The following is a 72,089-nucleotide window of genomic DNA, read 5'->3' on the forward strand; positions in this document are numbered from 1 at the left end:
TGCTATCCCAAATCAAGAAGCCAGGACAATTGTGGATGTGTTCAGCAGAAATTGGATTTGTCGCTATGGTGTTCCATCTGAGGTTCATTCCGATCAAGGGAGGAATTTTGAATCAGCGATCTTCAAGGAAATGTGTGACTCCTACGGAATCAAGAAAACCAGAACGACGCCCCTACATCCACAATTAGATGGCATGGTGGAAAGATTCAATCGCACCCTGGAAGAACATCTGCGGAAAGTGGTGAACAGTGGCCAACGAGACTGGGATGAGCATATTCCCAAGTTTTTACTGGCTTATAGATCGGCCATTCATGATTCCACATCCCGGACCCCAGCCAAAGTTCTGTTCGGAAATGAATTAAAGCTACCTGGCGATTTGATATTCGGTGCTACCCCAAACGACGATGTGAACCAAGATGAAGACAGTCAAAACTCTTTTAGTAAAGTCCACGATGCAGTCCGACATCGAATAAAAATGGTTAGCAACCGCATGAAGGCAAGGTACGATCGAGCGGCAAACACCGATGGGTTTCAGGAAGGGCAACTGGTACTATTGTTCAACCCACAACGAAAGAAAGGACTATGCCCCAAATTACAAACGCACTGGGAAGGACCCTACAGGATTGTCACGAAAATAAATGACGTCGTTTATCGCATCCAGAGGAGCGACAGTCCCAGGTCGAAGATGAAAGTTGTACATTTGGAGCGGCTGACCCCCTACGGAACGGGAACTGTGCCTATTCGGGACGAACAGGCTTAAGCGGGGGGCAATGTTACGAATATAACTTTAGATTTAAGTTAATTTAGATGAATTCCGTTAATTTAAGAATTTGAATTGTAACGTAAATTTCTACTACGCAGTTTATTTGAATAACTTCACAACAACAACTACTGTATAGATTTTTCTACATCCTTCCATTTCCTCTTTCATTTTCTATTTTGTTGCTGACGTACAATTCTTGTTAAACGTCATCATTGATGATCGCTTAATTCCTCTTTCTTTGTTACCCCCTCGCCTGTGTATGTGTTGTTGTTATTGTTCACTCAATGTAAGTTTGTATGTGTTGTTGTTATTGTTCACTCAATGTAAGTTTGTATGTGTTCGTTGCATTGGTAGATTGTTCGTAATCTAGGCGTTACCAGATCGTCTAGAAACTTCTGTAGCGACAGGCGAGGCTCATATAAATAGGGGAAATGGAAAGGCAGTTAGTCAGTTGTGAATCAGATCGCGAATTGAAACCGTCGAGTAAAGTAAAGTGCAAAGTAAAGTTGTGTGAATAAAATAATTGTAATAATCGTAATCCGAAAGAACCCGCGTTTTATTTGGTACGAGCTGTATTGGGAAATAAAACAACGTCTACACGGGATTAAGTAAAATCCAAGAACGTAACAATATATTTAATGAAAATAACAATAAGGTTTCATATCTTATATACCAATATTTTTATAGGGAGGTTGTCAATACAATCACCCCATATTTTTTCATCCTTTAATTATTAATTATTGTTTTTTTATGATATAGATGTGTGTTATTTTGTGGGCTTGTGGATACAGTTATATCCGTGAATTGATTGAGTAGGTAGTTAAGATTAGTTTAGATACAGATATATCTAAGTGAATCGCGGACTACAGAAATAGTCTTACGGATATAATGTTGCTTTGTTTAGATACAGTTATATCTAATCATCCCGCGGACTACAGTAATAGTCTTATCGATTTCTTCACTAATCTTCCCGCGGACTACAGTAATAGTCTTTTCGATTTCTTCACAGAAGCAGCTTTCAATTTAGCCGAATAGTAGGAGTTGGCGGGCCAAGTTATTTGGGTGCTCGGATAGTTTGTTTAAGTACTTGCGGCAAAGCTTCTTTATTTCTTCTTCAACAGTAAGTATATTTAGGTCCTTGTGGATGTTTGCGTTCCTTATGTACCATGGTGCACCTGTAATAGATCGAAGAATATTCGACTGTCTTCTTTGTAATTTACTTACGTTAGAGGCACTAGCTGTGCCCCAGAGCTGTATGCCATACGTCCAAATTGGCTTTATTATAGTCTTATATAATAGGACTTTATACTCTAATTTAATAGAAGAATGTATACCAATTAACCATTCAAGATTGGCCTTTTTTAGTTTAATTTGTGTGATTTTTGCATCGATGTGTTGCTTCCATGTAAGTCTTCGGTCCAGGTGCATTCCGAGATATTTTACGGTATCTTTCTGTGGAACTTGAGTATTAAAGATTTTTATCGTGGGGCAAAGTTCACGTCTTAGAGCAAAAGTAACATGTATGCACTTGCTTGCATTTACCGATATTCTCCATTTTGTCAGCCAATTTTCGAGAAAATATACATGGTATTGTAGTTTTTCCGACGCAATCAGAGGATCCTTGTGTATGCTAATGAAGGCAGTATCATCAGCAAACGTTGAGGTTAGAGTTTCATTGGTCGGCAGTAAATAACACGTACAGAATTGGTCCTAAGATACTACCCTGTGGGAAGCCAACCAATATTTTTCTCGAATTTGAAAGAATGTCTTTCGATTTAACAACAAACGTACGATTTGACAAATAACTACAAAAAAGTTTATGAGTGTTTTTAGGTAGAGTTTCACAAATTTTGTATAGAATTCCAAGATGCCAGACTCTGTCAAACGCTTGGGAAATGTCTATAAATAGCGCCGAGCAGTATTCCTTCCTTTCGAATGCCATTCTAATGTTTGTGACTATGCGGTGCACTTGCTCAATAGTACTGTGGTTCTTACGGAAGCCGAATTGGTGGTCGGCGATAATATTGCTATTTGTAATATGGGGAGTTAACTTCCTTAGTAATGTTGTTTCGAACAGCTTTGAGAGTATAGATAGAAGACTGATGGGTCTATACGATTTTACCTGCGTTGGATCTTTTCCAGGTTTCGGAATCATTACTATTTCAGATTCTTTCCATACAAACGGGAAGTACCCTACTCGAAGAATGCTGTTAAATATAAATAACAATAGTTTAACGGCCGGTGTTGGTAATTTCTTGAGCATATTTGGAGTAATTCTATCTTTACCCGGGGATTTTTTTAGTTTTATCGAGGCTATAGAACTTTCGATTTCTTTTAGAGAAAATCGTATTGGATTCGGAACAATGTCGTCAATTAAAGGTTGAACAACTGTCGATGGTCCGGGATTAGGGGTAAATACAGATTCAAGGTGTTCGGCAAATGCGTTTACTTTTTCTTCTGTAGATCTTGCCCAAGTCCCATTTTCTAGGCGAATTAGAGATTTGTGGGCGATAGGTCTTTTCAAGTTTTTTGTGGCTTTCCATAAGCTGTAGTCAGTTCTCTCTGTGGGATCCAGGTTATTTTGGAATATTTTTAGGTTTCGCTCTTCATTTAATCTGAGTGCTTGTTGTAAGAGTTTTTCACATTCTTTTAGTTTTTCCCTAAACCTAGGTGATCGGTGCTTCTGCCATTCTCTTCTGGCCTTCCTTTTATCAGACACGAGTTTTCGAATGGTCGATGGATTATAGGAATTATTTTCTAGTTTTGAAAATTTAGTGGGAGTGGCAACATTGACAGCGGTGTTGACAATCGAAGTAAATATTTTAACTGCATTGTCAATTTCTTCTCCGGACTTTAGAGGAATGTTAGAATTCACATGTGTACTGACATATTTTTGTACTTCATCCAGTTTGTATATTTATTTGGTAGATAATCCGGGGAAGTTGCGAGTTGAACATCATTTAATGTTATTATAGTTGGGGAATGGTCTGACGACAAGTCAAACGAGGGTACCACGGACATTTGTTCCCTCTTAATATTCTTTGTTACCGCAAAGTCAATTAAGTCAGGGCGTTTTTGCAGGTCTGAAGGCCAGTAAGTAGGCTGGCCAGTAGATAACACGTCCAGTTTAGCGGACGAAATGGAGTTTAAAAGCTGTCTACCTCTGGGTGTAATAAGTCTAGATCCCCAGAAGGTGTGTTTGGCATTATAATCTCCAGCTGCAATGAATCTACTACCAAGAGATGAGAAAAAGTGTGCGAATTCATCTTTGCTTATACTATGTCTCGGAGGACAATATATAGCAGATATAGCTGTATTCGTTGAAGATAGTGCAACTGTTGTAGCTTGTAGGTGGTCAAACTTATATTCTGGCATGGGGTAATGCTGAATTTTATTAGAAATTATCACCGCGGTGCCACCGCAAGCTCTCCCACTAGGGTGTTTAGTGTCGTATGTACTGTAACCGTTTATTCTAAAAAGTTTCTAGAAGTGAAATGAGTTTCAGATACCAGTAAAATGTGTATGTTGAGTGGGTGAATAAAGTTTTCGACCTCGTGTTTATGTTGGCTTAAGCCGTTTGCGTTCCAAAACATATTCGAATTTTATCTATTTTTGTTTTAAAACTATTTGCATAATCATAGATTGATTTCTCACAATATCTTGCATCATGCTTTGCATACTTGTCATAAAAGAATTCATGGTGACGATTAGTTTTTCGATAGATGATTCTATATTTGAATTTTTATTGTTGGGTGAGTCATTTCTCAAAGTATCAGAATATAAGTATTGCATATTCCTCTTGTTTAGCTCAGGGAACTCAGCTGTTTTGATACTAAATTGTGGATTTTCCCGTACCCGGTAGCTTGTAGGCTTTTTTGTGGCTAAGCTAGATTTTGTTAAGTGGATAAATACAGCACATCCTCTGTAGTTTGCAATATGATTTCCACCGCAATTGCTGCACTTTTTGACGCTTGGGTCAGTTTTGGGATGTGGACATTCCGATGATTTGTGGAGGTCACCACAAGTAACACAAACCGATAGCAATTTACAATACGTTTTGGTATGCCCATACTCTTGGCAGTTTGTACATTGAGGTTGGCCTTTTCTTTTTTGAGGTTCTTCAATTTTCACACCGCGATTACAAAGAAGCCTAAGGCTATAAATTGGATGAAATTGTCCCTTTTTCTTTAGTTGCGAAGATTCGTATGTTAGTTCTACTTTAAACATAGGTTGCGGAACTTTATCTTTATTGAAAATGTTGATGATAGACTTCGAATCCTTCTGCTGCGAGAGCATCTTTTATGTCCTCTATGGTTGCAGAACTATGAAGCCCTTTAATGACGATGACTAGTCCTTTTGAGCTCTTGATCTGATAGGTGTAATAATTCTTCTTATCAGAATCCAGAGCTCGAACTAGGTCCTTATAATGCGACTCAGTATAAGTTTGTATTTTCGTCTCTTGGAGATTTCCTCTCTTAAGAGATACCACGTGAAAATTAGGTTTACCCAATATTTGGGAGAGTTTGTTCACAAGATTGTTTGTAGTTTCTTCGCGAAGATATAGTGGGGGAGGTTTTTGGGATCTAACCGGTTGTATCATTTCATCCGTCTCGTTATTCGAGCCGAGAATTGAGAATCTGTTGTTGCGGTCATTGATCATAGACTTTTGGGTTTTAGCTTTTGGTTCCTTGGTTGGAGTTCTAGAACTAGCCTTATGCTTTGTTACTAAGACATATCGGTCCATGCCTGGAGGAACTATGTTTTGCTTCTTGTTTTTTTCAAGAGACGCATGCTTACTTGAAGCGATAGTTTCTTGATGTACAATCGCATCGTGTGATAGCACCTTTATTGAATTTATTTTGGGCGTGTTTACATTGTTTTGTTTATATGACATTTCTGTTGTTTCGTTGGGAGTAGTCTCATCTGGCAAGTTTTCGTCATGAAAAACTCTCGGCGATGCCGATTTAGAACGGCTTTGGGGTTTAGCTGTAAGATACCAGCTTTCGTGGCGTTTTGGCGCGGTTGAGCTGAAATCTGTCGACGTCAACTTAAGGTATACGTTTTGCCCGTTCTCACTTACATTTCTCTCTTCCGTATGAGAGAGTGACATACACTTGTTATTGTTAACACTATAACAAACCGATTTATGTGCTTGAGGAAAAAGAGGATAAAGTAGAAAAAAAACTATTTTGCAAAAATTCTTAATAAAAAGGATTTTTAGCAGGTTTTTTTAGATTATATTTCCTGAGTTTATTTAGTAGCATACTGTTTGCTTTTATATTATTTATTTTGCTTTGCTTGTGAAAAAAAAAACACCTTTCATTAGCAACGAAAAATAAAACGCGTCCGTACTTAACGCCGGCGAACATTCATAACATGAATGACCAATAAAAGGGGATGTTGAATAGTATGTTATACAAAAATGTTCTACCAAAAAAATAACAACAACAATGAAACATTTGCAAATGAAAAAGACACATACGTAACGAAGGCAAAGCGCATTCGCTACCTGTTTTCCCGATGTATGAAAAAATACATTTTTTGTAATAAAGAATTTCTTTGGAAACATTTGCAAATGAAAAAGACACATACGTAACGAAGGCAAAGCGCAATCGCTACCTGTTTTTTTCCGATGTATGAAAAAAATACACTTTTTGTAATAAAGAATTTCTTTGGAATGCTAACATATTTCTGGTATTTCTAACGGTCCACCCAAAATTTTCACATATCGTGGTTATTGACGAAACAGTCCAAATTGTCAGTCCTTATTTAAAAAAACCTTACAAATTTTCCTAACAAAAACACGGGTTTTGCCTCCAGTAATGAGGTGTAAATGAAAATGAGTGCTACTTTAATTCACGTAAACAACACTATATACTTACATTGTTGTATTGTGTGAATATTCTGTTATTGAATGAGATTCATATCTCTGCCCACATACTGTAATTTTAAAAGAACACTATATGTAGGTAGAAAATAGGCAAACAATATTTTCCTTTTATTTATGACCAAACATTTATGATAGACGCCAATAAATTGGGATTGTCCAGTATATTTTCTATTTTGATGTCTATGGATATTTTGTTATTGAATGAGAGTCACATCTTACCTCATCTAATAATGATAAGAATATTTTTTAATTATTGATTTGGTATTAAATTTTATATTTACGTGGTGTTTGTTACTTTAAAATTACAGCACACACTAAAACATATACTCACCGTCGAAAGTAACACACACACACTCTCTCAGTTTAAGCACACGTACACAAGTGACACACAATTTGACGATGACACGGCTCGATGTCATCGTCGACACCCTGCATTTATGGAGAACACCATGCAAATATTCGAGTCAGGCATGACACGATCGAACCTTAGACAATGGCACACATGAATTAAAATGGGGGATGTTGTTGGTTGCCATTGCCTATCAAATACATAGCGCATGATTGAGTAGACAAAGTCAGTGTGTCGAAAAAAGCATAATTCATACAATTCGTCTTGTGCAGGCCTTTAGAACAAACACGCCATAAATATAAAATGCAGTACCAAACTAATAATTAAAAATTATTCTTTAAAATGACGTAGTATAATGCCCTTTTAAAATTTTAGATGAGGACAGATATGATTCTCATTCAATAACAAAATATGCATAGATATCAACAGAAATATGTCACATTTGCAGCCCTTTAGTTGATAATACCCCCAACCGAGGTCATCAATAATTATACCATAAATGCCGTCCACGTTCTCTTACCATTTCCATTGAGTTTCTATGAGCATTTAATGATGGAACTTTGACAGACCTTGACCGGTGCCTTCTTTAATCTTGGAACCTGTATATATGCACATACCGTCCAAAGGAGGTTCACTAGCAGATCAACCAGCCCAGTCTCCATCCGGTATCGTCACCTTGAGCTAAAATATTCCGACACGTTTATTGTTAAATTTAAAGTTTAACCCACAAGTCCAATGATCAATGAGCTGGTGTGGTACGGATCATGGTGACTACGCGATCGCGATTCGAACATCAACCAATATACATGTGTGGATGTGTACAATCTCTTTTCTTTACTTGCACACATATTTGTTTACGAAGGAACGTAACAAAGACACATACTATTCAAGTTCATACATGTTGAATTGAATTAGACACATCGACACAAATAATGTTTTGTAGCAATTTTTGTCAATTAAATTTGTTAAAATTTTATCACAAAAAAATGATTTTTTGCATCAGTGTGCAATTAATATTCTGGCCCACAACTATATTTGAGTAAGTTCCTTTCGCTATAAAGTCGCTGAAAAATATTTTCTGGCTTTCATATTAATTAAAAACAAATTAACATTGCATGAATATTATTTCAAACTCATTTAATTACTCCAATTTAAAACTATGTCTACAGTTCGTCATGATCATTTCCATTGTCTTCAGATATTTCCTCTTTATCATCGTCATCTTCTGAATCTGAGGACTTTTGTTCATTCTCATCCTTTTTTCTTTGTTCTTCATCCAGTTTTTCCTTCATTTTCCGTTCCCCAGCTTGAGTATTCTTTACATTTGCAGCAATCTCCGTTGCCATTTCAATATCATCGGTAATAAGTATATTATCGAATATGGTACCTGACTTAACTTGCCATAAATCGAACCCGATAGTACAAATTTCCTTTCGAAGGTACAAATTTGAATCTGGGCTATACTCGGGATTGTCTATTTCAGGGTGCTGCCAAGGTCCCTTGTAGTTCGGGTTATCGAGTTGTTTTGGTTGCCATTCTCCTTTATATTCAGGATTGTCCACCATAGGGGGCTCCCACTCACCATCCATTTCATCATCCCAATCTTCCGGTTTAGTAGCATCAGGATCAGGAATATGCTGCGGTTTATCCCAATCTTCTGGTTTTGTATCGTCTGGATCAGGAATTGTTGCCTGAAATGAGGAAACATATTATCTTCACTATCTATATATATATATATATATATATATATATATATATATATATATGTATATTATATATATATATATAATATATATATATAATATATATTATATATAATATATATATATGTATATTATTATATTATCTTCTTGGGGACCTCTCAACACTGGCTCGTACGGCAGCGATATTCTCGGCCGATCGCCTTGGTCGACTTTTATATAGCCTCTTCGGATTAGAAAGAGCCTTACCAGTCGAAATTTTTTCGTATAAACGCTTAATGGTGTTCTTAGAAGGCACACTTCTCACATTTTTTAATGTTTTAAAAGCACGTTGAGTTTTCACAATTGACTTCTTGTAAATTTCAACTATTTCAGAGCGTATTGTATTGGTTCATGGTAAAAATTTGCTTGGGCTGACGCTTCAAACGCGGTATGTCATTAAGCGATGTGACATCTCTGTCAAAAGTTATGGCGTTGCCAGATGGGTCCGTCGAATATGGGCAACCCTGTATTTCTTCTTTTTCATATTTTCAATTAAGGGGATTTTGATATTTTAAGTACAACATGAGGACTCCCTAAGAAGGGAGTTGAATGATTTGATTGAATTTGTCATATTCTTCTAAGATCTACTTTTTTGACGTATGTAAATTGAAACTAAAATATCAATTATATTTTTTTCTTCATTTTGATTGTTAAAATACTATTTTTTTTTTTTGTATATTCTATTAAAACAGTTTTCTAGCCCATAGGGCCATGGACGGTTCCAAAAAATTTTATACATGACTACTCTAATTTACCGTATGAGGACTATTCGAAAAATTTGCGTCAATCCCACTACATTTTGCACCCATGTTTAGCATTTGATTTGACAGTAAAGGTCAAAAGTCGGGTGTATGCTATGCATATTTAGTAGAGCTTCCTGACTATAGAGCTGTTAAAATTTGGAATCAGAGAAAACTAATTTATGGGAGGCATTACATCTAATACTGAATCTTATGCATTGCTAATGCTCTTGATTTCCTACGCTTTAAATGTCTTATACTGTCTGGCAAATCTATGCCTTTATATTGCTGTTAACGTTGGTTTATAAACATATACTCGATGTTCTATACGCTGGGCTTATAAAAATAAGCGTAAATCTTTTGAAATTATTTCGAAGTTGATTTTTTGCAAATTGATGAATATTGTGTTGCTGTTGTTGCATTCATCTGTAATTGCCGTTGCTTTTGATAACTATTTACTTACTGAAGTTGTTGCATACTAACAAAATATCAAATTTAAAAGTTGTGAGGAATTCATTACGAAGACACAAGGCAGCATTTTGTTGATGGCAAATATTTTGATGTTCTGATATCGGTTTAGCCTTTTGATTATATTTGTGCCTCGTGTGAACCCATCCTCAATAAAAAATTGTATTTATTTGTAAAATTGTATTCCTACTTATGTTTACTGATGGCAGGTATGTTACCTATAATGTTGTTTAATGTGAAACCATACTTGCTGATAAAAGCAGAGAGCAGAATAAATTTCCTGTCATGTTCACGTATTTTATTTGTATGTTGTCCTCAAGATATTTAGTGCCCAGAATATACAATTGTACTTTTGAAAGATCTTTTGTAATACGAATTGCACATTTATGAAATTATTTGCCTATTGAACTGAGAATATTTACACCGAATAATAATGCTTTCCGCTTAAAACTTATGAGCCACCTTCGTAGTTCCCGTCATCATATAATTATTTTGCTTAATTTCTGTTTTTAGTACTTTTTACAGTTTTTATCTTTTTTGATATATATGAGTTATGAATATGAATAGAATAAAATATGCCATGATCCTCGATGAGTCGAATAACTAGCTCCTCTAAATAAACAGTGAGCGATGTTTGTCTATAGAAAGCGTTTCTCGGTTTGCAGTCAGGGTACCGACTGTATCCGAATATTTTTGGAGAACTCAAAAATTGTTGTAAACAACACAAAAATCCCAACGACCATGCTACTTCTGCCGATGCAACGACATCGAACCAGTCAAAGAACACGAAATTATGGAGGGGACGACACGATTCTAACGTCCAGAGACGTTATCTCCGAACGCATTTATCAGCAGAGTGGACAGTTATCCGCTCTTCTGAAACTCACTCACATTAACAGGAGGGATCTCTGTCGGCCGATACCGATGCCTTAGTCCTTCAGCAATGCGCCATCGACGTAGGAGAGGGAGACAATACAGTTTGAGATGAATCTCAAGATAGTTAGAAATGTTTGAAAAGAATCGTCCACAACAGGCGAGCTGTTCTCTTAATCAGGTAGCTCTCACACTCCTACCCACTGTTATCAACGAAAAGTTAGATCTACCGATTAGGACTCAGTTAGACCTACCGCTTAGGACTCACATCGGTGGTGGCGGATGCTGACCCCGCGGAGTCCAATCCTCCTGGCAAAGAAGCGCAGGAGACGTAAGGCTAAGAAGACAGAGCTTGTGACGGCTGGAGCCTCGGCGGCTCCAACGGAAACCGAAACCTCTTCATGTTTAGCGTTGAAGAGAGGTCGGTCTATAGAGGAACCACATCCCGATGCCAAGAAGCCACATGCGGCTCAAGCCTCCCAGCCAAATCATACCATTCCTTTTCCGTCGGTCATCAGCCAACTGTGACTAGTCTGGTTCCGGTAGCCCCACATAATCTAAGCCTGGAAAGGGCCACAAGGAAGCAGTCAAATCACAAGTGGCAAGACAAACCGTACGGAAAAGGAAACGCTGCCAAACGATCTACCAGGACAACCAGTAGCGGTCATCGACAAGGCTGAACTAGAATGTAAAATCAGGAAAAGTCGATGGCTACTATTCGAAAATCGTCTGAGAGAGTTGGTCCTTCTAGGTAAAGGGGGCCCTAAAAGGTTACAGTTTGGCAGCGCCACCCTTTACAAACACGTAAAAGTCATCTGCTGTGAAAACGAGGAGCCTAAAGCATTCCTGGTCACCACAGTAGCTGGCCTTTGGCAGGGGTGCTACTTTGCGTCTGTATCCATACTACTTTCCGACAAGGGTGCCACCACCTTCGGTGGACCTGGCACGCGTTCTGACAATACTCGGCAAACGGAACCCCAAACTCAGTACAGACACAGCTTCTTAGCATCATGCAGCTTAATCTGCATAACTGCAAAGCGACTGCTGTCGAACTCTTCCTATCCCTCATGAAAGCTGAAGTAGAAATAGCCCAGTGACTGGGCTAGGGAGTGAGCAGTACCAATAAGCATGAATCTCTCCTTTTCGGATCACCGGACCGGTGAACGGCATAGGCCGCCAACACTTGGCATCGGCGTTGATCTTTCTTGGCGGTGTAGTGTAGTCTTGACATTCAGCTGTATGATTTTAATTTAATTTTTTTGGAGTTTAACAAAGAGTGAAATGTAAACAAATTGATGAACTTATTTTGCATTTTATTTACGAATAGAAGAAGGTTGTTTCATTGGCGACGAGGATAAGATCGGTAATTATGAAATAAACATTAAAGTGTGAAAAGAAAAATGTTTGGTTATTGTTAAGATATATGCAAATTTGATGGTTGAAATGTAAAGTTATTTTTTTTAACTTGAAATATTTAATTGCATTTAAATTGTGCTTAATTAGATGCTGAGACAGGGACTGTTTATCAGTCTTATGTTATTATCTTGCGAAGCAAGCGGCAGTTTGGCCAGAAAGGACATTTTAAGTATCTTGTTCTTTATGACCAGGCAAGAGCATTTTGCGATGTAAAATAGTAATCTAGCAAAGGCTAGAGACAGTTGACCATATTATAAACTAGCTTGAAAATGCTAGATGTAGTTTGCCATATAAAAATTTAGCTAGCAAATGCTAGAGGCGGGTTGCAATGAGTAACATCTAAGTAAAACCAGGGCCGGATGGCGTACATATGAAATTAAAAATGAGAATGGAAAAACTTGATGTAGAAAACGATAAATAAGTTTATTAAAATGTTGAGTTGACTTGCTAGTTGTAAATTGTTTTAATTTATTAGAGAACTGATAAAATATGGCTGAAAACTTGAAACCGTTTCTTCGTTCAGCAATTGAAAAACCACTCAATCTGCCTAATCTAGCATGGGTCCCAGGAGAAAATATTGTAGATTATGTACCAGTATCTTCTATAGAACTTTCTACTGAGATGTCATCTTTTTGAGCAATGTTTTTATCAAATAAATTCTATCTATAATGCAAAAGGTAAATTATTAGATTTAATTTTTTCTTCATCCTTAACTTCTTCTGTGTGCAGAATCCCTCCTTTCTCAGAGCCAGAGGATATGTATCATCCTACTCTTATGGTAGCCATTGAACTTAGTAACATTCAAAAAAAACATAATTCATCTCAAAAAAGTCGCGTAAGTTAAACTTTGGCAAGACTAACGTTGATCTGTTGCGTTCTACATTGTCCAATATAAATTGGTGTTTTGAAGGTAATTTGGACTTTCGTATTTCAAGCTTTTATAAAATAATTAACAGTGAATGAACTTAATCATTTTCCTCATATTATTCTCACATCAGATGAAGTGTTGAAAGGTCTACTGTTATTGAAATGTTCCAACTCACCGGGTCCAGATGGTGTACCGTCTTTCATTTTAAAGGCATGTGCACATGAACTATATCTTCCTCTAACAAGTATTTTTAATACTTCGTTAACCCTAGGGTATTTTCCTCTTATTTGGCGTTCGAGCTTTATTATTCCATTGCATAAAGCTGACAGTATATGTGTTATTGAAAATTATAGGGGCATTTCAAAACTAAGTGCAATTCCCAAACTTTTTGAGCGTTTGGTTACACAACGAATAACTCATTTCGTTACATCTATAGTATCACCGCACCAGCATGGTTTTGTTAAAGGAAGATCAACTTTGACAAATTTATTAGATTCTCAAAAAATCTCCAAACTGATATTATATATACTGATTTTAGTAAAGCTTTCGATTTGGTGCATAATTTGTTAATATATAAACTTGACTTAATGGGTTTCTCTACAATTCTCCTAAAATGGATATCGTCTTATTTGCATGACCGTACCCAAAAGGTATCTTTTAATAATACTCTCTCTAAAAGTATTACAGTATTTTCTGGTGTTCCTCAGGGTAGCCATTTAGGTCCACTACTTTTTGTACTTTATTTAAATGACCTTCCATCTATTATTCGCAACTCAAAAATATTAATGTTTGCTGACGATCTTAAACTTTTCTGCACTCTTGATTCCCACAACGAATCGCTTAATCTGCAACAGGACTTGTATTCTCTTGCTCATTGGTGTAGTGTCAATGGAATGTCATTAAATTTAAAAAATTGTCTTATATAGATCTCAGCATATGAACTACAACTATTTCATTGGTTCTTACAAACTGGATAATGTTGACTCGTTTCTTGATCTTGGTGTCATATTAGATAATAAATTACGTTTTAATTTACATATTGAAAAAACAAACTAACATTTCTCGGGCATATTCTTTCTAGTGAAGGCGTCGTGGGTAAGTTTATACCCGATCTGGCAAATCATACAGACCCATTGAGAAGACTTGTGAAAACTGAAATGAAATTTAACTGGACTTCGGATATGAAAATTAATGAAAATTGATTATTTGAAAAAATTGCTGTCCAAAATACCAAAGCTTGTGTTAATAAAGCAAAATCTTTACTAGGATTTATAAAACGTTGGTCAAAGGAATTCGACGATCCTTATGTAACCAAACGCTTATTTATCAGCCTTGTTCGTCCTTGTCCTTTTTATAAAATATATTCAAAAAAGATAGAGTCTGTACAGGTTCAATTTCTTTTGTTTGCTCTGAGAGGTTTAGGATGGAATTCAAATGAACTTCTCCCACCTTATGAGAATCGGCTTAAACTTATCGATCTTCCTACACTAGAGAAAAGGAGATTAATGCTTAGATGTATTTTTATCATAAAACTTTTGCGTGGTCAAATTGATTCTGAGTTTTTAACTGGTGAAATTAAATTCAATGTCCCCTCGCGAAATACGCGTTATTACATACCACCATACCATTAGCAAAATCGAACTATGAAATAAATAATCCTCTCCGAAGTTTATGTGCTGATTATAATAAATTATACAACACGATTTCTTTGTGTGAACCCTTGCATGTCATAAAAAACTCTATCCTACGTTCTTAGTTTATAAAATAGTTGCCAGACTTCGTTTCTGTGATTTAGTATTTGTATTGTTTAGTTTTACTGTAGTTTAGTTTAGATACTTTAATTATTTTAATAGTTAAACCGGCTGATGTTCTAATGTAGCCGGTTTCCCAAGTCTACTAACCCCCTATAATCCGGACTATGGGGTGTACGTGCTCCCTACGTTATGGGGAGGTGGCCCTCTCGGTCGGCAGGGGCGGGAAAGTGAGGCGTTGGGAACGATCGAAAAAAAAAAAAGATCCGTATGGGAAAAATGGTTCAGATCTTTCCAAATATACATAGATTCTGAGCAAATAACCTCGAGTCTAAAGAAGAGAAATAAATTATTACACATTGGTGGACCTCAATTACAAGAAGTAGCCTATTCAATATCTGGTGCAATCGAAAATCTGATGAAAAAAAGAATGACGTTTTTAAAATTTTAGTTGAAAGTTGAACAACCAAATCCAGAAACGAAAATGAGACACAAAAGACAGCCATAGCATTGCAGGAGAAATAACCACACACCAAACTTTGAGAATATTAAAATACTACAAACGGAGAATAACTACAACAGGAGATTGACTTTAGAAATGTTACATATTCATAACCTATCAACAACAAAGAGAATAAACTATAAGAGCGACACCGACAACGCAGCTTATTGCTACCACCGTCTCACACAGAAAAATAGATCGTGCAATATGTAAAACAACTCAGTGCAATATTTACCACAGACGATGATAGTGAATTCTATCGTAGGTTTAAGTAAAACTTGACACTTTTATAGATATTTTACATGTAAGCAATATATTTATTTTCTGTATATTTTTCTGTTTGTCTTTTATTGTTTTGTTAAATAATTTAATGCTGTGATAACATGAAATATAAAAATCAAAATGTATTTTTGTAGATCTCCCTGAAGATGCAATGTAACCCATTGCGAAATATCGGATTTTAATAAAGAAAAAAACCCAGACCTAAAGCTCAAAGAAACATTTATTTATTGAACAACCACTTTACACCGAAACGAAATTCTATATTTGAAAGGCGCATATTTCGCAACATAAATGTCACTGAAGGAGAAACATTTAACCAATTTTTTTAAGATTGCGCCAACAAATGGCTAAATGTATGTTTGTGTCGACAAAGTGTGAAATTGAGAATATTTGCATGATCGATAAGATAATTGATGAATGGGGTCCGTTAGATTTAAAACGAAAGTTACTTGAAAAGGAGTACGACTTGGATGAAATCATACAATTGTGTCAGGTCGATGAACAGATTAAGAAGCAGTCACAATCTATGCAACCAAGTGGCAATTAGGATTCAGTTAATAAAATGATGCTCGAAAATGTAGGACAAATTTTAAACGTTATTATCCATCGAATAAATTATGGGACGTAAAGCGAAAAAGAACTGATGTTCGCAATGTTGACAACTCAAGTAACTGTACGGATAAAGCGGAAGACAAATGTTTTAAAATTTCAAGTTATCACGAAATGGATGAAACTATTTTATGTCACATTGCAGGCCAAACTTTTCCTATGAACATTGATTCTGTATCTAAATTCAATTTACTAAGCACTGAAGATTGGGTAAGTCTAATAATAATTTTCGTGCATATGCATCTGATAAATTGCTAAGGGTACTCTGTGTCTTTGAAGCCCCCATTTATATTGGCCACATACCTGAAAAGATTGCTACATTTTATGTAATTGAAAGTGGAAGACAGTCATTATTGGGAAAGGAAAGGCTATAAAACTGAACTGAATAAAGAGCTAACACCGTTTCCAAAATGGAAAAATGTTGTTGCTAAGTTAGCTATTGATACGAACGTTACTCCTGTACAACAACCAGTTCGCCGTATACCAGTTGTTTTAGAGGAAAAGGTTATTTTGAATTTGGAAGATGGTGTTAAGGCTGATATCATTAAACCTGTAGCTGGTCCAAGTCGTTGGATACCTCCTATTGTTTTGGCTTTTAAGGAAAACGACGATATCCGGATGTGTACTGACATGCGGAGGGCGAATAGAGCTATTTTAAGGCAAAATTATCCCCTTCCAACGTTTGAAACTTTTATGACGAAACTCAAAGAAGCAAAGTATTTTACTCGATTAGCCTTAAAGAATGCCTATCATCAAATTGAACTCCATGAATATAGCAGAGAAATCACAACATTCATTACACCTCATGGATTATTTAGATATAAATGTCCTTTATTTGGAGTAAACCCAGCACCTGAAATTTTCCAGAGACTTTTGGAGGAAATTCAGTCAATATGAACCAACGCCATGAATTACATTAATGATGTTATAATTTTTGCACAATCTGAGAAGCAACGTGACATAGTGGTCAAAGAAGTTCTGAACATTTTTCGCGAAAACAACGTGCTGTTAAATAACGACAAATATATTTGGAAAACAAACAAACTAACATTTCTCGGGCATATTCTTTCTAGTGAAGGCGTCGTGGGTAAGTGGGTAAGTTTATACCCGATCTGGCAAATCATACAGACCCATTGAGAAGACTTGTGAAAACTGAAATGAAATTTAACTGGACTTCGGATATGAAAATTAATGAAAATTGATTATTTGAAAAAATTGCTGTCCAAAATACCAAAGCTTTCTTATTTTGATCCAAACAAACGTACACGGTTAATCGCTGATGCGAGTCCTGTGGCATTGGGTGCTGTACTTCTACAATTTGATTAAATAATCCTCAAATAATTTCATTTGCCAGTAAGTCTCTTTCGGATGTCGAAAAGCGCTACTCAGAACTGAAAAAGAGAGTCTAGCTCTTTGGCTGGCCTTGAATTGGAATTGGTTACTGACCACAAGCCTTTGGAAGCTATTTATAAGCCAACGTCAAAGCCTCCAGCACGAATTGAACGATGGTTACTTCGTCTTCAAGCATTTAAATTTAAGGTTGTTTACAAAGCTGGGAAGGAAAATATAGCGGAATCATAATCAAGATTATGCCGCCTGAATAATCCTAGTTCATTTGACTGGAAAGGTGACGAGAATATTCTACATGTGGTATCGATGAGCACTCCTTCTGCGTTATCAATTACGGGAATTTCTGATAAAATCTGTATGGATGAAGACAGTGTGAACGCAGTAATGTGCCTTAATAAAAATACAATGTCTAATGCCACAACAAACTGTTTCATTCCTTTTCGAAATATATATTGGAAATATATATTGGACTGGAAATATAATTCCCAGGATCATAATTCGATGCATCATAATATAAAGCATTTCTCGAGAACAACACTACTAAGAACTGGAGGATTTTCTGATATCGAAACCGAGCTAAGTCCATGATTAGAAAAAAGGGGTACATTCTGTTCAAAGGCCTTTCCTTGAATAAAATTGCTTATGCACTGCAAAGCTCTTGACGCTTTAAATGTCTTATACTGTCTGGCAAACCTATGCCTTTATATTGCTGTTAACGTTGGTTTATAAACATATACTCGGTGTTCTATACGCTGGACTTATAAAAATAAGCGTAAATCTTTTGAAATTACTTCGAAGTTGAATTTTTTTGCCAGATTGATGAATATTGTGTTGCTGTTGTTGGATTCATCTGTAATTGCCGTTGCTTTTGATAACTATTTACTTGCTGAAGTTGTTGCCTGCTAACAAAATATCAAATTTAAAAGTTGTGAGGAATCCATTACGAAGACACAAGGCAGCATTTTATGCAAAGCCTATAAATCTTGGATTCATGACGTTGATGGCAAATATTTTGATGTTCTGATATCGGTTTAGCCTTTTGATTATATCTGTGCCTCGTGTGAACCCATCCTCAATAAAAATTGTATTTATTTGTAAAATTGTATTCCTACTAAAATGATGCGGATCATGTGTACGCGATTCCTTCGAAATGGAATAATAATGCTTTCCGCTTAAAACTTATGAGCCACCTTCGTAGTTCCCGTCATGATATAATTATTTTGCTTAATTTCTGTTTTTAGTACTTTTTACAGTTCTTATCTTTTTTGATATATATGAGTTATGAATATGAATAGAATAAAATATGCCATGATCCTCGATGAGTCGAATAACTAGCTCCTCTAAATAAACAGTGAGCGATGTTTGTCTACAGAAAGCGTTTCTCGGTTTGCAGTCAGGGTACCGACTGTATCCGAATATTTTTTGGAGAACTCAAAAATTGTTGTAAACAACACAAAAATCCCAACGACCATGCTACTTCTGCCGATGCAACGACGTCGAACCAGTCAAATAACACGAAATTATGGAGGGGACGACACGATTCTAACGTCCAGAGACGTTATCTCCGAACGCATTTATCAGCAGAATGGACAGTTATCGGCTCTTCTGAAAAAAAAGAACATTAAGACTCAGTCAGGATAGTATTCCCTCAGGTTGTGGGAATGACTCATCTTGACATCATTATCATCCCATCGTTGGAGAGAGGTGAGACACCCCAAAAAAACACGTGTTGATGCTTCCTTGGCGGTGTAGTGTAGTCTTGACATTCAGCTGTATGATTTTAATTTAATTTTTTTGGAGTTTAACAAAGAGTGAAATGTAAACAAATTGATGAACTTATTTTGCATTTTATTTACGAATAGAAGAAGGTTGTTTCATTGGCGACGAGGATAAGATCGGTAATTATGAAATAAACATTAAAGTGTGAAAAGAAAAATGTTTGGTTATTGTTAAAATATATGCAAATTTGATGGTTGAAATGTGAAGTTATTTTTTTTAACTTGAAATATTAATTGCATTTAAATTGTGCTTAATTAGATGCTGAGACAGGGACTGTTTATCAGTCTTATGTTATTATCTTGCGAAGCAAGCGGCAGTTTGGCCAGAAAGGACATTTTAAGTATCTTGTTATTTATGACCAGGCAAGAGCATTTTGCGATGTAAAATAGTAATCTAGCAAAGGCTAGAGACAGTTGACCGTATTATAAACTAGCTTGAAAATGCTAGATGTAGTTTGCCATATAAAAATTTAGCTAGCAAATGCTAGAGGCGGGTTGCAATGAGTAACATCTAAGTAAAACCAGGGCCGGATGGCGTACATATGAAATTAAAAATGAGAACGGAAAAACTTGATGTAGAAAGCGATAAATAAGTTTATTAAAATGTTGAGTTGACTTGCTAGTTGTAAATTGTTTTAATTTACCTTTTCCTATGAACATTGATTCTGTATCTAAATTCAATTTACTAAGCACTGAAGATTGGGTAAGTCTTATAATAATTTTCGTGCATATGCATCTGATAAATTGCTAAGGGTACTCTGTGTCTTTGAAGCCCCCATTTATATTGGCCACATACCTGAAAAGATTGCTACATTTCATGTAATTGAAAGTGGAAGACAGTCATTATTGGGAAAGGAAAGGCTATAAAACTGAACTGAATGAAGAGCTAACACCGTTCCCAAAATGGAAAAATGTTGTTGTAAAGTTAGCTATTGATACGAACGTTACTCCTGTACAACAACCAGTTCGCCGTATACCAGTTGTTTTAGAGGAAAAGGTTATTTTGAATTTGGAAGATGGTGTTAAGGCTGATATCATTGAACCTGTAGCTGGTCCAAGTCGTTGGATACCTCCTATTGTTTTGGCTTTTAAGGAAAACGACGATATCCGGATGTGTATTGATATGCGGAGGGCGAATAGAGTATTTTAAGGCAAAATTATCCCCTTCCAACGTTTGAAACTTTCATGACGAAACTCAAAGAAGCAAAGTATTTTACTCGATTAGACTTAAAGAATGCCTATCATCAAATTGAACTCCATGAATATAGCAGAGAAATCACAACATTCATTTCACCTCATGGATTATTTAGATATAAATGGCCTTTATTTGGAGTAAACTCAGCACCTGAAATTTTCCAGAGACTTTTGGAGGAAATTCTGTCACTATGAACCAACGCCATGAATTACATTGATGATGTTATAATTTTTGCACAATCTGAGAAGCAACGTGACATAGTGGTCAAAGAAGTTCTGAACATTTTTCGCGAAAACAACGTGCTGTTAAATAACGACAAATATATTTGGAAAACAAACAAACTAACATTTCTCGGGCATATTCTTTCTAGTGAAGGCGTCGTGGGTAAGTGGGTAAGTTTATACCCGATCTGGCAAATCATACAGACCCATTGAGAAGACTTTTGAAAACTGATATGAAATTTAACTGGACTTCGGATATGAAAATTAATGAAAATTGATTATTTGAAAAAATTGTTGTCCAAAATACCAAAGCTTTCTTATTTTGATCCAAACAAACGTACACGGTTAATCGCTGATGCGAGTCCTTGGGTGCTGTACTTCTACAATTTGATGAAATAATCCTCAAATAATTTCATTTGCCAGTAAGTCTCTTTCGGATGTCGAAATGCGCTACTCTCAAACTGAAAAAGCGAGTCTGGCTCTTTGGCTGGCCTTGAATTTGAATTGGTTACTGACCACAAGCCATTGGAAGCTATTTATAAGCCGACGTCAAAGCCTCCAGCACGAATTGAACGATGGTTACTTCGTCCTCAAGCATTTAAATTTAAGGTTGTTTACAAAGCTGGGAAGGAAAATATAGCGGAATCATAATCAAGATTATGCCGCCTGAATAATCCTAGTTCATTTGACTGGAAAGGTGACCAGAATATTCTACATGTGGTATCGATGAGCACTCCTTCTGCGTTATCAATTACGGGAATTTCTGATAAAATCTGTATGGATGAAGACAGTGTGAACGCAGTAATGTGCCTTAATAAAAATACATGGTCTAATGCCCCAACAAACTGTTTCATTCCTTTTCGATATGAATTATCATATTTTGGCAACATTTTATTAAGAGGCAGAAAAATTGTTATTCCAATCGCTTTGCGAAGTAAGGTCATAAAACTATCTCATGAAGGACACCCAGGTGAGTCGGTGATGAAACGTTGGTTAAGATTAAAAGTGTGGTGGCCTCCCATCGATAGAGAAGCTGAGAAGTATGTAAAATCTTGCAAGGATTGCCTTTTGGTATCACAACCAACTCCCCCAACTCCAATGGATAGACATCCGTTTTCAGAAGGCGTGGCATACATTCGAAGGGGTGGCTTACATTAGCAAGTGACTTATTGGGTCCTTTGCCAAATGGACAATATGTTTTGGTCTTTATAGATTATTTTTCACGTTATATGGAATTTAAGCTTATTCGAACTATAATTTATTCGATGAAGAAAATGTTTTGTAGACTCGGTTATCCAAAAAGTATAAGAACTGATAATGGACGGCAGTATATAAGTTCGGAATTCGATCAATATTGCAAGGAAAATGTTATTCAACAGATATTAACCCTAGCTTACTGGCCTCAAGCTAATGGTGAGGTGGAAAATATGAACAAATCTATTGTTAAACGATTGAAAATGGCTCATATGAATAGACTCAACCTGTTGGAAGAACTTCAAAAAATTTTCCATATGTATAACGTGACACCACATAGCATAACTGGTGAGGCCCCAACTAAGCTCATGTTTAATCGGATAATAAGGGATAAAACACCGAGTATCGATGATTTAAAAGATATCCCAGTGGAGTCTGCTGCAAAGGATCAAGAAACCTTTTTTAAGTATAAAGGAAAAATGCGGTCTGACAAAAGAAGAGGGGCGAAGTAGTCTAATATAGATGTGGGTGATAGAGTCGTTTTGAAGAACGTAGTTTTTCCCACATAAGTTGACAACTAATTTCGATACAACTGAGTATAAAGTAACAGCTAGAAATGGAAACATAGTTGAAATAATGAACAATGGGAAAGTCATTCGAAGAAATGTAAGCTACTTGAAGAAAGTTCTATCCGTTTCCGAAAACGAGCCATCTTCTTCAAACTTAAATGTTTTGCCGCATCAATCTACCAACACATCAGCAACACAGGAAAGCAATGGAAGTTCCGGCTCCTAGACCTTGAAGCTTCATCTGAAAAACATTGGAGGGATGTGGCGACCGGCAAAGTCCGCCAACACTTGGCATCGGCGTTGATGCTTCCTTGGCGGTGTAGTGTAGTCTTGACAATCAGCTGTATGAATTTAATTTAATTTTTTTGGAGTTTAACAAAGAGTGAAATGTAAATAAATTGATGAACTTATTTTGATAGAAATAGAGTGCATTTAATTTACGGCTAGAAGCGGGTTGTTACAGCGGACATAAATAAAAGATTTTCGGTTTCAAATACAAGCTAAAATAGTTGAACTATTTTAAACGAATACAGTTATATCTGCAATATATGATCCTCCAAGACATTATATAAGTAAAGATAAATTCACAAAATTTTCCGCATCTCCGCAGCGGTTATCCGATTTTTTGAACCCAAAGTTCGGTAAAAAATCGAAACGTAACCGGGTTTTTTGGAACCGATATGGGTTAAATGAAAGCTTAAGGAAGCACGGGGATTTAAGACTTTCCCCCATGGAAAGGTATAAATTCCGGCTACGCGGCCGAACTGTTACTTAAAACTAATAGTATTCCTTTATATATTACTATTCGTTGATTATTTTTGTTATTTATTTAGTTTTTTTTTTTAGATTAACATAGTTATAGGCTGTTTTTATACTGTTGTATGTTAATAAGATTTTGGCCATGTTGGCTTATTTATATTGAATTGTATGAAATAAATGAAATGAACGCCCTTCGGCCGGGATTTAGGACTTTCTTCTATGGACAGGTGAACATTTCGGGAACACGGACAAAATATTCTTTAACATTTTTAAGTTTTATAGTAATAAAGCGAATATAAATGTCAAATATATGGTAAAAACCCTGATTTTGCCCTAATAAGTACACGCCCTTAAACTAAACATATATGGGAACTGCGCCTTAATATGAATAACTGTTCACTAAGTTTCTATTTATATGCTCTAGTTGAAATGAGGGTGGTTTGACTGGTCCGAACACTACATTAATTATTTTTACTCACCTTATCGTCCCAGTCTTCAGGTTTCTTTGCGCTGGGATCCTTAATTTTTTTGGGTGGCAGAAAATCCCAGTCATCTTCCAAGTTTCCAGATTGAACACTCTCATTGTCGATTAATACTTCATACGTGTTGTCGGGTTTCACAATCAGTGTGTAAAAGTGAGTGTATATATCGTCCTTACAGCGTATATCCTTGTTAATCAAATGATTTTTTCCTTTATAACTAAATATCACATGAACTTTCTTAGTTCCGGGGCCGCATATGTCAGGGCCAAACATAATTTCATAAGGTGATTCTCCATGCATGTCGGTTTGATCGAGAGAACAGTCGAAAAGTTTTACGTATCCTCCACCACAATCAATATTTTGTTCGTGCTTGACCGAAAATTGAACTACTAATGGTTTGTTTTCATTAGAAAACGGAGAAAACTTTCGTGAAATTGCGTAAAATTTGGCATCCTGTGAGGTCTGTATACCTGTAAATAATACGGTTTAGTGAATATAATAATAAATAAAAACGAAAAATTACCTCTGTCAACATCTTGATCGTTGTAAAAACTCCCCGCGCTTAGCACAAATTTCCCAAATTCTTTGCCTGGATGTTTACTATATACCCATGAATTTTTCCACGCGTCTAAAATAATTTTACGTTAATAATAATCTAAAATAATTTTAGACTTTCCTGTTTGTATTACCATCAACAAATTTTTCTTCTAAGAACACCGTACAAATCGCGCATTTTATTAGAATGACAATTAATACCGGCAATAGACCTTTTTTGGCCATCTTTTCCAACGTTTTAAATTTAAGTTATAATTATAAAAATTAAATTGTGTGCAAACGAATTTGTCTTCGTAGAGAATACGATTATCGTGTTTTGACTCTGAAAGTTGGGGTTGAAGTGAGAAAGACACAAAATATGTACAAAAAAATCAACATTGAGCTTCTTACTTAAATCCCAACAACAAAAATCAAAAATCTCTCTTAAGTCCCAACAAGAAAAAAAAAACCTCCTAAAAATTCTCGCAGGTTCGAAGAGGTTTTCTGGACATTATCTTCTTTATGAAACCATAAATTTACAATATTAGCATTGTAAAATATTTATTAGAGTCCAAAGCAGCATTTTGAATTACAACATTTAGCAATTCTGTGAGGAAAATTGATAATTATTTAAAAATAAAAATGCCTTACAAACTCTCAGTACATGTACTCTCAATTAAATCCCAACAACAAAAATAAAAACTCTCACTTAAATTCCAACAACAACATGTACTCTCAACATGTCATTCTATTATTGGTTGAACCGAGTTGGCCAATAAACGTACGACGAGTTAGATAGAAATTCCGAACCATTCCTTTTCCAAACCTTTCCTGAAACTATAATTTCTTTTAAGGGTTGCCAACTACTATATTTATTTTATCCAGCATTTCCTATTACAGTGATACTTAAAATTCGACGTAGTGTACAAAAATATTTCACTTCCTATGGTAAAATGTTTTGTACCATGGGAAAATAATACAGGTAGCCACATCAAAAATTTTGGAATTCCAATGAAAAAGTAATTGCGAATGAAATAGTATTTAACTTAATATATTTATTTTTGAAGTAATTCTTTAATATTGTTGACATATTAATGTTCACAACTGCTGATGCACCTACCTATATGCTTCTACCATGATACGCCCGTATTATATAATTAAATAAAGGAAGTAGGTATAAAGTATAATTTATGTCCGAAATTTAACTTTGTTCTTTTACGAAGAAGCCAGCAGATGACTTATACTATTCAAAAAGTCCTTTATGTACTTGCACCTGAAGATTACTTTGTTTTTGTTTTTTTTTTTTTTTTTTAAAGATACCTAGCAATAATTTGTGCAACTAGCTCGCCAAAAAGAAAAAGAATTTCTTAAATATTTGCAAATACCACATATTAAATAAAATTAAACAAATAATTGCGATTTCGATTTGGGAATTTTGGTTTGGGGAATTTTGTTTTCTAAACGTAAACGAATTGTCATATTTTGATACTCTACCCGATAATACTATACCCTTTTTTTGGTTTTGAACATAGTACAATGAAAAGGTAAGTAGAGCTACCAGATGATTACAATTTTTTTCTAAGTGTCCCGACTTCTGCCAATTTTGTGTATGTATTTATTGTTTTGAAAAATGAAAACTAAATAGTTTCAAAATCAATGATTGGAAGAAACTGAAATTGCGGGGCACGCATTAATGATATTAACCAGATTAGCCACGGAATTGAAATATTGAACATTAAGGATCATACTTTTGAGAGAACATCCGGGCATTTCATTCACCTTTCGCGGTATTTGTCTCATTTTAAACATGAAAAAAATATTAAATGAATGTTTTTCTGTAGTTTTTTGCTTATTGTGCCAATCAAAAAAAAAACCTTTGATGTGCTTATATGTGCAAGTACATAAAAGGGTTTTAACTGGCATAAATCAGCTGGGTTCTTCTTGTTGCGCACTAACCCAACCGTATCGTGGTTATACGAACCAGGCCTCAAACGCCACCTCAAATTACAAAAGGTAATTTTGTTGTTTAATAGATAAGATAAATACACCAATAGAGGATGGATTTACTTCGAATTTATGACAAATAATTCCCTGTGTTTCATTACTTTACTATTTAATTTCACCATCACCACACACGCGAATCACTCTTAGCTCTCACCATCATATAATTGGGAGTTATTGTTCTTGTCGTTGTTGAAGCTTTTCTTTGCCGACGTTGTGTTTTTATACCCTCCACCATACTATGGAGGGTATATTAACTTTGTCATTCCGTTTGTAACTTCTCGAAATACTCATGTCAGACCCAACAAAGTATATATATTACTAATGAGCGTAAAATTCTAAGTCGATTTAGCGATGTCCGTCTGTCTATTGTTATCGCGCTATCTTTCGAACGAATTGAGATATAAGGCTAACATTTTGCACACGTGTTTATTTTGCCAGTAGGCAGGTTAAGTTCGTAAATTGGCCATGTAGGTCCACATTTTCATATAGCCCCCACATAACGGTACCTCATGATATTTGGTATTTTGATGATTTTAGCGACATTATTCTCCGGAATTGTTTCAAATTTGGAATTTGAAGTTCAAAATGGATGCTACAGCCTATGTCAGAAAATTGTCTGTGCAGGTCCACGTCTTCATATAGCCCTCATATAACGGTACCTCCCAATATTCGGTATTTTGATGATTTTAGCGTCATTATTCAACGTAGTTTAAAATTACGTATTTACGTAATTTAGTTTCAAATTACGTATTTAGAGTTCGTAATGGGAAATACAGTCTGTGACAAAAAATTGTGTATGCAAGTCCAGGTCTTCGTATAGGCTCCATATATCAGTACCTCCCTATGATTGGTATTTTGACGATTTTAGGTACAATACTCACCGAAATTGTTTGAGATGTCGTATTTGAATTTCGTAATGGAGCTGCAGCCTGTGAAAAAAAAATTGTCTATGAAGGTCCAGGTCTTCGTATAGCTCCGATATAACGGTACCTCCCTATATACGGTATTTTGATAATTTTAGATACATTCTTCACCGTTTATTTCGAGTTTGGAATTTGAATATGGCGATGGCTTATTACAAACAAAGCCTATGTAGGTTCAGGTCGTAGAGACCCCAATATAACGGCTATATTCGGTATTTTTAAGTTTTTAACGGTGGAGGGTCGAACTTACTGCTTTTAACTTGTTTTATATACATATATCATTAATAATTTTGTCACAAATGGATAAAAGTTGTTCATACATGCTTTGTAATATACATCTTTTTACAACTAAATTTGAATATTTGGCAAACAATTTTAATATAATTGAAAAGAATACGCATACAAACACAACATCGCACTGCCCTACCTTGATGTTATTGTACCATGATTTATATGAGCATGCATACATATACGCGTATATACAAACATACAAAATCATTCTGTGAAGGCACTTATTCCTCATTAGCTGGTGTTTCGTTTCCTTCTCCAACATAAATTATACTCGAAACTGCATTTTCTTTATTTCTCTCTTTCACTCTGCCCCTCTCTGTCAACAAAATCTGTCAAATATTTGACTGACATGTTGTTGACAATTCAACTCTGTATGAATTTTACATGTGTTCAGTCAAATATGGGAAAACAAGTTTGGATCAAATATTTGTCCAGTGCAACCGTCCTTTATAGTCGCAAATTGGTTGCGCGTTTAAATCTTACCTCATGAGATCTGAGACTACACAGACGGATAATTTGATGTCATTGAGGATGAATACAAAAATTCGTTTATCGCATATAATCAGTGTTTAGCCACTATTATTCGGCATCTTGACCACCTTAAATCACCTGGAAATTTCCATACTGTTATAAATCCTCAACTGACACCACAATCTAATACTATTCCGCAATTCCGTCCACCTATTTGCTGTGCAGTCTGCTATTCCAACCGTCTGCTAATTTTCCCAAAGCAAAACAAAAAATGTCAGTTGAGAATGAAACAACAGAAATTTAAAATTTCAACACCCAGTGTTCTTTCAGGTATGGACCGATATGTGTTTGTAAAGAAGCGCAAATACAGATCTAGGACTCCAACCAAGGAACAAATGCTATAACCCAAAAGTTAACAAATAATGAATATGATGGGAGGAAATAGAACAACCGGTAGAATCCCAAAAACCTCCGCCACTATATGGGTAAATCAAATGTTCATGTGGTCTCTAATAAGAGAGGAAATCTATACTGAGCCGCAGTATATGGATTCGGAGGGATTCGGAACAAATTCCATCATCAACATTTTTAAAAAAGAAAAACGTCCACAACCTACGTTTAAAGGAAAACTAACTATTTGCGATGATTCAATTTATAACCTCGGGTTTGTTTGTAATTGAGGAGTTATAGAAGAACCTCAAAAAAGGAAAGACCAACAGCACTGTACAGACTGCCATAATGACGATCATACCAAAACTTACTGCAAACTACAATCGGTATGTGTTAGTTGCGGAAATCTCCACAGACCATCGGAATTTTCAAATCCCAAAACTTCCCAAAACATAGTATAAGAAAATGTGAATTTAAACATTTCTTTTTATCTCTTGGGAGTGGATTCATTACAGCTGGCGATGACTATGTCAAACACACTTGATGGGTTCTAGACTTACTGCACCAAAAGGTAGATAACTTCTATATTCACTAAACTGGGTTATATATACCTGGCTGCCCACTTACTGGTCTTCAGACTTGCAAAAACGTCTGATTTAAGTGATTGAGTTTACGGTAACAAAGAATATTAAGAGAGAACAAATGTCCGTGTTATCCTAATTTGACTTGTCGTCAGCCATAATAACATTAAACATATTCAACATGGTACAATAAACTATTCCTGTTAAAATTATAAAATTATATTATAAATGTTTTCATTTTTTTGATATTTTTCTCATTTTTAAAATGAGCTAAATTGGATTTTCTTTCAAAAACATGCTCCAATCTGTTCAGTCTTTCAATTACATGACAAAACTCGCTAATAACTTGAATGCGCTCTTCAATGTAGGTTTCTTCTAATCCATAGATGCCCAGTAGTGGCTGATTTCAGCAATTTCAACTCACACGTATTCTAACGCTCTTTTGTTTGATCGCCAATCAACCAATAGGAAAGCAGAAATATGAGTGGGAGAGACAAGCTACACAGGCAGAAGTTCTGTGTAATATTAACATTTAATCGTAACCGAGAATGCTGTTAGTGAACACATAAACTGAAAATTATTGCGATATGTCAATGATGTCATTTGAAAAGTATTTTATGATACAAAATGCTTTTAATGATATGCAATGTTTTATATGTTATAAGATATTAAAAAAATAAGAAATATAATTTAAAAAAACATTTTGAAACTACTTAAATAAATGCATTTATCAAGAGTATTACTAAAACATGTATATTCATTAATTTTACATTTCATAGAAAAAGAAAAAAAATGACGACACCCGCCACACATATGCTTTCGTCGCTATCTCGTTGACGACTAAATAAAATTAATAGAAAAATCTTTTCTTCCAGTGTTATTTTGTCGCTCTCACCAACACTATTACATTGGGCATCTATGTTCTAATCATTGATACATATACATATTGGCAGCTGATTTACAAAAAATACGTCAGTACACATGTAAGTCTTAACATTTCCTTAGAGTCCAAAGAAGAAATTGACAATGCAGATTTCACTCCACTGATAAATCGAAAGACGTACTTTAAAATAAAAAGGGTAATGACTGGAGTCCCACAGGTCTTAATGTCCTATTCTGTACGTGATATTTACTGCCAATATGCCCATAAGAAATGAAACTATCGTCGGAAAATCTACAAACCCATGTAGATCTTCTTAAAAATTGGTAGACAAGATACTAAAAAATAACTCGGGATGCACCTGGACAGAAGATGTACATGGAAGCATCACATTGACGCAAAAATCACGCAAATAAAACTAATAAAGACCAATCAAATTGGCGTACGTCTATTAAATTAAAATGAGAAGTCTCATTTTATAAAGTTGAGAATATAGTTGTGTTCCAGAACCTGCAAATTAGTACTAATTAGCACTAATTCTGCTACAACGCATTCCCGTACTCCAAAAACTAGCAAAACTTGCAGCTCTCTCGAGAAAAAAATGGCGCTGAGTGGTGCACATTTCTGCTTGTTTTAGCTACATGAATTTGGCCGAGCAGAAATGTGCACATTGTAAATTTGACATTTAATTGGCAGGGCTAACAAGGTTGAAAAATGTATTGATACATTTCAATAAAGAAAATGATCAACTTGAAAACTAAAGGAAAAACTAATATTTGTCGTGCAAAAAACAAAAAGAGAAAATATGGAGCAACTGATGTATTCACTTTTGGATGATTCCAGCAGTGAAGAGGACTGGCTGAATGAAGAATCAGATTATTAATTATTATTATAAATTATTAATTTTAACCTATCGTCTTCAATACTCATTTTTTAAATGTTGGCGCTCTTTTCAGTAAGGTTTCACCAGTCGGATTTAGGCTGTTTACTTTTGGAATTTTGAATTTTGACAGTTTATCGCATTTCTGCTAATTTTCCGTTCCCTTATTTTTTGAGCAAACCTAAATGAGAATGACATTTCGAACTGTTCTCTCTTCTGCTAGTTTTACTACCAAAAAAGTACTGGAACACAACTTATATAAAACTTTTTTTTACTGGTTTGAACTGAAGTCTCCTTATGTCAACATGCAAGATGCGTTTATTTAACATTTTTTCACAAAATTATTATATTGGGAAAAACTCACAAAACATGAATTGAATCCAAGATTGAGGGACTATGTAATTTATCTCAAAATTTTACATTTTGTTATCCGATAACCGTCCGTTTTTTTGTCTCTAAATTTGAAATAATTTCAAATTATTTTCTTTTTCATTCAAAACAAAATACGCATACAAATAAACTGTGTATATGTTTTGAAAGAATAGGGCACCGAAAGAAAGAAAAAGTTTTGTTCTACCTTCTGTAAGCTTGTTCTATGCGTTCTCACATTAAGTAAAAAATGGAAACAAACACGATTTGATATTTTTCGATTTTACAATATACATCAAGATGAGCTTTTTGTTAACCAGATAGTGTGTAGGTTCCACTCGTAACACTTTCGGTGACACTATCACAATTTTAGTACATTTCTAATAATCTTGATTGAAAGAAAAAAATAACAGCTGTAATTGCTCACTTCAATTCACGTGTTCTATCCATTCCTGTTGCTCACAACAAACGTTCATATCTGTTTACGAGTGAAGTTAACTGATTGTTTGACCCGATGAGAAAACGACGTTTTCTGAATGATCGAACCAAACGAGAACATCACTAAAAATCATGTAAGAGCCCTCTGATAATCATTATCTTCACAGAATTTAATACCATAGTTCTATCAGACAACCAATTGAAATACAAAGAACATTTTTAATAATTATGCAATTTTATCAAATATACCTCAATCTCAAATCTCAGGCTTAATCAATTATTTTGTGCAATTACACATATCGTGTGCAATTTTTTGTTGCATGTGTGGCCCGTGTGTAATTAGTGGCATGTCCAATTCATGTGTAATTCCCAAATGCTGCTGTAGGAAGAATATTTAGCTTATAATTTTTGACAAAGACAAGAGGCGAACATAGTTCTCATTTACTGGAGAATGTTCGACATTTAAAGTGCCTGTTTTTCACCAAAGTCGTAACATCAATAGGCTAAAAAGCCAAGTGACTATTCTCTTCGCCGGGATGAATTCATGATATTGGTTGCGATCAGCAAATGTTGCAAAGCTGTCAGTTTCGTTTTGAAAAACACTACTCTCTGTAATAGAGAATTCTATGAAGATAATAAGCTAATAGGGGAATACCCTAGACTTAAGCAATCGAATATTTTGCACTTCAAATAATTGCAAAATAGATTTAAGAAACACACATAAAAATATTTTTATACCCTAAGCACTTGAGCATTTGTTTGTAACATATAGAAGGCAACGGGTTAGATCCATATTTCCTTTTGATAATCTGCATAGAATCACATTCTGAGTAGATTTATGCATTTCCGTGCTTCCGTCCGTCCGTCTGTGCATGTATTTGTGTAAACAAATTACAGGTCGCATTTATTGCCCGATCAAGATGAAAATTTGCACAAACCATTTTTTTATTCTAAGGACGAACCCTATTTAAATTGGAGATAATTGGTCAAAATTTAGATACAGCCCCCATATATCTCTGCGCCCGATTTGCCTTTTATTGTGCACCAATGTGTAATATTAGTCCAAATAAGATGGAATTTAGCACATTCGACTAAATTGAGCTTAGAACAAGTATGCCAAATTCGGTGGAAATCGATTCAGATATAGTCATAGCTATATCGGTACAAAAAACGTGCGTAATTAAAAGTTTGTGGGTTTGTTTGGAGTTCAAAACGATTGAAAAAAAGTTTGAGTTGGTGCATATGCTTCGTGTGAGCGATCCGTTTTTCTTCGTTCGCTGCCTGGAATAGATTTTTGAGTTAATACATAGACAAATGAAAGTATAGACATAGACAAATAAAAATATAAACAACGAAAAGCTAGTTTTGTCTTTTTAGCCAGGTGACTATCATCATGTTTTGCATAGTCAACATTCTGATTTACGTGTGCACCCCACTCGACTTCGAAAACACATTTTATCGTTTTTAAAGGATTTCACTTGATTATTACGGAATTTTTTGATGTCATGACGTACTTTTCACTTACGTACTTTGTGTCTATGGTACCTACAAGAGTCTACTAGTTTTCAGTGTTGCCACCAAAGAAATTGCACACTGCACACGGAGGGTGACAATATAACACATTTGGGAAAAAATTAAACATGTATCAAAAATTTTTTGATAAAAGTTACTTTTTAACAAAAGTAACTATATAGCCCAAAATAAACGTAAATTAATTTTATATCAAATTTCAGTTAAACCAGTAATGAAAGGCCAAAGTCAGGCTGTGCCGATATAGCTATGGCTATATCTGAATCGATTTCCACCGAATTTGACATACTCGTTCTAAGCTCAATTTAGTCGAATGTGTTAAATTCCATCCTATTTGGGCTAATATTACACATTGGTGCACAATAAAAGGCAAATCGGGCAAAGGTATATATGGGACCTGTATCTAAATTTAGACCAATTATCTCCAATTTCAATAGGGTTCGTTCTTGGAGTAAAAAAATGGTTTGTGCAAAATTTCATCTTGATCGGGCAATTAATGCGACCTGTACTTTGTTTACACAAATACATGCACAGACGGACGGACGGAAGCACGGAAATGCATAAATCTACTCAGAATGTGATTCTATGCAGATCATCAAAAGGAAATATGGGTCTAACCCGCTTCCTATATGTTACAAACTAATGCTCAAAGACATTGTACCTTGATCACCGCTTAGAGTTTAAAAAATATTTTTATGTGTGTTTCTTAATTCTGTTTTGCAATTATTTTAAGTGCTAAATATTCGATTGCTTAAGTATGGGGTATTCCCCTATTAGCTTATTATCTTCATATTATTCTCTTTTACGAAACTGACAGCTTTGCAAAATCTGCAACCAATATCATGAATTCATCTTGCAGAAGAGAATGGTCACTTTGCCTTTTTAGCCTGTTGATGTTACGAATCTGGTGAAAAACAAGCACATTAAATGTCGAACATTCTCCAGTAAATGGGAATCATGTTTGCGCCTTGTCTTTGCCAAAAATCATAAGCTAAATATTCTTTCTGCGGCAGCATTTGGGAATGGAGAATTGTAAAAAAGTGATAAAAAAAGTAAAACAATCAATTACACATGAATTGGACATGCCACTAATTACACACGGGCCACACATGCAACAAAAAATTGCACACGATATGTGTAATTGCACGAAATAATTGATAAAGCCTGGAGATAATGATTGTCAGACGGCTCTTACATGATTTTTGGTGATGTTGTCGTTTGGTTCGATCTTTAAGAAAATAACGGTTTCGCATCGGATCAAACAATTAGTTGTATAACTTCACTCGTAAACAGATATGAGCGTTTGTTGTGAGCAACATGAGTTGATAGAACACGTGAATTGAAGTGAGCAATTACAGTTTTTATTTGTTTTCTTTCAATCAAGATTATTGGAAATGTACTAAAATTGTGATAGTGTAACCGAAAGTGTTGAGAGTGGAACCTACACACTATCTGGTTAACAAAAAGCTCATCTTGATGTATATTGTAAAATCGAAAAAAAAAAATCAAATCGTGCTTCTTCCCATTTTTTTTTTAAATGTGAGAACGCATATAACAAGCTTTTTACTGGCTTAAGTCACTGGCATGGCACAATTACAGAAGGTAGAAAAAAAAACATATACACAGTTTGTTTGTATGCGTATTTTGTTTTGAATGAAAAAGAAAACAATTTGAAATAATTAATTGTATTAATAATTAAATTCGATCTTTATTCTACCATTAATTAGATAAGTCATTGTATTTTAGAAAGTTTATGCGTACTTTTATGTATGTATTAATCATTTGTAATAACTTTGAATTAAATTCGCTCCAGATTCTACCATTTGGTTTATTTAAAAATGTATTTTGGTATTTTTCACAGTTGTTAATAAATTGTGTAATCGTTAGTTTTGTGTTGAAGATTTTTAGTTTTAATATTTTTTATTATTTGAGTTCTTACATTTTCAGCCTTTGCTGGAATTTACGCACCGGGTCTTTGACCAAAGGATATTTTCTTATCCGATTGTCTCCCTTATTATTGATGTTGCTTTGATCAGCACAGCTTTCTGCATTTTGGTTAGGATCTTTCTATGTAAGTTTAACTTTTCTATTGATTTTGTAGTTTCCATTGGTCTAGTAGTAACTAAAGAGATTATTACTATTGATAGAATTTCTATTTTCTGCAGTCTTAATGAGTTTTTCAGTTTTTCTTAATGAGGTTGGTATTTAGATTTCTTTGTGTTGATTGTTTATACCATGTTGTTGTCTAGTGGAACTGCGAAATCTATTTTTGTCGGTTTCTAGTACAGGTATGTAGTGTGTTCATTGATCTTTAATTATTTGATTATATTTATGTAGATTATTTTTCCAATATTGTTGTGCCTTGTTGTGTAATGATTGTGCGTTAGTGTAGTGTAACTGTTGAGTAGATGTGCTATTGTATCTGAGGATCCCCCACATCTTCTACATTGGTCGTTTGGGATAGTGTTGTCGTGCATGATATATTTCCTGTAATTCCTAGTTTGTATTACCCCGTTTTGTAGTGCCATTATGAAGCCTTCTGTTTCGGCATATATATTACTGTACTTGAGCCTTTTTGTTGTATTTTCGGAATGAACGTATGTTTGCTAAATATGGTTGGGATATTTCCCGTGTTTTGGCTTTGATTTCCATTTTTGTAGTAATGATTGAATACTGTCGGTAGGTCTTTCGGTGTCGTTTATTAAGTTTAATGGTATAAGATTGTCGTCGGATCTTATTATTGCATTGTAAAGTGCGGATGTTGTTGTTTTCGTCGTGAACTAGTTCGTTAATGAATTTATTTGTTTATCTTGTAAGTTTTGGATATTAAGAAGTCCTTTTCCACCCATCTTCCTTGGAATATATAATCTTTCCAAGCAAGATTTAGGGTGGTGTTGTTTATACCTGGTCAATGTTTTTCTAACAGTCCTATCTAGGTCGGTTAGGTCTGTGGTGGTCCATGATATTATTCCGAAGGTGTATGTTAAGAGAGGTATTGAGTAGGTGTTTATTGCCTTTATGAGGTGCTTTCCATTGAGCGCGGTTTTACATATCTTTTAGAGTCGATTCGAGAATTCTTGTTTGATTTTTACTGGACGGTATGGTCGATAGTTATATTTTGTCGAATACCCAGATATATATAGTGCTCCTCTTTTAGAATCGGATTTATTTGTTCTCCAGTCGATGTGCTAAAGGTTTCTCCTGCATTGTATCTACCTTTGTTTATTTTTTTCGTTTTACATTTGCCAATTCCAAATGTCATTTTGATGTCTTTGGAGAAGATTTCCACGATTTTTAGCAACTGGTTCAGGTTGGGTTTTGTTTCAGCGTATAATTTAAGATCATCCATGTAAAAGCAGTGTGATATTTTTAAGTTTTCAGATGTTCTAAGTTTATAGCAATATAGTCTTTGTTTAAGGAGTGTAGAGTGCTACGCAGAAGAGCAGTGCGCTTAGAAAATCGCCCTGGTATATCCTCTTGCCATCATGATTGGGTTTAATGTAAAATTGGCATTTCGAACATGGAGAGTGGTCTTCCAGTTTTGCATAAGTTGTTTTATGTATTTTATTATTACTGGATTAATATTATATATGGTTAATACTTCAATTATCCAGGAGTGTGGCACAGAGTCGAAGGCATTTTGGTAATCTATAAAGGCGGCATACATGTTTTTATGATTTCTTATAGCTTGCTTCGTTACAGTACTGTCTAGGACCAACTTGTAGTCCTTGCATCCCTTAGTTCCTTGTCGGCATTCTTTTTGCTCTTCTGCAATTATGTACTGAGATACCCAATATTCCAATATTTCTTGGCTTATACATGCCGTGTATGCCGTATTAAGACATGTTATTGGTCTATATTGGGCTGGAGATGATAGGTTTTCAGTTTTATGTTTGAGATATGTTATCCCGGAGCCGATGTCGGGATGTTCTAGCATATTGTTAAATATTTTAATAATTTGCGGATGTAGAGAAGTAAGATACTTATAGTAGAAATTGTCCGGTCCGGATTGTTTCCCATTGTGTTGTTTTTTAATTACTTTTTAGAATATGGGTTCTGTAGTTGTGTAGTGACTCATGTTGAGGTTTCTTGAGGTGCTTTCGATGATAGTATTTATCCATGCAGGATGGGGGTTGTGGTCAACTTCTTAGCTCCAGATTGCTTTCCAGAAGTGATCTATTTCCACTATAATAATTTCCACGGGGGTTTTAGGGAGGTTTGTTGTTTCAACGTTGGATTGTTGGTTTTAGTTCTTCTTATTGGTGAGTTATAGGGTATTGACATGCTGGAGTTTTGTGTTTTGTTAGATAAAGTCCACTTAGGTGTTTTTAATTGAGTTCATCTGATAATTCATCTGGTAGGATGTGGTGGTTTACTATTGATGTTATTTGCTTTCGTTTTGTCGAGGGTATATATGGTCTGTTTTCGGGGCTGATTCCAGAGAACTTAATTTTCATCTCGTTGAAAAGTTTCTATTGTTTTTATTATTATATCTGTGTGTGGATATGTGTTTGATGCTTGAGGTGATCTGTGCGGTATCACTTAGTGTTGTATTTTCTGAAATGGTATTAATCGTATCTGGATGGGTTTGTGTTACTTAAGTACGATACTACTTGAAGGTATTTGTGGCATAGAATCCTGCTGTGATTCTCGCTCTACAGTTTGTCGTATTTCTTCTTGTACGGTTATTGGGACTAAATTATTTCTCATTATAGCAGCTCGTCTGTCTGCTATGTTTTGTTGTGTGAGATGGGATAGTTCAGGGTACTCGGAAAGGAAGAAAGTATACATTTGCTGCCTGTAACCAGTTGAGTTTTCTGGCTTATTATTATTATTATTATTATTATTATTATTTGAGTTCATACATTCTCAGCGTTTGCTGGAATTTACGCACCGGGTCTGTGACCAAAGGTTGCGCTCTGTTGGGATGTAAAGCATCCATTATATTTTCTTATCCGATTGTCTCCCTTATTATTGATGTTGCCTTTATCAGCACAGCTTTCTGCATTTCGGTTAGGATCTTGCTATGTAAGTTTAACTTTTCTATAGATTTTGTAGTTTCCAGTGGTATAGTACCTAAAGAGCTTATTACTATTGGTAGAATTTCTATTTTCTGAAGTGTTAATGAGTTTTTCAGGTACTGTGATAATGGTTGGTATTTAGATTTCTTTGTGTTGATGGTTTCTATTATATTGTTGTCTAGTGGGACTGCGAAGTCTATTATTTTTGCTGTGTGTGCTGTCTTGTCTATGATTATCATATCTGGTCTATTTGGTATGGTTATATCTGGTGGATTATTCACCAGTATTGATCTATCCCAGTATATGGTATAGTTGTCGGTTTCTAGTATGGGCTTCGGGTGGTATTTGTAGTAGTATGTAGTGCGTTCATTGATCTTTAATGATTTGATTATATTTATGTAGATTATTTTTCCAATATTGTTGTGCCTTGTTGTGTAGTGATTGTGCGTTAGTGTAGTGCAACTGTTGAGTAGATGTGCTATTGTTTCTGAGGCTGCCCCACATCTTCTACATTGGTCGTTTGGGATAGTGTTGTCGTGCATGATATATTTCCTGTAGTTCCTCGTTTGTATTACCCCGTCTTGTATTGCCATTATGAAGCCTTCCGTTTCGGCATATATATTACTGTACTTGAGCCAATTTGCTGTATTTTCGGAATCAACGTATGTTTTGTAGATATGGTTGGGATATTTCCCGTGTTGTGGTTTTGATTTCCATTTTTGTAATAATGATTGAATACTGTCGGTAGGTCTTTCTGTGTAGTTTTTTAGGTTTAATGGTGTAAGGTTGTCGTCGGATCTTGCTATTGCGTTGTAAAGTGCCGATGTTGTTGCTTTCGTCGTGAAATAGTTCGTTAATGAATTTATTTGTTTATCATGTAAGTTTTGGATATTAAGAAGTCCTCTTCCACCCATCTTCCTTGGAATATATAATCTTTCCAAGCAAGATTTAGGGTGGTGTTGTTTATATCTGGTCAATGTTTTTCTAACAGTCCTATCTAGGTCAGTTAGGTCTGTGGGGGTCCATGATATTATTCCGAAGGTGTATGTTAAGAGAGGTATTGAGTAGGTGTTTATTGCCTTTATGAGGTTCTTTCCATTGAGCGCGGTTTTACATATCTTTTGAAGTCGATTTGAGAGTTCTTGTTTTATTTTTACTTTATGGGTTGTATGGTCGATAGTAATGTTTTGTCGGATACCCAGATATTTGTAGTGCTCCTCTTTTAGAAGTGGATTTATTTGTTGTCCAGTCGATGTGCTAAATGTTTCTCCTGTATTGTATTTACCTTTGGTTATGTTTTGCGTTTTACATTTGTCAATTCCAAATGCCATTTTGATGTCTTTGGAGAAGATTTCCACAATTTTTAGCAATTGGTTCAGGTTGGGTTTTGTTCCAGCGTATAATTTAATATCATCCATGTAAAAGCAGTGTGATATTCTGAAGTTTTCAGTTGTTTTAAGTCTATAGCCGTATAGGCTTTGTTTGAGGAGTGTAGAGAGAGGGTTGAGTGCTATGCAGAAGAGCAGTGGGCTTAGAGAGTCGCCCTGGTATATCCCCCTTGCGATCCTGATTGGGTTTGATGTTAGATTGTCGGATCCATTTCGAACATGGAGAGTGGTCTTCCAGTTTTGCATAAGTTGTTTTATGCATTTTATTATTACTGGGTTGATATTATATATGGTTAATACTTCAATTATCCAGGAGTGTGGCACGGAGTCGAAGGCCTTTTGGTAATCTATAAAGGCAGCATACATGTTCTTACGATTTTTTATAGCTTGCTTCGTTACAATACTGTCTATTATAAGTTGGTCCTTGCATCCCTTAGTTCCTTGACGGCACCCTTTTTGCTCTTCTGCAATTATGTCCTGAGATACGCAATATTCGGATATTTCTTGGCTTATACATGCCGTGAAAATTTTGTATGCCGTATTAAGACATGTTATTGGTCTGTATTGGGCCGGAGAAGATGGGTTTTCAGTTTTAGGTTTGAGGTATGTTATCCCGGAGCTCATGTCGGCAGGTATATTTTCGGGATGTTCTAGCATATTGTTAAATATTTTAATAATTTGCGGATGTAGAGGAGTAAGATACTTGTAGTAGAAATTGTGTATTTTGTCCGGTCCGGGTTGTTTCCAATTGTGCAGTTTTTTAATTACTTTTTTGAATATGGGTTCTGTAATTGTGTAGTGACTCATGTTGAGGTTTGTTGAGGTGCTTTCGATGATAGTATTTATCCATGCAGGATGAGGATTGTGGTTGACTTCTTGGCTCCAGATTGCTTTCCAGAAGTGCTCTATTTCCACTATATTAATATTGTTTTGGGTGGATGAAATCGGTATTGAATTTGTGGCTAGACTGTTATAAAATCTTTTTTGGTTATTTTGGAACTGTTTGTTTTGTTTTGACCTTTGATAGCTTTTCATGTATGATCGTAGTCTTGTTGTGTATTTTAGTAGTCTTTGTTTTATAGTGTCGCGGATTTGTTCTATAGAGCTGTTCCTTGGTTCAAATTGAGTGTGGATTATGTATTTTCTTTTTATATGGTTTAATTTATTTTTACACCTTTTCCCTGTTTTCCCGCTTATGTGGCTTGTGATTACGCCTAAGTCCCGTCTATATTGGTCTATCTTTCCCTGTAATCTAAATTGCCACCGGGGTTTTAGGTGGGTTTGTTGTTTCGACGTTGGATTGTTTATTTTAGTTCTTCTTGTTGGTGTATTATAGGGTTTTGACATGCTGGGTTTTTGTGTTTTGTTAGTTAAAGTAGCTATGGTGTTGGCACTACAGTATATAAGTGCACTTAGGTGGTTATAGTTGAGTTCATCTGATAATTCATGTGGTAGGATGTGGTTGTTTACTATTGATGTTATTGCTTTTAGTTTTTTCGAGGGGATTGGTTTTGCTATATATGGTCTGTTTTCGGGGCTGATTCCAGAGAACTTAATTTTCATTTCGTTGAAGGTTTCTATTGTTTTTATTATTATATCAGTGTGTGGATCTGTGTTTGATGCTTGGGGTGATCTGTGTGGGGTATCACTTAGTATTGTGTTTTCTGGAATGGTATTAATCGTATCTGGATAGGTTGGTGTTACATTAGGTACGATACTACTTGGGGGTATTTGTGACGTAGAATCATGTTGTGATTCTCGTTCTACAGTTTGTCGTATTTCTTCTTGTACGGTTACTGGAATTAAATTATTTCTTATTATAGCAGCTCGTCTGTCTGCTATGTTTTGTGGGGTGAGATGGGATAGTTCAGGGTACTCGGAAAGAAAGAGAGTATACATTTGCTGCCTGTAACCAGTTTGGTTTTCCGCGCGTTTGGCTTTAAAGTACGCCTTTAGGACTGACATATTCATGTCTTGCGTCCACTTTATTCTGCGTCGCGGCAGCCCTGTCGTAGCGGTCGTCTGTTCTCGAATAACAGAGGAAGCGCGTGTAACAGGTGGACTTATGGTTGTGTTGGTCCGTTGTTCAGATGTGGAAGTTAGTTGGTTTGTTGTGGTAATGTTATTATTATTATTTTGTGACTCCATATTTGTTTTTTGTGGGTTTGGGTATTTTTGTTGACGTCTGCCTACCCAAAAGACGTGTGGTGTACAGCCGCCCCTGACCTGGGAAACAGACGCTGACCTGAAAGCCGCTCGATTCGAGACAGACGCTCTCGGGATTCACTTGGGGTCCGCGGGGTCGTTAGGCCCGTCATCCTTTTTGGAGGATGCCCCTGCGTTTTTATTATTATTATTATTATTATTATTATTATTATTATTATTATTATTATTATTATTATTATTATTATTATTATTATTATTATTATTATTATTATTATTATTATTATTATTATTATTATTATTATTATTATTATTATTATTATTATTATTATTATTATATTATTATTATTATTATTATTATTATTATTATTATATTATTATTATTATTATTATTATTATTATTATTATTATTATTATTATTATTATTATTATTATTATTATATTATTATTATTATTATTATTATTATTATTATTATTATTATTATTATTATTATTATTATTATTATTATTATTATTATTATTATTATTATTATTATTATTATTATTATTATTATTATTATTATTATTATTATTATTATTATTATTATTATTATTATTATTATTATTATTATTATTATTATTATTATTATTATTATTATTATTATTATTATTATTATTATTATTATTATTATTATTATTATTATTATTATTATTATTATTATATTATTATTATTATTATTATTATTATTATTATTATTATTATTATTATTATTATTATTATTATTATTATTATTATTATTATTATTATTATTATTATTATTATTATTATTATTATTATTATTATTATTATTATTATTATTATTATTATTATTATTATTATTATTATTATTATTATTATTATTATTATTATTATTATTATTATTATTATTATTATTATTATTATTATTATTATTATTATTATTATTATTATTGTTATTATTATTATTATTAAAGTTAACACGGCCACTCTCCCTGCTGCGCGTGTACTTTTGGTTGCGCGTGTATTTTGGCTGACCATGCACACGCGCCTCATTGTCATTGACACCACCCCAATTACCATTGCATACCTGCCGACTAAGCAGAGGCCATCGTGGGAACTACGGGCGACTGCTGGCGCGCTGTCGCTTACCTTAGAATAAGTAGAATGTAATTTAGTTAGTCTTCAAATCACATTGAAAAGGAACAGTCAATAAATCGATTGTATTTGGATATTAAATCAAACGAGTGTAATCATTTAAATCCTGCCGCTGTTGGTGCGGCAGGAACATTTTTTTGAGCGAGGTCCTTCCGACCTCGTTAAGTGGCGCCCGAGCAGGGACCCACAGTTATTGTGGGTCTGTGTTCCACAGAGAGAAAAATGAAAGGAAAAAAGGAGAAATAGACAAAAGAAACAGTTATTAAATAACAATGAAAATTGAAATAAATTGAATGCTACACAGTCCGCGTGGAGACAGAAGTGAACAAATTGCATGAAGAATATTTAGTGACTGAAAATTAACAAGAAATATTGAGTCTATAGTGACTTTAAAGTGAATACTATAGTGATAACTCTGAATAAAGAAGATGGAAAATAAGAATGAAGATTATGAAAAAAAAAGGATAATGGCAAAACTGGTGGACTGTCACAATATTGTGAAGTCAAGGTTCGACTCCTTGCCATACCTGAAATAGCACAAGATAAGAGAAAAGGATAATGGCAAAACTGGTGGACTATCACAATATTGTGAAGTCAAGGTTCGACTCCTTGCCATACCTGAAATAATACACTGCTGTGAAGCGTCGAGGTTCGACAAATAATTATAGAAAGATAAAAGCGATCTGCGATCCTGTAGCCCCAAAAGCCAGGCACTCCAGATCAAGAATAAAAATAATTTGAAGAATGAACAAATAAATAATAAAGAATGAATAAGATCAATGAAAGTAATGGAATGAATAAAAATAGGACTATGAACACCGTGCCTACGGTTGACGTACATGTCCTTGTGGAACACAGAGGGCGATCGTGAATCCTCTCGGATTGCCTATGGTGTTTTGTGGTGCCTGATACTCCCTAGTGGTGATGTGGTGTTGTACCCATAAGAACACAGCATCCTTTTCAAGCAATATCCACATATAATTCACAATAAGAATATCCAGGGGTAGTGTGAAGTCAACCCTGCCTTAGTAGGTTGACCGTAACTATTAACACGGACGACTAAAAGGATTACAAGGGTCCTTCTACGATCGATCTCCAAGAAATTAAAAAATATTGGAAAAAGAAAGAAAGAAAAATTAAATAATTTTAAACGATACAACAATTTGAAAATGTACTAATAAAATTTTTATATTTTCAGTAAAACCCACCTTTTGAAGAATTTTGGAAAACTATTTAGAAACCACCTTCTCTGCAAACTTAAGACCTACCTTCTGAAGAATTTTGGAAAACTATATAAAAACCAACTTCCCTGCTGACTTCAAACTCACACTCTGAAGTATTTTAGAAAACTATTTAGTAATAAGAAGTATATTTATCTCGTACCAGATGAGGAACTGTTTGTTAATGTAAGTAAATTCTTTTCCCTCTATTTTTATGTAGATGTAATTGATTGATTATAATTGAGAGATTCAAAAAAAAAAAAGGAAACTTAACATTAGAAATCATTAGAATAAATACTTTTGACGAATTTAAATAATCAAGTAAATTTTAAATGATATTGAAATACTATTGAAAATAAGAAAAAACGAATATAAATTAAATATTACTAAATTTGATGCTCAGTAATTAAAACTATTCTTCGCAAATAGGAAATAGAAATTACTTAAATATTAAGAATAGAGTAGGAAAAAAGGGAAATACATCCAAAGAACTGAACATTGACCATTATTAAGAAAATAAAAATATAACTGAATAATAATTACCATTGGAACTGAAAATCTGAAAAAATACACTCAATATTTTAAAGAATTTGTAAACATGGATTCCTTAACCCAGAAAATTACCGAACTGACCGGAATGGTCAACCTTTTATCACAAATGTCATGTTAAGAATGTTTAGAAATGATGGAATGTTAAGGAATCCATGGTAAGAGGGCTATCAAAATGTTGAGAGGAAGAACAAATTTAACATCTGGACGAGAATGAGAAGTATATACATTGTAATCATTATTTTAGTTTAGCCTTAGTAGCGACAACGCGTGGCGCCCAGATTTATCAATATGATGCACCCCTTATATCTGTGAAGGATGGAACCGGTCGCATTACCAACGGTCACTTCAAGCTTGTCCACATGATAGACCTAGACCGATACAGGGAGCTCGTCAAGGAAATAGCAGCTACAGTCAAATCAACAATGCGAGACCCACAGAGAGCCCAGACAGTTGATTTTCGCCTACATCAGATCAGTAATCGCCTAAGTAGTCTTGGCGGAAAATCTACCAGGGTACTGCGCTCCATTGACTGGATTGGATCAGCTTGGAAATCGGTGGCTGGGTCACCAGACGCAGCCGATTGGAATAGAATTCTCAGTAGCGAGAACGAGATCATCGAGAACAACAACCACCAGTACAAGATTAACGGAAAACTTTTTTCTAAAATGGAGGCGGTACTGCTGAAGGTCAATCGTATTATCGACGAATTTAAAAACCACATCGACCCTGCCAACACGGATCGACTAGAATTGGGTCTACTGGACAAAATCTCCATAATTAGTGAGGAAGTCGGCGAAATCGTTAGAGCCTGTCAACTGGCCAAGAGCAGGATAATTAATACGAATATAGTTGACAGGGAGGAAATCAATAGGATCCTTGCTGAGATGGAGACACTCCCCTACGAGAATGAGATAGAAGCTATCGAACACGGTACTCCCTCGATTTATGTGAACGGGTCTATGCTTCTTTATATTGTGTCTATGCCGAAGTTAGGAAGGAGGGACTATAACCTACTACACACAAGAGCTTCGATCCTCGATGGCAAGAGGAATGACATCGAATATAAAAAGATGCTGGTTAATCAGGATGAGACTTATGGAATAACGGGCAGCTGTTCGTCCACCAACATCTTTACCGTTTGTGAAATGTCCGACTTGGAGGGACTAGAGGACGACGATTGTGTTTCAAAATTATTGACCATTTTGGAGCTTGTGAAGGAAGGCACGATATTCGTCACAAACTACGTGGGAGAATTGCGATCCGATGGCACAACGAGACAGTTGAACGGAACCTACGTGATCCAGTTTTATAACGAGACAATCGAACTTGATGACAAAATATTCTCTAAAGTTCTAGCGAGCCGACTTCAGGTGCTTCCACCGGTCCTATCTAAGGTGATAAGTCAGGGCAACAGGGTCGACATCGATTACCTTCATGAACTAAGCATTACAAACATCAAGCAACTCAAACAACTCACACAAGGGGTTCAAGCCGGCGGAATTCCCAGTTTTTTCATTTTGGTGCTTCTCATAATGGCAATTGGTTACCTTTGGAAAAAGGTCAATGGTAGAGTGACCTTACCAGATGTCGGACCTAGGACACTGGGAACAGATCCTCCCAACATTTGTTAACATCTACGGGACGTAGATTTTTGAGGGGGGAAGAGTTAACACGGCCACTCTCCCTGCAGCGCGTGTAGATTTGCTGACATTGCACACGCGCTGCATTTGTGCAATCGCCCAACTATTCTTTGTCTGCGCGTGTACTTTTGGTTGCGCGTGTACTTTTGGCTGACCATGCACACGCGCCTCATTGTCATTGACACCACCCCAATTACCATTGCATACCTGCCGACTAAGCAGAGGCCATCGTGGGAACTACGGGCGACTGCTGGCGCGCTGTCGCTTACCTTAGAATAAGTAGAATGTAATTTAGTTAGTCTTCAAATCACATTGAAAAGGAACAGTTAATAAATCGATTGTATTTGGATATTAAATCAACCGAGTGTAATCATTTAAATCCTGCCGCTGTTGGTGCGGCAGGAACATTTTTTTGAGCGAGGTCCTTCCGACCTCGTTAAGTTTAATATTATTATTATTATTATTATTATTATTATTATTATTATTATTATTATTATTATTATTATTATTATTATTATTATTATTATTATTATTATTATTATTATTATTATTATTAGTATTATTATTATTATTATTATTATTATTATTATTATTATTATTATTATTATTATTATTATTATTATTATTATTATTATTATTATTATTATTAATGTTATTTATTGTTGACCTGGTAGATTTTAATATTTTTGATGATAGTTTGGCTGAAGGTCAGTAAAACAATTTTATTATCTCCTTTTTTCTCTTTATTATATCCAATATTTCGATTGTCATCGACAATCACCTTCAGGGATCTGTTACATATAACACAAATTAATAAGACAAATTACACAACACACAATTCTTACATTAACTTTGTTTTAGAGGGAAACGTCTGCTCTAATTTTACGTCAAATTCGAACTAAGTCTTTTTCCATCTGTGTTTATGTACTAAATTTCTGTAATTATGTGCACAGTTGTCCGTATCAGTTTTAAAGTTCATTATTTTTTCCGGTGGTACATTTATGATATGTAACATTTCTAATGTGAATCGTCTTTTGTAGTTGTTTTCTTGTGCCATTATATTAATATCCTTACAGTTCGGTCTATGTCCTGTAAATGTCTTTTGTTCTAAAGGTTTGTCTGATTTTTGATCCGATTTATGTCCGGAAACTCTAGTTTTTAATTTTGTTTTTGTCGTGCCAATATATACTTTTATACATATATTGGTTTCGTCGCCGTTGCATGCTATCTTATAGACGACATTGCTCTTGTCCTCCTTTTTGTCTTAATTTTAGTTCTACTGAACATATTGTTGACACTGTAATTGGTTTTTAAAGCCAATTGGTATTTGTCCTTATTATACATGTTCGATCTGCAAAATCTCTCCGAAAATCCAGGTATATACGTCAAAGATTTGTATGATATTTCCTTTTCTTCTCTAATTTTAACATTTGTATTCTCCTTTGCACGTTTTATTAAACCGTCGATTGTTTTTTGTGGGAAATCATTTTTGGTTAATATATTTCTTATTTTTAATTCATTATTTTGGTGGAATTGCTGGTCACTTATATTGAAAATTCTATGTATAAAGTTTGTCGCTGTATTTATCTTCACTCGTCGGGGATGTTTTGAAAAAAAGTTTATCAATCGTCCAGATGCTGTTGGATTTTGGTACCAATCTAACTTGAGGTTGTTGTCGTGTCTTATGATTATTGAGTCTAGATATGGTAGCTTACCATCTTCCTCTAATTCATGAGTAAACTGGATGTTTTTGTCGAATGTATTTAGTATCTTTAGTGTGTTTTTGACTTCCGTTTTCTTTATTATGCAAAATATATCATCTACGTACTTCGATAATAATCTCGGTTTCGTTTTCATCTTTTCTACGGAAACGTCCAATAATACCTCCATTACCACATCAGCTATGATCGGTGACGCTGGGGAACCCATTGGAAGTCCTTTTCTTTGTTCGTACACTTTGTCTTGATATACGAAGTATCTGGAGTCTTTTATACAAAGGGCCAATATTTCTATAAATAACTCTTTTGGAATTTTTGTATAGTCCTTGCTTATATTCCATTTTTCAGCGATTGTCTTTAGTGCTAAGTTTATTGGGATGCTGGGGAACAATGACACTACGACAAATGATATTAAGGTTTCGTCTTTTTCTATTTTAACATTGTTAATTTTAGATTTAAAATTCATTGCGTCCTTAATGTTGTATTTCGAGTCCTTCGTCAAATGTTTTAAAATATCTACTATGTATTTGGACAGTCCGTAGGTAGGTGAATTTATGGATGAGCATATCGGTCGTAGAGGCACTCCTTCCTTGTGAATCTTTGGTAATCCGTAAATTCGTGGCGCGATTGACGTATTTGTCATTAATTTGTTCTTTTCGTTAAAATCTACAATATTCATTTTATATAGTACATCCACAAATTTGTTGTTTTTATTTTGTAGTACAGTCGTTGGATCTCTTTTTAGTCGTCGATATGTACACATATCCCGAATAATGTCATTCATTTTTATTTCGTAGTCCTTTTTATACATTGCAACTGTCTTACCTCCTTTATCTGCATTTAATATTAATACGTCCTTATTATTTTTCAAAAATGTTCTAGTTTGTCCCACTGTGTCAATTATAAGTTTATCTCTTATACGTTTCCGTAGAAAAGATGACGACGAAACCGAGATTATTATCGAAGTACGTAGATGATATATTTTGCATAATAAAGAAAACGAAAATCGAAAACACACTAAAGATACTAAATACATTCGACAAAAACATCCAGTTTACTCATGAATTAGAGGAAGATGATAAGCTACCATATCTGGACTCAATAATCATAAGACACGACAACAACCTCAAGTTAGATTGGTACCAAAAACCAACAGCATCTGGACGATTGATAAACTTTTTTTCAAAACATCCCCGACGAGTGAAGATAAATACAGCGACAAACTTTATACATAGAATTTTCAATATAAGTGACCAGCAATTCCACCAAAATAATGAATTAAAAATAAGAAATATATTAACCAAAAATGATTTCCCACAAAAAACAATCAACGGTTTAATAAAACGTGCAAAGGAGAATACAAATGTTAAAATTAGAGAAGAAAAGGAAATATCATACAAATCTTTGACGTATATACCTGCATTTTCGGAGAGATTTTGCAGATCGAACGTGTATAATAAGGACAAATACCAATTAGCTTTAAAAACCAATTACAGTGTCAACAATATGTTCAGTAGAACTAAAATTAAGACAAAAAAGGAGGACAAGAGCAATGTCGTCTATAAGATAGCATGCAACGGCGACGAAACCAATATATGCATAAAAGTATATATTGGCACGACAAAAACAAAATTAAAAACTAGACTTTCCGGACATAAATCGGATCAAAAATCATACACACCTTTAGAACAAAAGACAGCTCTAGCAGCATATTGCACATTTACAGGACATAGACCGAACTTTAAGGATATTAATATAATGGCACAAGAAAACAACTACAAAAGACGATTCACATTAGAAATGTTACATATTATAAATGTACCACCGGAAAAAAGAATGAACTTTAAAACTGATACGGACCACTGTGCACATATTTACAGAAATTTAGTACATAAACACAGATGGAAAAAGACTTAGTTCGAATTTGACGTAAAATTAGAGCAGACGTTTTCCTCTAAAACAAAGTTAATGTAAGAATTGTGTGTTGTGTAATTTGTCTTATTAATTTGTGTTATTTGTAACAGATCCCTGAAGATGATTGTCGATGACAATAGATACATTGGATATAATAAAGAGAAAAAAGGAGATAACTAAATAAAATTGTTTTACTGACCTTCAGCCGAACTATCATCAAAAATATTTTTATTATTATTATTATTCTAGTGCTATAAGCTCAAAGGTACTAGGTGGGTCAGTAGGTGGCGGATAATTGAAGGACCTCCAGATATGTAGGTTAGCTGCGTATATGTTATAAAAAGACATCAACGTCCAACAAAGCTTCTTACGACATTGCGAACGTCCAACATTCGTCCGACACAGGGGGTGCTCTATTGATAGAGCAAAAGGAGAGTGATGCCTCCGTGGACCCCCCAATCAGAAAAATCCCCTTGATGATGACATGGCTTTCATAACGGTAAACGGCATGGATACACTACGAAAAAATCGCCACGGGTTGGCAGTTGCGACAATCTGTTACTTCAGTAAGTGGGAGGGGTATCCCACAGAAATGGCTTGCAGGTCAATGTCGCTGCTGTCCTCTGTCCCATCAAAACCCTGGCAAGGACTCAGAGCGCTTCTTACCTTCGTCGTCATTGATTTGACCTTGTAGGTTTAGTTGATATGATATTCTGATTAATGTCCGACCCGGCTCTGAACACAAGTACTCATAAGGTCTTGGGTCAACTTTCGCGAGGACCTCACTGCTCGCAAAGGTACCCTCGGTGTCACTTGAAGGATAACTGCAATACGAGGAAGGATAACGGCTCTGAGTTGGAACCCATGAGAAACGATGACAACAATTGAAACCCCCAAAAACACTGTAGAAGGAGAACTCGCCTTTAAGATGAGGTCAAGAACAAGAGAGCACTCGCCGAGGAAGAAGCTCTTTTGAAATGTCACAATGTACTACTTAAGATGAGAGAGACCACCAATAAACAGCGAAAAATTAGTAAAGACGTTCAAAACGACGTCTTCCAGTTTTGCATACGGTCTTTTATGTATTTTATTCTTACTGGATTGATATTATATATGGTGAATACTTCAATTATCCAGGAGTGTGGCACAGAGTCGAAGGCCTTTTGGAAATCTATAAAGGCGGCATACATTTTTTTACGATTTCTTATAGCTTGCTTCGTTACAGTACTGTCTATTATAAGTTGGTCCTTGCATCCCTTAGTTCCTTGTCGGCATCCTTTTTGCTCTTCTGCAATTATGTACTGAGATACCCAATATTCCAATATTTCTTGGCTTATACATGTCGTGAAAATTGTGTATGCCATATTAAGACATGTTATTAGTCTATATTGGGCTGGAGATGATAGGTTTTCAGTTTTAGGTTTGAGATATGTTATTCCGGAGCTCATGTCCGGATGTTCTACCATATTTTCGGGAGGTTCTAGCATATTGTTAAATATTTTAATAATTTGCGGATGTAGAAATTGTGTATTTTGTCCGGTACGGATTATTTCCAATTGTGTTGTTTTTTAATTACTTATTTGAATATGGGTTCTGTAATTGTGTAGTGACTCATGTTGAGGTTTGTTGAGGTGCTTTCGATGATAGTATTTATCCATGTAGGATGGGGATTGTGGTCAACTTCTTAGCTCCATATTGCTTTCTAGAAGTGCTCTATTTCCACTATATTAATATGGTTTTGGATGGATGAAATCGGTATTGAATTTGCAGCTAGGCTATTATAAAATCTTTTTTGGTTATTTTGGAACTGTTTTGTTTTTGAAATTTGATAGCTTGATACGATCATACATTAAGAACGTAGTCTTGATGTGTATTTTAGTAGTTTTTGTTTTATAGTGTCTCGGATTCGTTCTATAGAGTTGTTCCTTGGTTCGAATTGAGTGTGGATTATATATTTTCTTTTTCCCGTCTATATTGATCTATCTTTCCTGTAATCTGAATTTCCACCGGGGTTATATGGACGTTTGTTGTTTTAACGTTGGATTGTTAGTTTTAATTCTTCCTATTGTTGTGTTATAGGGTATTGACATGCTGGAGTTTTGTGTTTTGTTAGTTAAAGTCCACTTAGGTGGTTATAATTGAGTTCATCTGATAATTCATGTGGTAGGATGTGGTGTTTTACTATTGATGTTATTTGCTTTAGTTTTTTCGAGGGAATTGGTTTTGGTATATATGGTCTGTTTTCGGGGCTGACACCAGAGAACTTAATTTTCATCTCGTTCAAGATTTCTATTGTTTTTATGATTATATCAGTGTGCGGATCTGTGTTTGATGCTTGAGGTGATCTGTGTGGGGTATCACTTAGTGTTGTATTTTTAGAAATGGTATTAATTGTATCTGGATGGGTTTGTGTTGCATTAGGTACGATACTACTAGGAGGTATTTCTGACATAGAATCATGCTGTGATTCTCGTTCTACAGTTTGTCGTATTTCTTCTTGTACGGTTATTGGGATTAAATTATTTCTTATTATAGCAGCTCGCCTGTCTGCTATGTTTTGTTGTGTGAGATGGGATAGTTCAGGGTACTCGGAAAGGAAGAAAGTATACATTTGCTGCCTGTAACCAATTGGGTTTTCTGGCTTATTATTATTATTATTATTATTATTATTATTATTATTATTATTATTATTATTATTATTATTATTATTATTATTATTATTATTATTATTATTATTATTATTATTATTATTATTATTATTATTATTATTATTATTATTATTATTATTATTATTATTATTATTATTATTATTATTATTATTATTATTATTATTATTATTATTATTATTATTATTATTATTATTATATTATTATTATTATTATTATTATTATTATTATTATTATTATTATTATTATTATTATTATATTATTATTATTATTATTATTATTATTATATTATTATTATTATTATTATTATTATTATTATTATTATTATATTATTATTATTATTATTATTATTATTATTATTATTATTATTATTATTATTATTATTATTATATTATTATTATTATTATTATTATTATTATTATTATTATTATTATTATTATTATTATTATTATTATTATATTATTATTATTATTATTATTATTATTATTATTATTATTATTATTATTATTATTATTATTATTATTATTATTATTATTATTATTATATTATTATTATTATTATTATTATTATTATTATTATTATTATTATTATTATTATATTATTATTATATTATTATTATTATTATTATTATTATTATTATTATTATTATTATTATTATTATTATTATTATTATTATTATTATTATTATTATTATTATTATATTATTATTATTATTATTATTATTATTATTATTATTATTATTATTATTATATTATTATTATTATTATTATTATATTATTATTATTATTATTATTATTATTATTATTATTATTATTATTATTATTATTATTATTATTATATTATTATTATTATTATTATTATTATTATTATTATTATTATTATTATTATTATTATTATTATTATTATTATTATTATTATGCTGTGATTCTCGTTCTACAGTTTGTCGTATTTCTTCTTGTACGGTTATTGGGATGAAATTATTTCTTATTATAGCAGCTCGCCTGTCTGCTATGTTTTCTTGTGTGAGATGGGATAGTTCAGGGTACTCGGAAAGGAAGAAAGTATACATTTGCTGCTTGTAACCAGTTGAGTTTTCTGGCTTATTATTATATTATTATATTATTATTATATTATATTATTATTATTATTATTATTATTATTATTATCATTATTATTATTATTATCATTATTATTATTGTTATTATTATTATTATTATTATTATTATTATTATTATTATTATTATTATTATTATTATTATTATTATTATTATTATCATTATTATTTTTATTATTATTATTATTATTATTATTATTATTATTATTATTATTCAGCTCAAAGCTACTAGTGGGTCAGTAGGTGACGGATAATTGAACGACCTCCAGATATGTAGGTTAGCTGCGAATAAAAAAAGCAGTCCCAGACCATTGAGCGGTGAAAGCCGAGGATATGTTATAAAAAGACATCAATGTGCGACAAAGCTTCTTACGACATTGTGAACGGAAGCCGACATTCATTAAGCGTCCAACCACAGGGGGTGCTCTATTGATAGAGCAAAAGGAGAATGATGCGCCCGTGGACCCCCCAATCAGAAAAATTCCCTTGAAGACGATATGGCTTTCATAACGGTAAACGGCATGGATACACTACGAACAAATCGCCACACCGAATTTGCTTGCAGGTCAATGTCGCTGCTGTCCTCCGTCCCAACAAAAGCCTGGCAAGGACTCAGAGAACGCTCCTTACCTTCGTCGTCATTGATTTGACCTTGTAGGTTCAGTTGATATGATATTCTGATTAATGTCCGACCCGGCTCTGAACACAAGTATTCATAAGGTCTTGCGTCAACCTTCGCGTGGACCTCACTGCTCGCAAAGGTACCTTCGGGGTCACTCTGTGTTGGGACCCATAAGAGACGGTGACAACAATTGAAACCAATAAAAACACTGTAGAAGAAGAACTCGCCTTTAAGTTGAGGTCAAGAACAAGAGAGCACTCGCCGAGGAAGAAGCTCTTTTGAAATGTCACAATATACTGCGTAAGATGAGAGAGACCATCAATAAACAGCGAAACATTAGTAAAGACGTTCAAAACGGTGTGACCGGACTACAGACGAAATTGGAAGTCAGCAGAAAAGGAAATGGGAGCAGGTAAACTCCCTAACTTGGAGCTCGAGTTGGACCTACTTACTCCGAAATCAAATACCCACAAAAATAAGCGTAGTGCGCCAAGACCCGCAGAAAAAATATAACAAAAAACCTATAGAATCTCCTGTAGACGTAGAGGTTGATCGACATTCAACAGAAAAAGAGCCCGAGTGGAAAACTGTAAACAGAAACAGGAAGCCGAACATGAAAAGACCGAAAGTCTAACCAGATGCGGTTGTTATAAAACCTCGAGAGGAATTTCGCGAGTCTATCAAAGGATCACTAAAGGAGGAAGCCGTAGTGAACAGTGTGAAGTCCAAGGCAACTATCGAAATTCAAGATCTCGAAGCCCTAATAACTGAAGATGAGGTAGTTGATTCCATAATTAAAACTGTAAATGCAGCAAAAGAAGAGGTAAACATTCGACTAACGGCTGCCAATGTAAGAGAGCAGAAGCGGACTTTATTGTCTTTGTCCGCAGCTAAAGCAAATAAACTTCTGGAGAAGCGCAGAATATTAGTAGGATGGACATACTGCAGGGTAAAGTACAAGGAAGAAGTGAAGCGATGCTACAGGTGTTTCGAAGCAGGACACATGCAGAGGGAATGCAAGGGACCAGACCGCAAAAGTATGGAAATTTGTATAAAATGTGATGAAAAAGGACATAAACTGAAAGAGTGTGTGAACACAGCGAATTTCTGCATCTGCTAGCAGTATAACAAGAACCAAGCGAGCCACATGCCAGAGAGTTATAGCTGCAATCCAAACCAGCACAGAACACCGCGGGAAAGTCGCGCATTCTCTACTGACCCAAATTGTCTACGTAAAAAAAAACAGGAAGATGAATCAAAAACGGGATCAATATGGCTCACGAGCAATAAACAAAGCATTAACCAGAGCGGATGCGGAAATGGGTTTCCTGGATAGCACTTGATAATCTGACTATCGTCAGTTGTTATCTTCCCGTAGTGATCATATAGATTCCTTTCAAAAAAATTAGGGCTACTCAACAAAATAGAAAATTGGAAAGTTATGGAAAATTTCACTGGCAGCGATCATCAGTATATACCATTCAGTCTGCAAGCAAATGAGATAATGCAGACAAATAGTTGTAGCGTTTAAACCCGCAAATGGAACGTTAATAAACTTAATAAAGACAAATTGCTTGCGGAAAGAGATAGACTAGCCGCAGAAGATGCAATCCACACTGTCAATCGCGTAATGAATATAATAGTAAAGAGCTGTCCGAAGGCCATGCCAAAGTTAAAAACACAATAAATGCGGAAAAAGGTGTACTGGTGGAACACCTCAATCGACGAATTCAGACGAAAATGGTTAAAGACCAAAAGAAAATACACACGGGCGAGACGAAGAGGGGAGGCGCAAATGGACCATGCTGCATATAAAGATGCAAAAAAACAGTTGCAGACGCCCATCAACATAGTTGTAACATTTGTAAAAGTCGTCATCACACTTTGTTGCATAGAACTTCTCCAGCTTCGTCATCTTCCCCATTGAACACATCCCCGCCAAATAATGTCAATTCTCCGCAGATAGATGGAAATATCGCTTCCACGTCTTCTGGCGCTAATCCTAGAATAAATAGTCAAGTCTTCCATGCATCCCAAATTTGAAACGTCTTATTAGGCACAGCAATGGTAAATATTATGCACTTAGGAGTTTCATATCCAGCTCGTGCTCTCATCGACCCAGGTTCAGAGGCTTCTTTCATCACAGAAAGTCTACAAAAGCGCCTTAAGCTGCCCACCCGGTCTATCTCTGCCACAGTTTCTGGTGTCAATGGTTCAACTTACGAAAAATTGTTCAATTCGCATCAGTTCTCGTTTTGATTCGTCCTAAATTGTTGAAACTAGCGCGTTCGTTCTTCCAAAAATTTCTGGCAATCTCCCATCTTTCCCCCACAGTTCAAACATCACTTCTCGTTTGCCTACTCTTCGCTTTGCTGATGCTCAACTCTTTAATTCTAGACCTGTCGATTTGTTGTTGGGGGCATATTTGTATCCGAAGATTTTGAGGGAAGGGATGCAAATTAACATTTTAAGTTCTTTGTTAGCTCAAAACACGATGTTCGGCTGGATTCTGACTGGTCCCATGCCTTCTTCCTCAGTCCAGGTCCTTACGACTGTGTTGGATTTAGCTGAGGAAGAATCGTATCACAAAAGTTTATGAATGTGTCTTCGTCTGCTTTGCAACCAAAGCAGTTTACTTAGAAAACACTTCGATCTTGTCTTCTGCTACATTTCTGGCTTGCTTTATGGGTTCTTGGTCGTCGCCGTCGTCCTACTTTGTCGGTGCACCTCTTGAAATTTAAAAATATTGTTCGTCGACCAGTTAAGAAATTATTGTTTATCGATCCTGAATAACTAGGCACTTTCTTTCATTGTATTAAAAATCATATAGTTTTTATAGAAATGGATTCATCTTCAGATAATTTCGCGGTACTCGTTTTGTCGTTTAAAAAGTCGAAAGTGCAATCTTATCTCTTGAAATCAAAAAAAAAAAAAAAAAAAATACTCAGCTCAACCTTAGTTTAAGCCGGGAATTTAGTCTAACCCTTGTTGACTCGCACATAGCGGCCAATGTATAAGTTCGATATTTTGGTCACGCCAAGGTATATGTTCGATACATTTTCCCCCTTCCCCAACATTCCAATTAATTACATTAATTGGCCTCTCACTCGAGATCAATGGGAAAATGTTCTCTGCCTCTCATTTAGGAGTCACATTCGCCTAGTTCGGATTGTGGGGGAGAGCTTACGCTCTCTTCTTCACTTTCTCCTAAAAATCATATTCGCTCAGTTCGGATGCAGAGAGGCACTTTCCAATGCTGCGGTCGTCGGTGCTGGTCACGACCTTGTTCCGCTATTGTGCTTATCTGCAACTACACTTGTTCTATCGCTCTCGTTGTGATCACACGCATAAGGTAAAGTCTCGTTTCGAAGAAACGCTCACACTTTACAAATAAACCACTTGGAAAATATATATAAACTACATAATCCTGTGTTTTTTATTTTCTTTCTATCACGCCAATATTATTATTATTATTATCATTATTATTATTATAGTCATTATTATTATTGTTATTATTATCCTAGGGCTATAAGCTCAAAGCTACTAGTGGGTCAGTAGATGACGGATAATTGAACGACCTCCAGATATGTAGGTTAGCTGCGAATAAAAAAAGCAGTCCCAGACCATTGAGCGGTGAAAGCCGAGGATATGTTATAAAAAGACATCAACGTGCGACAAAGCTTCTTACGACATTGTGAACGGAAGCCGACATTCATTAAGCGTCCAACCACAGGGGGTGCTCAATTGATAGAGCAAAAGGAGAATGACGCAACATTCTCCCCCCAATCTGAAAAATCCCCTTGAGGACGACATGGCTTTCATAACGGTAAACGGCATGGATACACTACGAACAAACCGCCACGGGTTGGCAGTTGCGACAATCTGTTACTTCAGTAAGTGGGAGGGATATCCAACCGAAATGGCTTGCAGGTCAATGTCGCTGCTGTCCTCCGTCTCATCAAAACCCTGGCAAGGACTCAGAGAACGCTCCTTACCTTCGTCATCAGTGATTTGACCTTGTAGGTTCAATTGATATGATATTCTGATTAATGTCCGACACGGCTCTGAACACAAGTACTCATAAGGTCTTGCGTCAACCTTCGCGAGGACCTCACTGCTGCAATATGAGGAAGGATAACGGCTCCGAGTTGGGACCCATGAGAAACGATGACAACAATTGAAACCCCCAAAAACACTGTAGTTCAGTTCAAGAACAGGAGAGCACTCGCCGAGGAAGAAGCTCTTTCGAAATGTCACAATGTACTACGTAAGTAAAGTAAGTTTATGTATTTTATTATTACTGAATTAATATTATATATGGTTAATACTTCAATTATCCAGGAGTGTGGCACAGAGTCGAAGGCCTTTAGGAAATCTATAAAGGCGGCATACATGTTTTTACGATTTTTTATAGCTTGCTTCGTTACAGTACTGTCTATTATAAGTTGGTCCTTGCATCCCTTAGTTCCTTGTCGGCATCCTTTTTGCTCTTCTGCAATTATGTACTGAGATACGCAATATTCCGATATTTCTTGGCTTATACATGCCGTGAAAATTGTGTATGCCGTATTAAGACATGTTATTGGTCTACATTGGGCTGGAGATGATAGGTTTTCAGTTTTAGGTTTGAGATATGTTATTCCGGAGCTCATGTCCGGATGTTCTACGATATTTTTGGGATGTTCTAGCATATTGTTAAATATTTTAATAATATGCGGATATAGAGGAATAGGATACTTATAGTAGAAATTGTGTATTTTGTCCGGTACGAATTGTTTCCAATTGTTTTGTTTTTTAATTACTTATTTGAATATGGGTTCTGTAATTGTGTAGTGACTCATGTTGAGGTTTGTCAAGGTGCTTTCGATGACAGTATTTATCCATGCAGGATAGGGATTGTGGTCAACTTCTTAGTTCCAGATTGCTTTCCAGAAGTGATCTATTTCTACTATATTAATATGGATTTGGATAGATGAAATCGGTATTGGCTATTATACAATCTTTTTTGGTTATTTTGGAACTGTTTTGTTTTGACATTTGATAGCTTTTCATGTATGATCGTAGTCTTGTTGTGTATTTTATATTTATTGTTTCACGGATTTGTTCTATAGAGTTGTTCCTTGGTTCGAATTGAGTTTAGATTATGTATTTTCTTTTTATATGCTTTAATTTATTTTTACACCTTTTCAGTGTTTTCCCGTCTATATTGGTCTATCTTTCCCTGGAATCTGAATTTCCACCGGGGTCTTAGGGACGTTTGTTGTTTCAACGATAGATTGTTAGTTTTAGTTCTTCTTATTGGTGTTTTATAGGGGTTTGACATGCTGGAGTTTTGTGTTTTGTTAGTTAAAGTCCACTTAGGTGGTTATAATTGAGTTCATCTGATAATTCATGTGGTATGATGTGGTGGTTTACTATTGATGTTATTGCCTTTAGTTTTTTCCATATCCATATATGTTTTTATTATATCAGTGTGTGGATCTGTGTTTGATGTTTGTGGTTCTGTGTGGGGTATCGCTTAGTGTTGTATTTTCTGAAATGGTATTAATTGTATCTGGATGGGTTTGTGTTATATTAGGTACGATACTACTTGGAGGTATTTGTGACTTAGAATCATGCTGTGATTCTCGTTCAACCGTTTGTCGTATTTCTTCTTGTACGGTTATTGGGATTACATTTTTTCTTATTATAGCAGCACTCGCCGAGGAAAAAGCTCTTTCGATATGTCACAATGTACTACGTAAGGTGAGAGAGAACATCAATAAACAGCGAAACATTAGTAAAGACGTTCAAAACGGAGTGACCGGACTACAGACGAAATTGGAAGTCAGCAGAAAAGGAAATGGGATCAAGTAAACTCCGTAAAGTGGAGCTCGAGGTGGACCTACTTACTCCGAAATCAAATACCCACAAAAATAAGCGTAGTGCGCCAAGTCCTGGCGAAACTAATCCGCAGAAAAACATAACAAAAGCCCTATAGAAACTCCTGTAGACGCAGAAAAAGAGCCCGAGTGGAAAACTGTAAACAGAAACAGGAAGCCGAACATGAAAAGACCGAAAGTCCAACCAGATGCGGTTGTTATAAAACCTCGAGACGGCCACAGCTATGCCGATGTCTTAATACAGCTGCGGGAGAAGGTGAATCCCGAAAAGACAGACGTCGCAGGTCAATCAGTGCGGAAGAAAAAAAAGGGTCTCTACTTCTTATAATGGGAAAAGGGAGAAATAAAAAGGAATTTCGCGAGACTATCAAAGGATCACTAAAGGAGGAAGCCGTAGTGAACAGTGTGAAGTCCAAGGCAACTATCGAAATTCAAGATCTCGCCGCCCTAATAACTGAAGATGAGTTAGTTGATTCCATAATTAAAACTGTGAATGCAGCAAAAGAAGAGGTAAACATTCGACTAACGGCTGTCAATGTAAGATAGCAGAAGCGGACTTTATTGTCTTTGTCCGCAGCTAAAGCAAATAAACTTCTGGAGAAGCGCAGAATATTAGTAGGATGGACATACTGCAGGGTAAAGTACAAGGAAGAAGTGAAGCGATGCTACAGGTGTTTCGAAGCAGGACACATGCAGCGGGAATGCAAGGGACCAGACCGCAAAAGTATGGAAATTTGTATAAAATGTGATGAAAAAGGACATAAACTGAAAGAGTGTGTGAACACAGCGAATTTCTGCATCTGCTAGCAGTATAACAAGAACCAAGCGAGCCACATGCCAGAGAGTTATAGCTGCAATCCAAACCAGCACAGAACACCGCGGGAAAGTCGCGCATTCTCTACTGACCCAAATTGTCTATGTAAAAAAAACAGGAAGATGAATCAAAAATGGGATCAATATGGCTCACGAGCAATAAACAAAGCATTAACCAGAGCGGATGCGGAAATGGGTTTCCTGGATAGCACTTGATAATCTGACTATCGTCAGTTGTTATCTTACCCCTAGTGATCATATAGATTCCTTTCAAAAAAATTAGGGCTACTCAACAAAATAGAAGATTGGAAAGTTAAGGAAACTTTCACTGGCAGCGATTATCAGTATATACCATTCAGTCTGCAAGCAAATGAGATAATGCAGACAAATAGTTGTAGCGTTTAAAACCGCAAATGGAACGTTAATAAACTTAATAAAGACAAATTGCTTGCGGAAATAGATAGACTAGCCGCAGAAGATCAACCTGAAGAAGATGTGGAACACCTCAATCGACGAATTCAGACGAAAATGGTTAAAGACCAAAAGAAAGTACACACGGGCGAGACGAAGAGGGGAGGCGCAAATGGACCATGCTGCATATAAAGATGCAAAAAAACAGTTGCAGACGCCCATCAACTGAAGCAAGAAAGCATAATGGGGAGAATTAAGGGCATACATTAACCAGAACCCATGGGGACTTGGCTACAAGATCGTGATGCAAAAATTAGGTTCGAAAAATACTGTCGATCTAATGGACGAAGCTGTTATGGACAATATTGTTTGCACTCTATTTCCAAAACATAATATCATAGCAGATGCAATTGAACGTGGATCTCGCACAGACATACCATTGTTTACCATAAGCGAGCTTCAAGCAGCAGCAGGCAGTCTCAAGATAAACAAAGCCCCCGGTCCCGATGGTATACCTACTGAAGTTATAAAGGAAATATCAAAAAGTCGTCCTGACATGCTTCTCAGAATGTATAATAAATGCCTAAAAGAGGGTACTTTCCCAGAGCCATGGAAAATACAGAAATTAGTCTTACTAAGCAAAGGAAAAGGAGACCGCACAGATTGATCAGCATACAGACCACTTTGTATGTTGGATACAGCTGGAAAGTTACTGGAAAGGTTAATTAAACCAAGACTTAACGAATCCATACATGCATCAGGCGGGCTGTCTAGCAGGCAACACGGGTTCGCCCGGTTAAGTCAACAATAGGCGCCCTCAGCAATGTAATATACACTGCAGAAAGTACACAAAGTGGAAATCACTACTCTCGTACTGCTGGTAACATAAGATGCGAAGAATGCTTTCAACAGCTTGCGATGGGTTGACGTAATTGAGACTTAATTTTTTAAGATACCTGTATACTTACGTAATATAATAAGAGATTATTTAAGAAATAGAACTTTGGTGTATGATATCAAACATGGTAAAAAAGCCATGCAAGTAACGTTAGGATCCGCTCTCTACTCTCTCTAGGACCCGACCTTTGGAACGCCACATATGACGAAATCCTCAAAATTGAAATGCCACATGACACTTATCTCGTGGGCTCAGCAGATGATATCGCTGCAGTAATAAAAGCCAAGAGTACAGAGGAAGCACAAAGCCGATTATGTCAAACAATGATACGTACGAAAAATTGGTTAGAGAAACACGGTCTTCAACTAGCACTTCAAAAACTGAAGTCCTACTCATTACCAGACGAGTTGCGTATAGGAGATATGGTTATTTCGACAAGGCCGTCCGTCAATTTTTTAGGAATAAGGCTGGACTCCAAGCTGACCTATTTGAAGCAGATAAAGCAAGGGCGATTAAATTGCTTTATGTGCAAAGAACAGAAGCGTTACGGATAACCTCAGCTTGCCCTGCTAGTTAGATCCCCGCGAAGAAACTTTCGAAAAATGGCAAGCAAGATGGCAAAACGGAACTTATGGTAAATGTACTCGTAAACTAATGCCAGACGTACAGAACTTGTACAACAGAAAATACGAAAGTGCCCATACGTAGTAACTCAGATGCTATCAGGGCATGGGCACTTTCGAAAGTACTTATACAAGGTGTGCAAATGCAGTTCTCCATTCTGTATATATGAGGAAGAAGTGACGGACGAAGTGGAACACACTTTCTTCCAGGGTAATCGCTGGTCGGAACTACGTAACAGCCTAGAATCGGAAATTGGCCAGGTTTCGATAAGAAACATAACAATAAATGGGGTCCACCTCGAAGTAATGCGAAAGTAGTTCCGAGGTGGAGCATAACCTTCGGGTTGAAAGGAGACGATATGGCTTTCATAACGGTAAACGGCATGGATACACTACGAACAAATCGCCACACCGAATTTGCTTGCAGGTCAATGTCGCTGCTGTCCTCCGTCCCAACAAAAGCCTGGCAAGGACTCAGAGAACGCTCCTTACCTTCGTCGTCATTGATTTGACCTTGTAGGTTCAGTTGATATGATATTCTGATTAATGTCCGACCCGGCTCTGAACACAAGTATTCATAAGGTCTTGCGTCAACCTTCGCGTGGACCTCACTGCTCGCAAAGGTACCTTCGGGGTCACTCTGTGTTGGGACCCATAAGAGACGGTGACAACAATTGAAACCAATAAAAACACTGTAGAAGAAGAACTCGCCTTTAAGTTGAGGTCAAGAACAAGAGAGCACTCGCCGAGGAAGAAGCTCTTTTGAAATGTCACAATATACTGCGTAAGATGAGAGAGACCATCAATAAACAGCGAAACATTAGTAAAGACGTTCAAAACGGTGTGACCGGACTACAGACGAAATTGGAAGTCAGCAGAAAAGGAAATGGGAGCAGGTAAACTCCCTAACTTGGAGCTCGAGTTGGACCTACTTACTCCGAAATCAAATACCCACAAAAATAAGCGTAGTGCGCCAAGACCCGCAGAAAAAATATAACAAAAAACCTATAGAATCTCCTGTAGACGTAGAGGTTGATCGACATTCAACAGAAAAAGAGCCCGAGTGGAAAACTGTAAACAGAAACAGGAAGCCGAACATGAAAAGACCGAAAGTCTAACCAGATGCGGTTGTTATAAAACCTCGAGAGGAATTTCGCGAGTCTATCAAAGGATCACTAAAGGAGGAAGCCGTAGTGAACAGTGTGAAGTCCAAGGCAACTATCGAAATTCAAGATCTCGAAGCCCTAATAACTGAAGATGAGGTAGTTGATTCCATAATTAAAACTGTAAATGCAGCAAAAGAAGAGGTAAACATTCGACTAACGGCTGCCAATGTAAGAGAGCAGAAGCGGACTTTATTGTCTTTGTCCGCAGCTAAAGCAAATAAACTTCTGGAGAAGCGCAGAATATTAGTAGGATGGACATACTGCAGGGTAAAGTACAAGGAAGAAGTGAAGCGATGCTACAGGTGTTTCGAAGCAGGACACATGCAGAGGGAATGCAAGGGACCAGACCGCAAAAGTATGGAAATTTGTATAAAATGTGATGAAAAAGGACATAAACTGAAAGAGTGTGTGAACACAGCGAATTTCTGCATCTGCTAGCAGTATAACAAGAACCAAGCGAGCCACATGCCAGAGAGTTATAGCTGCAATCCAAACCAGCACAGAACACCGCGGGAAAGTCGCGCATTCTCTACTGACCCAAATTGTCTACGTAAAAAAAAACAGGAAGATGAATCAAAAACGGGATCAATATGGCTCACGAGCAATAAACAAAGCATTAACCAGAGCGGATGCGGAAATGGGTTTCCTGGATAGCACTTGATAATCTGACTATCGTCAGTTGTTATCTTCCCGTAGTGATCATATAGATTCCTTTCAAAAAAATTAGGGCTACTCAACAAAATAGAAAATTGGAAAGTTATGGAAACTTTCACTGGCAGCGATCATCAGTATATACCATTCAGTCTGCAAGCAAATGAGATAATGCAGACAAATAGTTGTAGCGTTTAAACCCGCAAATGGAACGTTAATAAACTTAATAAAGACAAATTGCTTGCGGAAAGAGATAGACTAGCCGCAGAAGATGCAATCCACACTGTCAATCGCGTAATGAATATAATAGTAAAGAGCTGTCCGAAGGCCATGCCAAAGTTAAAAACACAATAAATGCGGAAAAAGGTGTACTGGTGGAACACCTCAATCGACGAATTCAGACGAAAATGCTTAAAGACCAAAAGAAAATACACACGGGCGAGACGAAGAGGGGAGGCGCAAATGGACCATGCTGCATATAAAGATGCAAAAAAACAGTTGCAGACGCCCATCAACATAGTTGTAACATTTGTAAAAGTCGTCATCACACTTTGTTGCATAGAACTTCTCCAGCTTCGTCATCTTCCCCATTGAACACATCCCCGCCAAATAATGTCAATTCTCCGCAGATAGATGGAAATATCGCTTCCACGTCTTCTGGCGCTAATCCTAGAATAAATAGTCAAGTCTTCCATGCATCCCAAATTTGAAACGTCTTATTAGGCACAGCAATGGTAAACATTATGCACTTAGGAGTTTCATATCCAGCTCGTGCTCTCATCGACCCAGGTTCAGAGGCTTCTTTCATCACAGAAAGTCTACAAAAGCGCCTTAAGCTGCCCACCCGGTCTATCTCTGCCACAGTTTCTGGTGTCAATGGTTCAACTTACGAAAAATTGTTCAATTCGCATCAGTTCTCGTTTTGATTCGTCCTAAATTGTTGAAACTAGCGCGTTCGTTCTTCCAAAAATTTCTGGCAATCTCCCATCTTTCCCCCACAGTTCAAACATCACTTCTCGTTTGCCTACTCTTCGCTTTGCTGATGCTCAACTCTTTAATTCTAGACCTGTCGATTTGTTGTTGGGGGCATATTTGTATCCGAATATTTTGAGGGAAGGGATGCAAATTAACATTTTAAGTTCTTTGTTAGCTCAAAACACGATGTTCGGCTGGATTCTGACTGGTCCCATGCCTTCTTCCTCAGTCCAGGTCCTTACGACTGTGTTGGATTTAGCTGAGGAAGAATCGTATCACAAAAGTTTATGAATGTGTCTTCGTCTGCTTTGCAACCAAAGCAGTTTACTTAGAAAACACTTCGATCTTGTCTTCTGCTACATTTCTGGCTTGCTTTATGGGTTCTTGGTCGTCGCCGTCGTCCTACTTTGTCGGTGCACCTCTTGAAATTTAAAAATATTGTTCGTCGACCAGTTAAGAAATTATTGTTTATCGATCCTGAATAACTAGGCACTTTCTTTCATTGTATTAAAAATCATATAGTTTTTATAGAAATGGATTCATCTTCAGATAATTTCGCGGTACTCGTTTTGTCGTTTAAAAAGTCGAAAGTGCAATCTTATCTCTTGAAATCAAAAAAAAAAAAAAAAATAAAATACTCAGCTCAACCTTAGTTTAAGCCGGGAATTTAGTCTAACCCTTGTTGACTCGCACATAGCGGCCAATGTATAAGTTCGATATTTTGGTTACGCCAAGGTATATGTTCGATACATTTTCCCCCTTCCCCAACATTCCAATTAATTACATTAATTGGCCTCTCACTCGAGATCAATGGGAAAATGTTCTCTGCCTCTCATTTAAGAGTCACATTCGCCTAGTTCGGATTGTGGGGGAGAGCTTACGCTCTCTTCTTCACTTTCTCCTAAAAATCATATTCGCTCAGTTCGGATGCAGAGAGGCACTTTCCAATGCTGCGGTCGTCGGTGCTGGTCACGACCTTGTTCCGCTATTGTGCTTATCTGCAACTACACTTGTTCTATCGCTCTCGTTGTGATCACACGCATAAGGTAAAGTCTCGTTTCGAAGAAACGCTCACACTTTACAAATAAACCACTTGGAAAATATATATAAACTACATAATCCTGTGTTTTTTATTTTCTTTCTATCACGCCAACATTATTATTATTATTATCATTATTATTATTATAGTCATTATTATTATTGTTATTATTATCCTAGGGCTATAAGCTCAAAGCTACTAGTGGGTCAGTAGATGACGGATAATTGAACGACCTCCAGATATGTAGGTTAGCTGCGAATAAAAAAGCAGTCCCAGACCATTGAGCGGTGAAAGCCGAGGATATGTTATAAAAAGACATCAACGTGCGACAAAGCTTCTTACGACATTGTGAACGGAAGCCGACATTCATTAAGCGTCCAACCACAGGGGGTGCTCAATTGATAGAGCAAAAGGAGAATGACGCAACATTCTCCCCCCAATCTGAAAAATCCCCTTGAGGACGACATGGCTTTCATAACGGTAAACGGCATGGATACACTACGAACAAACCGCCACGGGTTGGCAGTTGCGACAATCTGTTACTTCAGTAAGTGGGAGGGATATCCAACCGAAATGGCTTGCAGGTCAATGTCGCTGCTGTCCTCCGTCTCATCAAAACCCTGGCAAGGACTCAGAGAACGCTCCTTACCTTCGTCATCAGTGATTTGACCTTGTAGGTTCAATTGATATGATATTCTGATTAATGTCCGACACGGCTCTGAACACAAGTACTCATAAGGTCTTGCGTCAACCTTCGCGAGGACCTCACTGCTGCAATATGAGGAAGGATAACGGCTCCGAGTTGGGACCCATGAGAAACGATGACAACAATTGAAACCCCCAAAAACACTGTAGTTCAGTTCAAGAACAGGAGAGCACTCGCCGAGGAAGAAGCTCTTTCGAAATGTCACAATGTACTACGTAAGTAAAGTAAGTTTATGTATTTTATTATTACTGAATTAATATTATATATGGTTAATACTTCAATTATCCAGGAGTGTGGCACAGAGTCGAAGGCCTTTAGGAAATCTATAAAGGCGGCATACATGTTTTTACGATTTTTTATAGCTTGCTTCGTTACAGTACTGTCTATTATAAGTTGGTCCTTGCATCCCTTAGTTCCTTGTCGGCATCCTTTTTGCTCTTCTGCAATTATGTACTGAGATACGCAATATTCCGATATTTCTTGGCTTATACATGCCGTGAAAATTGTGTATGCCGTATTAAGACATGTTATTGGTCTACATTGGGCTGGAGATGATAGGTTTTCAGTTTTAGGTTTGAGATATGTTATTCCGGAGCTCATGTCCGGATGTTCTACGATATTTTTGGGATGTTCTAGCATATTGTTAAATATTTTAATAATATGCGGATATAGAGGAATAGGATACTTATAGTAGAAATTGTGTATTTTGTCCGGTACGAATTGTTTCCAATTGTTTTGTTTTTTAATTACTTATTTGAATATGGGTTCTGTAATTGTGTAGTGACTCATGTTGAGGTTTGTCAAGGTGCTTTCGATGACAGTATTTATCCATGCAGGATAGGGATTGTGGTCAACTTCTTAGTTCCAGATTGCTTTCCAGAAGTGATCTATTTCTACTATATTAATATGGATTTGGATAGATGAAATCGGTATTGGCTATTATACAATCTTTTTTGGTTATTTTGGAACTGTTTTGTTTTGACATTTGATAGCTTTTCATGTATGATCGTAGTCTTGTTGTGTATTTTATATTTATTGTTTCACGGATTTGTTCTATAGAGTTGTTCCTTGGTTCGAATTGAGTTTAGATTATGTATTTTCTTTTTATATGCTTTAATTTATTTTTACACCTTTTCAGTGTTTTCCCGCTTATGTGGCTTGTGATTACCTAAGTCCCGTCTATATTGGTCTATCTTTCCCTGGAATCTGAATTTCCACCGGGGTCTTAGGGACGTTTGTTGTTTCAACGATAGATTGTTAGTTTTAGTTCTTCTTATTGGTGTTTTATAGGGGTTTGACATGCTGGAGTTTTGTGTTTTGTTAGTTAAAGTCCACTTAGGTGGTTATAATTGAGTTCATCTGATAATTCATGTGGTAGGATGTGGTGGTTTACTATTGATGTTATTGCCTTTAGTTTTTTCCATATCCATATATGTTTTTATTATATCAGTGTGTGGATCTGTCTTTGATGCTTGTGGTTCTGTGTGGGGTATCGCTTAGTGTTGTATTTTCTGAAATGGTATTAATTGTATCTGGATGGGTTTGTGTTATATTAGGTACGATACTACTTGGAGGTATTTGTGACTTAGAATCATGCTGTGATTCTCGTTCAACCGTTTGTCGTATTTCTTCTTGTACGGTTATTGGGATTACATTTTTTCTTATTATAGCAGCACTCGCCGAGGAAAAAGCTCTTTCGATATGTCACAATGTACTACGTAAGGTGAGAGAGAACATCAATAAACAGCGAAACATTAGTAAAGACGTTCAAAACGGAGTGACCGGACTACAGACGAAATTGGAAGTCAGCAGAAAAGGAAATGGGATCAAGTAAACTCCGTAAAGTGGAGCTCGAGGTGGACCTACTTACTCCGAAATCAAATACCCACAAAAATAAGCGTAGTGCGCCAAGTCCTGGCGAAACTAATCCGCAGAAAAACATAACAAAAGCCCTATAGAAACTCCTGTAGACGCAGAAAAAGAGCCCGAGTGGAAAACTGTAAACAGAAACAGGAAGCCGAACATGAAAAGACCGAAAGTCCAACCAGATGCGGTTGTTATAAAACCTCGAGACGGCCACAGCTATGCCGATGTCTTAATACAGCTGCGGGAGAAGGTGAATCCCGAAAAGACAGACGTCGCAGGTCAATCAGTGCGGAAGAAAAAAAAGGGTCTCTACTTCTTATAATGGGAAAAGGGAGAAATAAAAAGGAATTTCGCGAGACTATCAAAGGATCACTAAAGGAGGAAGCCGTAGTGAACAGTGTGAAGTCCAAGGCAACTATCGAAATTCAAGATCTCGCCGCCCTAATAACTGAAGATGAGTTAGTTGATTCCATAATTAAAACTGTGAATGCAGCAAAAGAAGAGGTAAACATTCGACTAACGGCTGTCAATGTAAGATAGCAGAAGCGGACTTTATTGTCTTTGTCCGCAGCTAAAGCAAATAAACTTCTGGAGAAGCGCAGAATATTAGTAGGATGGACATACTGCAGGGTAAAGTACAAGGAAGAAGTGAAGCGATGCTACAGGTGTTTCGAAGCAGGACACATGCAGCGGGAATGCAAGGGACCAGACCGCAAAAGTATGGAAATTTGTATAAAATGTGATGAAAAAGGACATAAACTGAAAGAGTGTGTGAACACAGCGAATTTCTGCATCTGCTAGCAGTATAACAAGAACCAAGCGAGCCACATGCCAGAGAGTTATAGCTGCAATCCAAACCAGCACAGAACACCGCGGGAAAGTCGCGCATTCTCTACTGACCCAAATTGTCTATGTAAAAAAACAGGAAGATGAATCAAAAATGGGATCAATATGGCTCACGAGCAATAAACAAAGCATTAACCAGAGCGGATGCGGAAATGGGTTTCCTGGATAGCACTTGATAATCTGACTATCGTCAGTTGTTATCTTACCCCTAGTGATCATATAGATTCCTTTCAAAAAAATTAGGGCTACTCAACAAAATAGAAGATTGGAAAGTTAAGGAAACTTTCACTGGCAGCGATTATCAGTATATACCATTCAGTCTGCAAGCAAATGAGATAATGCAGACAAATAGTTGTAGCGTTTAAAACCGCAAATGGAACGTTAATAAACTTAATAAAGACAAATTGCTTGCGGAAATAGATAGACTAGCCGCAGAAGATCAACCTGAAGAAGATGTGGAACACCTCAATCGACGAATTCAGACGAAAATGGTTAAAGACCAAAAGAAAGTACACACGGGCGAGACGAAGAGGGGAGGCGCAAATGGACCATGCTGCATATAAAGATGCAAAAAAACAGTTGCAGTCGCCCATCAACTGAAGCAAGAAAGCATAATGGGGAGAATTAAGGGCATACATTAACCAGAACCCATGGGGACTTGGCTACAAGATCGTGATGCAAAAATTAGGTTCGAAAAATACTGTCGATCTAATGGACGAAGCTGTTATGGACAATATTGTTTGCACTCTATTTCCAAAACATAATATCATAGCAGATGCAATTGAACGTGGATCTCGCACAGACATACCATTGTTTACCATAAGCGAGCTTCAAGCAGCAGCAGGCAGTCTCAAGATAAACAAAGCCCCCGGTCCCGATGGTATACCTACTGAAGTTATAAAGGAAATATCAAAAAGTCGTCCTGACATGCTTCTCAGAATGTATAATAAATGCCTAAAAGAGGGTACTTTCCCAGAGCCATGGAAAATACAGAAATTAGTCTTACTAAGCAAAGGAAAAGGAGACCGCACAGATTGATCAGCATACAGACCACTTTGTATGTTGGATACAGCTGGAAAGTTACTGGAAAGGTTAATTAAACCAAGACTTAACGAATCCATACATGCATCAGGCGGGCTGTCTAGCAGGCAACACGGGTTCGCCCGGTTAAGTCAACAATAGGCGCCCTCAGCAATGTAATATACACTACAGAAAGTACACAAAGTGGAAATCACTACTCTCGTACTGCTGGTAACATAAGATGCGAAGAATGCTTTCAACAGCTTGCGATGGGTTGACGTAATTGAGACTTAATTTTTTAAGATACCTGTATACTTACGTAATATAATAAGAGATTATTTAAGAAATAGAACTTTGGTGTATGATATCAAACATGGTAAAAAAGCCATGCAAGTAACGTTAGGATCCGCTCTCTACTCTCTCTAGGACCCGACCTTTGGAACGCCACATATGACGAAATCCTCAAAATTGAAATGCCACATGACACTTATCTCGTGGGCTCAGCAGATGATATCGCTGCAGTAATAAAAGCCAAGAGTACAGAGGAAGCACAAAGCCGATTATGTCAAACAATGATACGTACGAAAAATTGGTTAGAGAAACACGGTCTTCAACTAGCACTTCAAAAACTGAAGTCCTACTCATTACCAGACGAGTTGCGTATAGGAGATATGGTTATTTCGACAAGGCCGTCCGTCAATTTTTTAGGAATAAGGCTGGACTCCAAGCTGACCTATTTGAAGCAGATAAAGCAAGGGCGATTAAATTGCTTTATGTGCAAAGAACAGAAGCGTTACGGATAACCTCAGCTTGCCCTGCTAGTTAGATCCCCGCGAAGAAACTTTCGAAAAATGGCAAGCAAGATGGCAAAACGGAACTTATGGTAAATGTACTCGTAAACTAATGCCAGACGTACAGAACTTGTACAAC

The 72,089-nt window shown here is 35.9% G+C and overlaps 1 protein-coding gene across 1 annotated transcript; it reads right to left on the minus strand.

Moving 5' to 3' along the window:
- Positions 1 to 8,113: 8,113 nt before the first annotated feature.
- LOC101890448 (calreticulin) lies at positions 8,114 to 24,708 on the minus strand. Its single transcript, XM_059122812.1, has 4 exons — positions 24,491 to 24,708; positions 24,325 to 24,429; positions 23,799 to 24,271; positions 8,114 to 8,693 (listed from the first exon to the last, which is right to left on the minus strand). Exons 1-4 carry the CDS (start codon positions 24,579 to 24,581, stop codon positions 8,166 to 8,168), a joined length of 1,197 nt encoding a protein of 398 aa, XP_058978795.1. The 5' UTR covers positions 24,582 to 24,708; the 3' UTR covers positions 8,114 to 8,165.
- Positions 24,709 to 72,089: the final 47,381 nt, after the last annotated feature.

This window comes from Musca domestica, unplaced genomic scaffold (genome assembly GCF_030504385.1).
Source record: "Musca domestica strain aabys unplaced genomic scaffold, Musca_domestica.polishedcontigs.V.1.1 21, whole genome shotgun sequence".
NCBI classification, from domain to species: Eukaryota; Metazoa; Arthropoda; class Insecta; order Diptera; family Muscidae; genus Musca; species Musca domestica.

Coding starts and splice junctions, on each gene's coding strand:
- LOC101890448 (XM_059122812.1), bottom strand. CDS start 24,581: ATGGCCAAAAAAGGTCTATTGCCGGTATTAATTGTCATTCTAATAAAA. Junction 24,272..24,324: donor CGATCAAGATGTTGACAGAG/GTAATTTTTCGT, acceptor TATTATTTACAG/GTATACAGACCTCACAGGAT. Junction 8,694..23,798: donor CTGAAGACTGGGACGATAAG/GTGAGTAAAAAT, acceptor TCCTCATTTCAG/GCAACAATTCCTGATCCAGA.